Source organism: Cuculus canorus, chromosome 14 (genome assembly GCF_017976375.1).
Source record: "Cuculus canorus isolate bCucCan1 chromosome 14, bCucCan1.pri, whole genome shotgun sequence".
In the NCBI taxonomy this organism is placed as follows: Eukaryota; Metazoa; Chordata; class Aves; order Cuculiformes; family Cuculidae; genus Cuculus; species Cuculus canorus.
The window spans coordinates 9240091-9297325 of NC_071414.1; the positions used below are offsets into that span (position 1 = coordinate 9240091).

General features: G+C 47.0%; 1 protein-coding gene across 4 annotated transcripts; it reads left to right on the top strand.

Moving 5' to 3' along the window:
- Positions 1–1020: 1020 nt before the first annotated feature.
- Positions 1021–35813, top strand: CSNK1A1 (casein kinase 1 alpha 1). Of its 4 annotated transcripts, none has more exons than XM_054079338.1 (11): positions 1021–1524; positions 2159–2265; positions 13623–13749; positions 15447–15545; positions 17896–17979; positions 21287–21426; positions 24443–24521; positions 25547–25621; positions 26857–26963; positions 27822–27934; positions 33135–35813. In XM_054079338.1, the coding sequence occupies exons 1-11, from the start codon at positions 1402–1404 to the stop codon at positions 33140–33142; spliced, it is 1062 nt and encodes a 353-aa protein (XP_053935313.1). In that variant the 5' UTR covers positions 1021–1401; the 3' UTR covers positions 33143–35813. The 4 variants fall into 4 exon arrangements, with proteins under 4 accessions (XP_053935313.1, XP_009569960.2, XP_009569959.2 ...); XM_009571664.2 differs by having other exon boundaries at positions 1022–1524; positions 27822–27970; XM_009571665.2 differs by lacking the exon at positions 33135–35813 and having other exon boundaries at positions 27822–27975.
- Positions 35814–57235: the final 21422 nt, after the last annotated feature.

Sequence of the window (57235 nt, forward strand, 5' to 3'; positions counted from 1 at the left end):
CGGGAATTCACAGTTTTGTGTTCCTGCAAGGGAAAAACTCACAGCGCCAAGCGAGGGGGCAACAGAGGAGAACACAGTTTTAACAGACGGCAAGAAACAGCTTCTGGAGCACAAGCTGCTGGGTCAAAGCAATCAGTGGAAGAAGAGGAGCGGAGTGTAGCGGCCACGTGAAAGCAAGGGCTACAGGGCAAAAGTTGTGGCCACGACAAGTGGTTCTGCCCGTGGTAGGGTCTTTGTGAGGGGGCCACAGGTTCTTCATGCTCCTCCTGAATTCACACCTGGATTGAGGAATGCCTGGCAGAAACACACACGACATGTCCAGGACCTGCAGTGCTGTGTACTGCAACCCAGGCAGGCAGAGGCTGAAGGTCAGAGGGATAAATCAGCCATGGTGAGAAGAGCAGGAGGGGTAACGAGGCAGATGTTGCGTGTGGAGGAGCAGGGCAGATGCCACAGAGCCTCGGCTCAGCTGTGGGCACTGCAGGAGGAGGGGAGAGAGGTTGGTGTGGATTCATTTATCTGCAAGCCCAGACCACGAACACGCAGAGCTCGATAAGAACCTTGAAGCCACATCAGCAGCCCCACATGGGAGAGGCGCGAGGCATGCGTCAACACTGTGACTCTGCCCCAGAGGCTGTCCAGGACAGCCAGGGAGACGCAAGGGCAGAGCAGACACCCAGGAGCACCGGCAGGAGCCTCTCTGCTCCCAGGGCAGACCAGCACAGACGAGCCCCGGGGCTGGGATGCCGGCCCCTTTAAGAAGTAGTGAGGGAACGTCGCCCCCTTCCGCGTCCCCTTCCGCCCGGCCTCGGTTCGAGTACTGCGCGTGCGCATAGACAGCATGCGCCGAGCCCCCGGTCATTGGCTTTGAGGGGAGCGGGCTGTGTGCGCGCATGCGCACAGAGCGTAGCACCGCCCGCTCCCCGCCCTCCAGCGCGGCATCGGGCGCAGGCGCACTGTGATCGGCAACAGGGGGGTGTGGCCTGTGCTGCGCATGCGCGGCGGGCACCCCGCCCCGCTCCCAGCGCGCCCCGCGCGGTGAAGAAGCGGCGGCCGCGGGCTGGGGGCATTTTGTATCCGCGGGAGCCGTGGCGTAGACAAGATGGCGGCGGCCGAGTGACGGACCGCCGGCAGCCGGCGGCGCCAGCGGGCTTCGCGTTCCCCTCTCCCCCCTTCCCTGCCCTCGCCGCGCCTCGCCGAACGCCCCCTCGGTTTTTCGGGAGGGCGCTGGGAGCCGAGCGCCGCCCCGGAGGGGCCCGGCTGGAGCCGAGTTCGGCCCCCCTGGTTCTGCCTCCCCCTCTCCTCTCTTTTCCTCTCCCTCCCCTGCCCGTTTCCCCTCGGCCGGGGCGGCGGTAGAGCCCTCTTTGTCCCGCCGAGCGGGCCCCGCGGCCGCCCCTCGCCATGGCGAGCAGCAGCGGCTCCAAGGCCGAGTTCATTGTTGGAGGCAAATACAAACTGGTGCGCAAGATAGGGTCGGGCTCCTTCGGGGACATCTACCTGGCCATCAACATCACCAACGGAGAGGTAAGGGCGGCTCGCACTCGCCCTCGCGGCGCGGAACCTCCCGCCCCTCGGGTGGGGGAACCGGAGACTCGAGGGTGACCCTGCCCCGCTGCTGCCTCCCCTGGCAGGGGGACATCGCGGGGGGAAAGCCTGCTTTGTGTTCTGTGTGCGGCCAAAGTCGTTCCTCTTCCGCCTGTCTCCCTTCTCCCACCCGCCCTCTATCTATCTTCTCTCTCCCACCCGGGGAACGCTTTACCTCACATTCATCAACAGGAATAGAAACAAGGAAGATCCCCTGTTTTCAGGTTTTTGGTTTTTTTTTCTCCTGGTGGTGTTTTTTTCTTTCTTCCCCCTCACGGTTCTGAGCTGTAAAGAAGAAACACCCACGTACGCTCTTCCTCACTTACATGGATCTGAAGACTTTACATCTCCAGCTCAATTTCATGACCTGGGATGGACGTTTACGTACAAATCGTCACCATGTGGATTTTATTTGAAGACATTGAGCACCAGGAGCTTAAAAAAAATTTATTCCTCAAAGCATTTTCAGCAGGGATGTGTGGGGGATATTGAAGTGCTGTGCCCCTTAAACCTCAGTGGGAAGGCTGTGCGTGGTGGACGCTCTGCTCTGACTCCCTGTTCCCTCTCACTATAGGAAGTTGCTGTAAAGTTGGAATCTCAGAAGGCTAGACATCCCCAGCTGCTGTATGAAAGCAAACTGTACAAGATTCTGCAGGGAGGAGTTGGCATCCCACATATACGGTAGGAATCACTGATATATGCCAGTACAGTGGCTTTTTTTTAGTGCTAGGTGTGGGGCAGGACACTACCGTTAAAATGAGGTTTATCTGGGAGGGATTGTGCTGTTTGGGAGGTGGGAAATGTTCCATTTCGAGCTCTGCAGCTAGTTGGCTGTCTTCCCCACCGGCCCCGCTGTCGTTTTTGATCTGTACATGCTGTGCCTTGAAAGCGAGATCTTCATGCTGTTCCTGAGCTGTGAGAAATTCTTTCGATGGCAACAAAGTGTGTGAGACTGTTCCAGTGAGAGCCGATGTTCTGGATCAGGCTGAGAGTTTTTAGCCGGCACTGGAAATGGCTGCTTTCTTTTGTTGCTTTTTTTTTTTTTTTTTTTTTGTTCCAATATGTCTTCCTCCTCCGCTCAGAAAATGGCGGATGGACGTGATTAACCCTCCCCCTTCTCGTGTTGGGACAAGGGACGTGCTCAGGCATGTCTCTTTTCCTTTCATAGTTATGTGCTGCGAGGCTTGAGACTGCAGAGAACCTCACTCGGGAATGAAATGGCAGCCCCTTTCTGTTACCCGCAACAGATGCGTCACTAGGATTTCCGTACAGTTAAAAGTGCCCAGATTAATCCCTCCCAGTCGCTCCTTACACAGCTTCCTTGTTTCGTGTTCTGTCCGAAACTTTCAGTAATTTTTAGTAGTGGCCTGATCTGGAAGTAAATCGTGGGTGCAGCAGACTCCAGAGTTATTTCTCTTGAGGTGTTGTACTGAGTTGGTTCCCAACTACCGATCTGTGCATCAGAATGAATTCAATGGAACTTCAGTTTTCTCCAGAAGGACTTTGTACAAATTGTTGTTCTTTTTTTAAACTTTGTTATAATTGTTTTCAAAGTTAGTATTATGTTTCCAGTATGGCGGGAAGGAATTTTGCTCCTTGAGCTACAGAACCATTTCAGTTTAGATATTGGGTCAGACTGTGGATTCTGTTTTAATTTGTTAACCCTTCTTGGACTTTGTTGTATGTGCATCTATATCACTACTGGCCTGTAGGGTCTTTTGTAAGGTCATGATGATGACTTGTTCTGGATCGTGTATTAATTTTGGCAAAACCTAAAACGAGTCTGCATTTCTGAGGTTAATAGCTGCCCTCCCCCACCTTCCAGCTCTGAACACAACTGGCTGTAGTCCTGAATGTGAGCTGGAGCTATAGAGTGGAGGACACAGTGTTTTGGCCATCTGTCCTCATTCAGTACAGCCTTTTGCAGGAACAGAATAAGCGTATCTGAATTAAGTGGAGTACTTGCAGCTTAAACGGAGTTGCTTGTGTGAGAACAGATTTATTCCTTATTTTAGATTAGTTTCCGCCTGTTAATGGGTACCTTTATTTCACAACTGGAAGAACAAAAATTGCATTTTGGAAAGCTACCACAGTATACTTACCTGCTAAAACAAGGATAACTGGGAAAACAGCCAAAGCAAGCGAATGTCAGGTGTTTTTTCACGCAGCTGGAAAAGCAGGCATTCTTGAGCTATTTTTTTAAAAAGTAAAGAAATGTTTGCTGCTATAATGGGGCCTAAGTTGCAAATTTTTCAACTCCATGTCACAGAAGTGAACTACTGTGTAAAAGTAAATTTTTGGATTTGGTTAGAATGCCCTATGAGTGTTTTATTTAAAGTTGGAATACTATAAGTCATCTTGCATATTGAGAAATTTGGTTCTGGCTTCAATTGCAGCAGCCATCTTTAATTTTTTTTTCCCCGAGTCTTTGACATTCTTGTATATGACTTTTTTTCTGTATAACCAGTGACTGTGGCTTAGAAGTCTCACCAGCACAGGGAAGCTACAGCCTTTCTTTAACACACTTCCTTCCTCCTCCCTTCCCCTCCCTAAAATAATACAAGTTTACAAGAAGCTGAATAAGAAAGGACAACTGAGGCAATACTCCAAACAACTCACCTTGATTCATAGGCTCGTTGTGCTAAAGATGTGATCTATTTAATAATCTCAGTGAGTCTTAAAGTTGTTCGCTTTCAGGTTCTCCCAGTGTTAATATCAGTAGTACTTATTTTTAGAAAAGTGCCTTTTGGAAAACTTCTGGAAATAGCTTTTTTTTGTCTTCAGAAGCAGCGTGAATTTTAAATGTTTGTCTGTACCAGATGCTACTCTACAGGTTCTTTGCTCAGGCTTTGGTTAGTAGTTGTCATCGTGGTGTCTGGTGATGCTTAAAGAATTCTAAAATAGTACTCTTATAGTTTTTAATCCACTTTAAGAGGAAGCTGAGCAGGATATTCTGTAGAGTTCTTGTGACAAATATTAAAGTATGATGAATTTAGTACAAGTAGCATTGGTGGTACTCGAATCTCCAGGGGGAGGACTTGACCTACCAAATGAGATGTATCTCTGAGGTGCTTAACAAGGATATGTCTTTGAATAAGCGATTACAAAGACTAGGACCAAAGTGAGATTACTGTGCGTATTATTTCAGACAATCTAAGCTTTTCTGACAGGCTTTTTTGGCAGGAACTAAGCTGGGGGAATGTGTGACTTTGTACTTAGGTCACTTTGCGTGTGTAATTGATAATACACATTGTTTTATAATGGCATACTGTCAAGTCAGAATAGGCTGTTCTTGGCTTAGTTTTCTTAGAAGGATGAATCAAGTTGAAGGAAAATCTTTCAATATATTTTTTTAAATTCTGTAATGGGACACCTTTAAACAAGAGCACATTTGATAGGAACAGAACGTTTGATAGGAAATGAAGGACTCGCTAAGTTTTTTCTTATTGTCATGCTGTGTAAGCTGGCCTCAGCAGCATTTTTATCTTAGTGCTACACATCTGGGGAACAGGCATATAATCTTGCATTCCTCATTTAAGAATGAGGGACTTGTTCTCTACTTTTCGTCTACTTAAGTAACACAGTGGCCACGAACACTTACTAGAAGCAGCATTGTGTGGCTTTGCCTTACTAAAGTGGTCTGCTGTGGTTCTTTGACTCACAAGGCTGAAATAATAGGTGAGGTATGGATTGCTCATTCATTTTGGGCACTTGTTCCCAAAGCTGAATTCTTCCCTCTAGATATGATAGCAAACTTAGTAATTATAATATAGCATATATGGAGTGCCACTGTAATTAAATAGAAACCAGCAATTTTTTTTATAGCCTTTAATGTTGATTTGATGGCCTTTCTGGCTGATTGGAAGAGAGCTAATGAGCAAAATCAAGTTTGACGTTTTTTACTAATGCTTCTGTGGGATAAACTGAGAGCCTCTATTTGTTGTGGAGAGCAAACAGGGGGCCTTAGTGGTGTCGTTGTGACAGAACACTTTGCACATAAAGACATCCCAACCACAGTTTTTGCTATTTTATTCTCAGAATTTTGTAAATCCTTTTAGACTTGCAAACCTTTTGGCTTAACGTTTGAACTTGTCTCTGGAGTTTCACAAAACCTTACATAAATTCTCTGCAACTTATGCTATGGTATGTTCTTAATTCACAAATTTTGGTTAATTATTACCCTCATTTTTCACAAAAGGCTCTTGAACCATGCTTAACACTAACAATCTGATCTGCCTTTAGGACACAATGCAAAGTCCACAATATTCTGCTGGGCTTATTCTCATTGTTCTCATCCGTCAGCTGTCCTTTCTTTTTTCCTCTCTTTTTCAGTGGCAAAGCATTTTTAGCTGTAATCTTGTTAACTGGGCACTGATCCTATTAGTTTGGACTGTCTACCCTTGTTCCTAAATTCTTGGTTCAGGCTTGGAGGAATGCAGCAGAGTGCGTTTGGTGCTTTTGTGTGTTTTGTTTGTAGTGTAACTCTGGTAAAGCACTCTTGACAAAAGCATTTGTTCAAATCATCTGACAGCCACTCTTGATTTTTACTAGTTATGGTGTTTATCAATTATTGTTCATATCCTTTACAAAGATTACCTTTACATACATACAAGGTTTTTTCGTGGCAGTATTGTGGGAGGATAGCTTGGTTTTGTTACTGTCAGTTTGGAATGGAGAGGCTGTGCTGGAGCCATCTGTGACTATTGATGATCTATTAGAAGTGTTGCACTTAAGGTCAGGAGCCCTCTTCCTAGTGAATGTGAAACAGATATTGTATGTATTCGTGTGTGGGTGAAGCCAAAGAGATACCGTACTGCATGTGAGGATAATCAAGGTGATATTTGAGTAATTTTTAATTTTAAAAACCAAAAGCTACTGACTTAGTGATGTGATTTTTTTTTTTTGTAACATGCTCTTGCAAACTGAAGGAGTAAATCCTTACATTTCTGAACAAGTTCTTGCAAAATATTTTGATGTTGAAATTCATAATTGCCATTCATGTATCGCTATGCGATCTAAATAGTGGAGCATATTTTAAAGCTTCTGGCAAAATATTAAAGCATCTACAGTTTGTTCTTCTAGTTGTGTACTGCCATGTGGTCGATAAACTGTTAATAACAAGCTCTGCCTGTATTATTCCTCAAAGTGATACATGTAATAGAAAAATGTGCTCGAAGTTGGTGATTTTAGGGTGCTCACAATGGATTTTTCGTTTGGCATGTGAAATTTTGATCTCTTTAAACTGAGCTTAAAGATCTGTAAAGACACCTCTCCAGGACCTGTGTTTTAAAATGCTTCCTGCAGCATTAAAACGCCCAAGAAACCCACCACCACCCCAAAACACCACCAGAAAAATATCTACCAAATCCACAAACAAAAAACAAGCCCCTATTGCTTTCCTCCAACAACAACAAAAAAACCTTGAAACCTAAAACTGGTAGTCGGATAAAGTCTGAAAAGTTTTCTGTCTATTTTTTATTGGCAAGACTTGTACTTTGATCCAGGTTTGCAGGTAATGAGGAGGAAGTTTTTAGCAATACAGTCTCCTATTAATTAATGTTCTGTTATTACTTGAGGCTGCATGCTGAAGGGCAGAACCACTTTAGTAGATAAGAGGAAGCCTCTTGTTCTGGTAGCTCAAAATAAAATTGAAGGCTAGTCTTTTAATACCTCAAAGAATGAGTGTCTTTAAACAAAAGCAATTTTATATTTTATAACAATTTTAACTTTGTCTTAATGGGTCTTTGTGGGCTCTTGAAGCATCCAAGAGAGACCATAGTTTGAAAACAAAGGAGGCTGTGCCTTTTGGTTTTTAATTTTTTCTCCTTGCTCAGCCTTTGCAGAATCAGTTGCAGGAAGGTGCAGTTTCAGTTCACTTGTTACTCTCCTGTGGAGTGGGTGATCAGCAGAGGTGCTACTGAAACACTTTTTTTTTTTCAGCAGTGTTTCCTGTACCTGCTGTGGATTAATGGCTTAACTTCTCAACTGAACTGAGCTTTCTGATGTTTGTGAAAGAACCTTCTGTTCACCTCACTTCCTACCAGGTGTTAATGTACCTCTCATTGCACAGCTAGCAAAACAGCAAGTCAGCTGTGTGGAAATACGAGGTTCGACACTCAAACCCCAAGACTAACCCTGCACCTCAGGAACCAAGAGTGGGAAGGGAGAGACAGAGATGGTTGTGGAGCATGTTCTAACCTGTCACAGTAAGGCAAGGCTCAGCTCCATTGCTTTACTCACTGTGAGTAGACACCTGTTGAAATAGAGTCGTTTTCTTACCCTAAATCAGAAAATGTCAGTGTGCAAGAGGGAACAGTCACTTAACATCAGCTTTCTTGGGAAACTGAAGAAATCAGTGATAGGAACTTTTCAGTTATTGACAGAGGCTCATGGTGAAGAGATCCCAAAGACCTAGTCGGTGTTCAAAGGAACAGATTTTTTTTGTCCGTAGAAGATGTAAAAGCAAAAAACAATGGAGATCCTCAACAGGCTTTTGGAAAACAGTCTGTGGAATTGCTTTAAATGTTGGCAGCATCGCACACAGCTGTGTCAGCTCAGAAGGGAACTCTTTTGAAGGTGATTATAGTTGATTTTTTAAATTTCTTAAATAAAGAGTTACAGGAACAGTCTCGTTTTTTTGTTGGGCCTCGTATGTATGCAACGTAACACTCTGCAGGTGAAATGACTATTGCTCGGGAGATGAGTTGCATTGGCATACCTCATGCATTCATATTTCTCTCATAACTGTACAAAAAATGATAGAGAATTTTATTTATAGAGTCTGTCTAACTTCATAGAGTACGGTGTTCATTGCTGTTTCTTTATTTAGTACTTGGGTGGCCTAATTCGTACTCACCATGGCAACTAATGTTAGGTGACATCTGCTAAATATTCCACTTCAGTATTTCAGTCATGCCACGTTATGTTAGGTTCATTTATATTACTCCTAGCTGACTAACAGCAAAGAAGTGCTTTTTCATCTTCAAGGGAGATCAACTACAAATATAAAATATGTGAGAATTTAGACATGAGTCTTATGAGGATAGATAGCCTTTCTTGTGTGTTGCTTTGGTATCTATTAAGACTCAAATTAATATATTTTTACAGTCAGAATATGCTTCCCAATTTGGCTGAACCATTATTTGTCAGATGATGTGTACTGAGAAGTCTAGAACATGGGACCAGAGGGACTGCTTTGGTCTGAATCCTGCACTCATTTTAGACGCTATGCTGTTCTTTCTGTGAATCGGTCAGGTGCAATGTTAAAACTTTCTAGACTAGCACGGCAGTGCTCATGATCTCTCGTTGGAGAGAGTGAGCTTCTGTGCCTGTGCCTAAAGATAAATGCTTGTACCCATAGCCAGTCAGCTCCCATTTATTTCTTTTTTTAAGAACCTTCTGGCTCTTACAGTCCTCTTGTCACTACCTTCCCATCTTTCTTGAAGTCTCTTCTTCTGTCCCTGTCCTGATTCGAATTTCCTGTCCTGAATGTTGGTGACGGGTCTTGCGTGTGGGTGCCTTAGGCATTGATGCAGGTTGCTTAGCAGTTTCTGTTGTAGAGTGCCTAGTCCAGTGGTTAGGATTGCTTATTAGCTTTCTGTGATGCCGGATACTAGAGCTATATGATTATTGGGAGGTCTCTTTCTTCTTTAGTCACATCATCTGACTAATGCCTAGTTCAGAGGCTCTGGTATGAATGACTTAGTACTTGCAGAAATGGAATACAGTTGGAAGGGAATACTCTTAACTGTCCTACATCAATTTGACCCTTTCGGACGAAAAGACACTGGATGTGAAGAGAATATTCTGATAACCAAATTAAATGGTTTCTCAGTTAAGAAAAGAAGTCTAAGCTATTAACAGATGTTTTCTTAAATGTTTATTTTGTCATTGACATTATTTAGGAAATATGCGATTGCTGATATAGACATCACACAACTTTTGAAAGATGCAGCTCTGAAAATGGAAAAGGATTGTGAGTTTGGGTAGACCTGACTATAGTATGTGCTACTAAGTGCTAGATGTCCATCAGTACTTAAGCTTGCTTGTCTCAAGGTTGATCAAGGGAATTAAAAAACCCAACCCACAACAGTTCAAGGAAGCATTCACTTATCGCGTGCTCTATTATTCTACTTACTGTACTGTATGGGCCTTGGGATCCAAATGCTTTCACACCGCTGTGTCTTGTAACTTAGTTGTTCAGCATAGAGATGGGGATATTGGAATGCAAGATCTTGCAAGACGTCAGCTGTGCACATACTGGGGCTGCTAAACCACACAATTTGGAAACTTGATGTGCTAAGTCTTGGTCTTTCAATTCCTACAAGTCACTGAAGTCAAGTTAAGGTCACTGTGTTCCATTTTCAACCATGCTTTGATGAAAAGCTTCATAAAGGATATTTACTGTATTCTAATGGATCTGTAGTAATTTGATCTGTAGCTTTAAACAGATGAGGCAGGGGAGAGTGACAAAGCATTTTCATGCATGTGTGAGCTTGGGCACACCTTACAGCTTGCCTATGGACTAGGCTTCTTAACAGCTGTATTGAATGTTAGTGTTATACTGCCTAATCAAGGATGACTTAGCTCTTCATAATAATATTATATTACTCTTTCGTATAGTTTTCAATAGGATAATCTGCTGTTCTTCGGGAAAACTGAAAATACTCTGTACGTTGTGTGTGGGGTTTGGCATTAGTAGGTATAAATGGACCTGTGCTACAGCAGTAAAATTCCCTGTTTGGGAAATATGTCCTTGTGAGACATACAGCATTGTGGGAATGAATTAGAGAAATAACAAGGCTTCCTAGTCTTATAATTTAGATTTTCTTTTTGACATGGTGTAACCAAGTCATTACCCACCCAAAATGAACTGTTGTGGTTAAATCTTTTGCTCCCACTTTCTACTCCTATTCAAAACTCTTCCTGCTTAAAATGTATTGCTGCTGTTACTTCCTTAACTTTAGTATGAGAGAGCATGTGTGCTTTAAAGTTCATGGAGCTCTGGCAGACATGTGGGACCTTGTATTCTTAGATGCTAGTGTCATCTAAGTTGCCCCGGGCTTTGTATGGATCATTCCTTCATATTACTATTTTACTCCAAGTTTCATTGTTGATCCAGATCCCTACTTTATTGCCACATTGTTTTGTACCTTTGTGCAGTAGCGTTATAATTTGCATTCCAAAGTGCTCTGAATTTGTACTTACCCAAGATATGTGCTTATATGCCATCTTACAGTGACTATGTAAATATGGGAGTACAGAGTACTTGCCAAGCTCTATGTATCGTAATATCCCAAGTTTCCTAAGGAGAGCCAAGACTTCTAACATTTTTACTCGGAGCTGCCAGGAGTGGTGCAGCTACTAGACTTTGAATGGATGTGATGTAGCCTTACCTCTTAATCCTGTTTTCCCTGGAAGTGTTCCAAGGGAAATGAAAACTTACTTGCAGTGTTAGCAAAGTAAATAGAGCACAAGTTACTCCAGTACCCTAGCAGGAGTTTGGGTTGCCAGTAGTGAAATGAATAGAAGGAGCAGTCTTCAGTAAGGAATTACAGGCAGGTATGCATGAAAATGAAATGATAAGAGGCGCCATCTTATTTCTTTGTCTTGCAGACTCAATTCTGCTTCCACCAGTGCAAAATGGTCAGGAGATCAAAATTTTCTTGTGCCTATGTAGAAGTAGGCCAAATAGAGGTTGTGCAATCAACCTGAATTAGTGCACTTGGGAAGAAGAGATCCCTACAGAGGAACCAGATGCTTTTTAAACTATAGCTCCCAGGATAGGCTTCTGTTTCATCAGCTTCACTGTTTTTCTGGTTCTGTAACTAAATTTTCTTAGTTGAAGACTGATCTTTGATCCTTTTCCTTATACTGCAGTCTCTTGGGCACTGAACCATTACTGTACTCAACAGTTACACTCAGCATCTGAATTGGACTTCCAATTCTTGGAGAATATCATACTTCATCTAGGTCTTGATTTATTCCTTAGAATGCTTCAATTCAACTCATTGCTTACTTTTTCACAATAAACCTGTATTTCATGTGACAGAATAACAAGGCAGGTCATTTGGTCTAGGATTCATTACTGTAGATGTCTGTAATGTTTCATTTCCCTATTATGACCTGTGGAGTTGTTAATAGGGCCTTGCCAAAACTACTCAACCATTTGCATAGGTGACTTTGATAGGAAACAAGAAGCAGAGTTACAGGCACGGTTGATAATTCTTGAACTGAAGCTGGTTTGTAGTACATCATAGTACATGCATTGAATTTTTAGAATGGAAAAACTGCTAAATAAGTACTTAGGGTATTGATATGATCATTAACACGTTGGATGACCACTGTTTTGTTGTCATTTCATTTGAATGACTGCATTCAAAATTCGTATTTTCTGTATCCCCCTTCATGTAGGGAATGAATAAAGGTCCTAGACTGACCTGTGAAACAAAGAATATGATCCACATTCTATATATCTTTGTAATGCCTTGTCTTAAATTTGATAAAAGTATATGGTTTCTTCTAGAATCCTGACAGTGTGAAGGTACAGGCCAGTAGTTCCTGAAACAAATCCAAATATAGACTCTTTTCTCTATGGTTTTGTAAATATTTTACTTGACTATCCTGGCTAAGCTTGGAATACTATGAGTATCAAGGAATTTGTTGACGGTATTAGTGGTAACTATTTTCCAGACAAGGATGCATTAGTCTCCTGGAGTCATTGCCTAAAGTGGAAATAAAATGTTGTTGTGGCTCTTTAAGTCCCAGCTACTACTGAGTTTGAGCTGAATCTTGGTACTTTTTTAATCTGCATCCTCTTATGGACTGTATTCTTGGTGTCTTGTCTGCACCACTGTTCTTGGAAGCTTCAAGACTCCTCCAGGAGAGAGCTGGTCAGTACCTTATGCACTGACGATAGGTTCTAGGTCCTTGTTATAAGGACTTGGGTGCCTGGCAAAGGCAAAATGTAGCCTTCTGATGAAAAAGACATTGAATCTTTATAGTGAGGTACTGGCACAGCTTCATAAACAATTTTTCACACACACCTTTCACTTAACTAGGTATCAGGAATGTACAGAAGGACTGTAGAGAAGGATGTTCATGTTCTGTCTTTCAATGCCTGTTTGAAGTACAGAAACTCACAGCTGAGATTTGCAGAAGTGAAGGGTGTGACTCCAAGTGGTCTCAGGCAGCTTAGGTGGTGTAATACTCTTTCCCCCAGTTGCAGGTAACATAGGACAGTACCATGATGGCAATGCTAGCCGTGGATTGTAAGGAAAAGATGCATGGAAGGCTGCCTGCTTGTCCTCACAGCATTAGTAACGTTTATTTTTTTCTTTCTCTGAATTGATAAATTTGCCACTTAAAGGTGGTTATCACAGACTGTTTGGTTGTGATTAAGATAGTGACGCATCTGTATTTTTGCTGTCTTGGCACTTAAGCATCGCTTTGTGATGCTGAGAATCCTGTGAAGAGCCTTTTCCTTCTACTTAATAGGACAGTAGAACTTGTTCGCCATTTGTTAAAATTGGATAAATGAACAAAGAGGTAATATATTAGTTAACTGCATGAGCTGCTTTAGTCTGTCCAGAGAAGTCATGGCTGAAAACAAAGCCTAAATCGTTTAAAGATGCTTCTGTGAAGTTAAATAATGCAGGAAACAATGATGGGAGTGTAAGGTGTCCTACAAATGTTTCAGTTCAGACTTCGTACACGCATCTCGCTATATTGACATGTCATGGCTTCTGCTTTGATTGCATTTTGATCTTTTGTGTTTGTATTTCAGTTGCTGCTGAAGTGTAGTAGTGTTTCCTCTTAATGGAAAACTAAATGTGTGCATATGCACTTGCCAACTTTTGTATTCTGGTTTGTCCTTGCACATTGCTTCCAGGAGAAATAAGACACTACTAGCCTTAGTGTTTAGTTAGCTTTCAAGATTGAACATTAGCCAGCAGTGTGCCCTGGCAGCCAAGAGGGCTAATGATATCCTGGGATACATTAGGATTCCTGCTAATGCTGAGTAATTTTCTTTGTTGCAGGTGGTATGGTCAAGAAAAGGACTACAATGTTCTAGTCATGGATCTTCTTGGTCCCAGCCTCGAAGACCTATTCAACTTCTGTTCTCGCAGGTTTACGATGAAAACAGTACTTATGTTAGCAGACCAGGTATGTGCAAGTCCTACTGTGAGGAAGTTGAAAACCCCAAAGTATTTGTGCAACGTCATTCTCTAAGTGGGTTAAATAATGTGTTGTGCAGTATTATATATTCCTAAGTGAACACTGAATCTGTACAGGAGTAAAATAATATTGGCTTCTGTGTCAGACAAAATTGCTGTAGGCTTGTAGTAGAGGGCAGTGCGGATACCAACTCCTTGCTGCTGATCTAACAAGTGCAACCTCAAAGTACTGAGACTAGTATGAGTGGATTAACTCCCAGTATCGGTGATGAGGTTGGTGTTACAATGTCTGAAACAGCCTCCAGTTATGGTTCATATGATTGAACGGAAACATGTTACATGTTGGCCAGCTGTGGTGACAGGTCTGTTCTTATTGAATGTCACTGAGCACTTGCAACCTCCTGTAACTTCTGGTACCAGACCATGGACTAATCGATACTGATTTGTTTGTAGCAATGCTTAAAGACAGTTCTCAAAATTGTTAGTGGAGATGCCACTCTGCCTCAAACTTAAAACAAGGCCTCTAAAACTGAGGTCTGTTAAGTCTTTGTAGCAACTGATGTTTTTTCAACTTGGCCATGAGTAGAGAGTTTGAAATGGCCAGCTGTCTTTATTTCTTGTTGTCTTCAGCTACTTGAAAGGCAGTAAGAGTTTGAGTTAAATTTTCAATGGTGGTTTAAATTTCATCTAATGTTACGTAAGTGATGTTAGTACCAAGTTGTCACTTAGCCATATGCTTGTAGAATCCCAGGCTCTTGGCCAAAAAAGCTCACGGCATTTGTACGGAGACAAGGTCAGCTGTCCCTATTCTCAGCTGCCTTGAGTGTTGTGCTTGCTTTAACAAGCCATTTGCCTGCTCAGTTAGCTGGAATCTGGGTGTTACAGGGTATCCAGAGAATCTGTATGGTTTTCATGCGGTATTCCTTTGGGTGTTAAATGCTAATTAGTTTTCATCTGGGAAACAATAGGCAGGATGTGTATCAGTGCACAGAACTGGCTTTTAGGTCATAGTCCAGTAGAACAGCTGTCAAGGGCTTAATGTTGTAACAGTTCAACTCACTAAAGACTGTGAAAAGTGGTTTAGAGGCTGGAAGGCTGTACCACAAACACTTGTGCTGTGATCTCACGCACAGGAAATCTCCTGACTGTACATGATGATGCAGATGTGCCAGTGTTTCTCTGAGTCTTCATTGCTGACTGTTGCTCCTGGACCACGGTAGACTAGATGTGGCCATATGGACCACGATCAAGTTGTTACTTGCTCTGTGAAGACTGTTACCTGGAAGAGTGACACTTGATGATGAATGAGTGACCAGATGAGAATGAATAACTGGGATGGGGGTGGGAATGAGATTTAAAATTTTGTTGTGATAGGTATAGAAACCTTTGTTTGAAGTAAGAAAAAGAAATTACTCTTTAATGGGACACTATAGATAGTGCATAAATTTGACCATCTGAAAAATAGCTTCAAGTATTTCCTGACCAAAGTTATGAAATTCTAACATTTAAAATAAATATAAATTTATTTGAACATCATAATGTCCTCACCTTCTTGGTTTTCATTAAACAAATATAGGAACTTGAAGTGTTAGAGGAAGGTAATATGCTTTCATTGGAGGTTTAAGTGAATTGTATTGCTCTCATTGAAATCTTACCTGTTTTATTGTTGCTTTTTTTTTTTTACAGATGATCAGTAGAATTGAATATGTGCACACAAAGAATTTTATACACAGAGACATTAAACCAGATAACTTCCTAATGGGTATTGGGCGTCACTGTAATAAGGTTAGTCTAATGCTCTTTATTTAAAATGGCTATGTTGCTTGACTAAAGCTGCACAAGTTTTCTAAAACTCATTGCTAAAATTCATATTTTGGGTGCTAAACTATGATTCTTTGGTGAGAACCTGGATTTCTCCATGTCCACTTCTAAATGCAGTGGCATGCACATGCAGGTCTGTGACCTACCCCTAATTGCAAGCCTAGGAATCATCTTGCAACAAGATGTTAAACTAACCCTAGAGAACACTTATGTACTTTCTTCAATGGTGGAGTTTCATTATCAGGATAACTGTTGTAATAGAACTTTTGTCCTCAATGATAAAGCCAAATCTTACATTTGGCTTTGAGGCTGACTTCCAAAGAATTCGTGCCAACGTGGGAGCTGCTGACCTACCCGTCATCAGGGCATTAAATCTTGCAGTGGCAGACTGTTAAAGTGAACTTCTCAGCCATCAGAACTGTGGATACAACTAACAGCCAACATGTGGATTAATCTGTTTTATCAATAAATTGATTTATGCAAATATGTTCATAGAAAACTAAAGTTGTAGAGTACCTGAATATGTTGTACAACAAAAAACTGCTCTCAATTCATTTGTGTGGGCGGGCTGAGGTTGTCGCACTTGCTTGGATGGGTAACTGTAGTCAGAAGTGCATGTTTCCCGTTGAAAACCTTATATAGAAGAAAACTGGTTTTTATTTTTAGTTCTCTTGAGTGAAATAATGCTTAATCCTGCAATTTGTGTGTCGAGCTCGGGCAGACAGGCAGCATTGGCAATGCATTAAGCATGCTACTTAATAGAAATTAACTTCAGGACAAATGTACGTAATCAAGCTGTTTATTGGAAGCAAGATTCCCACTTATCTTCTCTATATGCCATCAGAGAACGCCTCATCTGTTTAGGCATGGCTATTGTTTAAAATGTTTACCTTTGTTTGCCTGTATGAATGCCAACGTCAGGGCCGTGAACATTAGAAGGGGAAAGCTTGATTAACATGAGGTAACAGCTCTTGTCTGAAGAGGTGCAGTGCACTGAATGTTTAGATACAACCATTGCTGAAAAAGCTTCTAAGTCCAGCTGAAAGGCAGTTTTTGTGTAATCCTGTTGTTGTTAAACTTCGCTTGTTCCCAAGTTTCATACTTCACTCTGTAGAGCTCTATTTTCCTCTGCTGTGTCAAGCAGTTAGGCTCCTTAATTTTCCAGCATTACTTAGAGTATAACTTTATTTTTTTTCCTAGTTTTAGTTTCTGATTTACAATTGTTCTTTTTGGGCCATTTTTCTGTACTTGTGCACAGTCATGCTAGGTTGGCAGTGCTGCACTCTGTGTCATCTTGATGTGGATTAATGGCCTAGAAAATGTTGCTGTGCTTATGTTAGTGGAGGAACACATTAGATTTGCATCAGCTGAAATGAAAAACAAAATTGCCTGTTAACCATTATGTATTTTCCTGCATTAGTAGATGAGTTAGGGAGCCACCCAGTATTGTGGTGGTAAACACTCTGTGGCGTGGGCTTCATCGCTGTTGTAGGATTTTAGAGATCAGGGAGGTAGTTTTTGAGAGGAATCCAAATTGATAGGTTTAATTGAGCAAAATGAGGAATGGGCTCTTTCAGCTCTGAACCAAGTGCTTCAGAGGACACTTGCCACCATGCAGTGTTTATTTTGTTTCTTTTTGTAACTAAGTGCAGTTTGGGGTTTATAGAGATTACTACACATAGCTTAGAGAAAATCGGCCACAAAGACTAGCGTAGCATGGTAATCTTGTTCCAGTAGCTTCCTGTCAGTTATACTAAAAAAATTAAATAAATTAAAAATTGGCTTTTTTCAAATTTCAATTTGGTGTTTGGGAGAAATTTTGCTCCCACCTTAAAAGATGAATTTTCAGCTCTGCTAGAAATAAGCCCTGCATGCTTATGAAAATAAACTTTAAGGTGACTAAATGCCTTCTACCTCTTCCTTACTGAAGATTTATTTTTTCTAAATGTCTTTTGGGGGAAGGGCAGTTTGTGGAACCAAAGGATGCTTTTGTAAGCAAAACTTCCATTTCCTTTTTTAGTAGAGCCAAATGTCACCATTGCTACCCCTGGTCAAGGCAGTGCCATTTTGGAGCGGCTCACAGTTGAAATTTACTTTGTCACACCTTTCAAATTTTCTCCTTGGCAAAAGAAAATTTAAAAAATTAAAATGAGCATATAAAGCTTTTCAAAAACTACAGTGCTTGGTGGAAGAAGGATGGCATTTGGCTACCCTGTTCTTTCTCAAACGCCTCGGTGTTGCCTGTCTGCGCCGGCCATTGTTGCAATGTAAGCAATACTGTTTGATGCACTGCCACCCTCTATTGTTTGTTCAGTGTTTAGAATCTCCAGTGGGGAAGAGGAAAAGAAGCATGACTGTTAGTACTTCTCAGGACCCATCTTTCTCAGGATTAAACCAGGTCTGAACTGTCTCCTATTCCAACCTCAACCCCAAATTCATGTGCTTTATTTTTTTTGTTTTGTTTTTGTTTTTTTTTTTTTTCCTCTGGAGAATGTAGACCTTGCAAAAGCACCTCTTATGTTGGCATTATTCAGACATACTTGGCAAACATGTAACATTACTAAGATGTTTCCCTGTGGCGCTTGTTTAAATGGTGGAATTATTTCTAAACTTGATATTAAAAAGGGCTAAATGTACGTGCTTGATTTCGGATGCAGAAGCAGGTTTTGCACTTGAGTTTCAAAACGCAAAAGTAATCTGAATGTGTTGAAGGATAGACATGCTATCCTAGTGAAATAGCAGGGTTTCTGCCTAGGGCTGTCTGCTTGCCTCCTGCAGGGTTCCTGCAGTGTCCTTGAATGCACGTGAAGTTCTGTTATCGCTTCAGCCAGACTCATTCCCTTGCAGCTTTCGTTCAAGAACCTTTACAAATGTGTAATGGAGACTCTGTTACTTTTTTTTTAATCCATTGTGCTTATAAAATGAAATTACTCCAACAAGCTGTGTTTTGGAGAAGCATGAGCTTATCTTAGTGTTAAATGTAGTCTTCCTGACTCCTAAGAGAAGATGAATTGGTGAGAGCGAAGACATGTGCCAGTCTGTAGCAGGACAGCTGGAAACTGCTGAATATGAATCGTAGCTTAGGAGTTTGGCCATAGAATCAGTCCGTAGCTTTTCATGATGCTAGTCTTCATGTATTAGATCCCAGGCAGCTGGCTGCTGTACCCAATCTGACAGGCAGCTGTTGCCTTCTTGTGAAACTTTCTTATCAGTTGAGGCAGAGACTTTGATCTGCTTCTCCAGTTGCTCTTGGCAAAAATCTTGCCCTACTTCTCCAGTTTCCTGCTGATTGTGCTACAGGCAGAGTTAAGGTGGTATGAGGTTATCTGTTGGAATACGTCTGTGTTCCTGCTGGCTGGCATCAGTACTTTCTGTGCTCATCCAAATCTTCCAAGTTTAATGCTTTGCAAGATGAACTTTCTCTTTTGCCTTCCACCCACCTGCAACAGGAAATACAGAATGAGCCTAAGCTCATGAACAGAGTAAACTTCCCCAGAGAAATTTTTGTCATAAAATGATGTGCAGTTACTTAAATAGCATAAAACAGGTTTGTGTTGCTGAACTGATTCCTCTGCTATTTTTGAGGTTCAACCTGTATCTCTTGAAAATACAGAATTACCTTGTTCAGACATAATACCAAGAGCTTGTGAAAGAAGAGCATCGTTTACTGTTATAACTCTTGAATGAAGTAGTCTTACCAAGTTGATGCTAAACAAGGCTAGACACCAGCTACTTCTGTATTAGAAGCACACTTCCAGTGTTAACTGTTTTGATTTATGAGCTGTGATTTTTGTCCTTTTGTACCATTAATTGACATTTAAAATCCCCAGGATTACAGAAAGCATGTGAAGACTTAATTGTTTAAAGCGTTTTTAAGTAAGTGTGCAGTGAAAATATTCTGACTGATGTATGTAGCGTTTGGTTTTCCCTCCTTCCCAAGGCATAGTATTTTGCTTAAAATAATGGGCAAAGGCCCTGCAAAAGTAGCTGTTGGAAACAATACAGCTGAGACTTGTCTTCAGTTCATAGAGCTTTAATCAGAAAGTAAGGGATTGAATTTGGGCTCAGGCTTTGCTTTTGGGAAAGGTGCATTTGCACTTTAATAATCACATAGAAGCTTGTACTGTCTGCTTTAAGTGTTTAGTATCAGAATGGCTCATTTCCTGGTAGGTGGAGAACATGTCCATGCTGACTAAGTGAATCACTACCTCTAGTGGTAGCTGTGATGGGTGCAGCAGAGACCCCCTGCATTCCTGAACTGTCTGACCAGTGTAGTTGATTTAAAAACTTGGGTTTATGTCCTCTTGCTCAAAGCATTCTGGACTTTCAGGGTGACTTTAACTAGAACAGCAACCATAGAACTGATGTATTTTGTGGTTCCATGTAAATCATGGCAAGACTTCAACTCTGTTTTCTGCCCCAACATCAGTGGTTTAAAAGGATTTTAGCTTTTGTTTTTTCCTGTCTGGGCTACTATAGGTAGATGATGTCCTTCAACCAGATTTGTAAAGCATGCCTACCATGCAATTCAAGCTCTCAGTATCTTGGATACTTTCATGTCAAGTGTCATGTTATCATTCATAGCACTTCCAGTGTGCCAGTGGCTGTTTGATTCAGTCTTGAATGCAGGTATACCTGCATATCGGTCTCCAGCATTTGTTTGCATTTAAAGCAGTGTCTTCTGTTCTGGAATCGCCTTTAAGGTGATACTGAATAGGTTTTTACTGAGAATTTCTGGAACTTTATCTTCTTTCCATCATTTCCCTGCCCCACCCAAGTTACTTTTCTCTTACACTCACTTAATCTGTAGTTGTAGTACCTGTAGCATTAATCCAGCACTGGAGTCGGGTTCATCCTGATGATTTGTAGCTTGAAGACTGATTGCTAGAATTAGAAGTGTTCCTTGTGTACTTCTACCTCCGCGTTTTTTGCCTAGTACTGAAATTTTCTCGTGAGAAGGTACAGTCTCTATTAACTTTTGTAGATAGGCTGTTTCTTAGTAGGCTAGTTAGTACACACTCAGTTGTTAAATACCAAATCACTAGGCAAGCCTGCTTATTAGAAGCCTAAATTGGGTTCCATGTTCTAGACCCTAGCTTCCTGGGTGTATTAATACCGTCAGCAAGCGTATCAGGCTGCTGTGATAGTCGTGTGGTACACTTAACACGAGCATATAACTGAAAACCAGGTATCTTGTTTGCTGTTGAAGGTTTTGGCCTCATGCTCTGCAGAATGGCCAGTGTTCTTTATGAAACACAGAAGAAAGCAGGATGTGCGTCATTTGCATTAAGATGCTGGGCTGCCATTAACTCTCTGTATGTGTAAACTGCTCTGGTGTGAGTGGGGATTTGTGAAGTGTGCTTTCGCACAGGTTTCCTTCCTAAATTGTGCACTCTAGTTTTTGAGCTAATGTGATACAAAGTACTATAGTAACCTAGGATAATTGTAGAACTGAGCTGCAGATGTTGAATAGCACAATCTAATCTATTCCACTGGATTGAGAAAAGGCTTGAACTAATTCACTGTTAAGTTTCAGAACTGGCTAGTTAGAGCTAGTTGCGACTCTGCACTGTTACTTTGCTTCTTTTTAACTATAGGCTGTTACATTGTGTGGATGTCATAAAACATAGCTAACACCTAGTGAAAGAGGTTGGGGATCCCTTGTGTTGTATAGGAATATAATCTATTTTCATTTTTCTTTTAAGTTATTCCTTATTGACTTTGGTTTGGCCAAAAAGTACCGGGACAACAGGACAAGACAACACATACCATACAGAGAAGACAAAAATCTCACTGGCACAGCTCGATATGCCAGTATCAATGCACATCTTGGCATTGAGCAGAGGTGAGTTCAAGGAGATTACTGCTGTGCTTTTGGAGGCTGCAAGATGATGTTATTTGTAAGTTTCTGAAGTGTCTGAACTGATTTTGTATGGATAAGTGTGTGTGTGTATATATATATATATCGCTTTGCAAATGCTGTTCTTTTTTACTTTGCCTATACAAAGGTAAGGGAGAAAAATCCACGCACCTTATTTCTTGAAGATAGTCTTAAGTCTTGCAGGCATGAAGTCGAGGGTCTGCATGCTGTTTTTTTTCTTTTTGAAAGGATGAGCTGTACTTTCACAGGGATCTGTCAGAGGACCATCACAAATAAAATATGTGACACTGTAATAAACCACTTTTCTCATTGTGTTGATACCTGTTGATGCCACTGTTGCCTGGTTTGAGATGCAATTCTCTAGCCAGAAAGGGTATTCTAAAGCTGTGTGTCCCATTTTTTCTCTTTCCCTCTTCAAGTTAAACTGCTCTTTATGCTTTTTGTCTGCAAGAAAGACTTAAAGGTCCTCTGCTTCACTCACACTGTATTTTGGTTTCTTTTATACATGACTATAGTTGTGGCTCTCTGTGTATATGTACACATGTATATGTTTTTATTTGTATTTATCTGTTTGAGCTTTGCGTAATCAACAGACACTTTTTTTATCGTATGGATCAAAAGCATATTGCTACTACAGTATCTTAGTTATCCAGTGAAGATAGCAATTTCAGTTGCTTGAAAGTGTATGTTAGGTACTCATGAGATATAAAGCAATGTCTCTCTTTCTTACCTGTATGCCAAGATATTGTAATGTGTTATGTGCCGTAGTATGTTTTTACTGCATAGTGCTGAGGTCACTTAGACATAGTTAAAACTTCCATGAATGTCTGTGCCTCTGGCCTTCCATTTAATCAAGATGGGAATGACAATTTCTAGTGGTAGACTTCAGCAGAGCATATAAATATTTGGTGCTTTAAAATGCTCCATGTTTCCTCTTTGCTTTGATTTCCTTAGGAAGGGGGTTTGTGTTAGTGTCATTATTTAAGCCTACTTGACATGTGGATCAGATGGATAGGGTAAGGGGCAGAGGTAATTTCTGAAGTACATCTTGTGCCTATTGCCATTCTTGTAAGGGAGTAGTTGTGCTAGGACCTTACAGTGAAAGGGCGGGAACTGCAAGGGACTGTAGCTTTTGAGTTTAGCTGGAGGTATACAATTCTGCTGGATATGGGATTTCTAGTGTAGTTAAAAATGTAGCTTGATGTGTTCTACAAGCTATGAAACTGGCTAGATCAAGCCAGCAGTGAGGGGAAACAAATACTATATTCCTGTAATCAGCATAAACCAGTCCTGAAGCCTACCAAAGAATTTTTAGTGCTATCCTTTACTTCAGTTGCAGAGCATGTTTTCCTGTGTGTAATGACAGCTGTTCTTGAGGAGCTGTTTGCAATGTTATCCATTTCTTGGTTTAGTAATGGAGAGTATCGTCCTGCTTTCCAAATCCTGAAAATCACTTTTATCAGTGTATGCTCAGGTGCAATATATCCTTTACAGACTTACAGAACTAAATGTTTACTACTATGAAATAATGAAATTAAACACTAAAGCAAAGAACTGGATAGGGGATGGAAGCTACTGATCCCTTTATTGCTTCTGAATTAACCCCTACCTTCTTGGAAAATGTAACTTTGTCATGACCCCATACCAGCTCATTGAATCCTGTTAATTAAAATTTGCAATTCTAATACATTTAACAAGTTTTGCAGGCTGGAATTTGTGGTCTTTGTATCATTTTTCACCCCTCCGTCTTCAGCTGTGGTTTTATGTTACAGCTGAGATGACCTCATAGCTAGCTGCTGTCAAGAAGAATGAACCAATCTTCCCTTCCCCTGACTCCTGGGCACAGCCAGAGCATTTTGTCCTTGTGGTGAAATGGTTTAGGGAGCCAAGCTGGTTTTCTTCTGGGATAGCTCCCTGAACTGGTTTCCCAAAGGGTCGGAGAGCTGGAACGCAAGTTAAATGTGTGACAGGCAAGCTGTTCCGGTGATTATTAGTGTTTGTATGGCTTGGCTATAACATAAAGCATCACCTACAAGTCTTCCTCTGATACCAAGATGTGGAGGTAGATCTGTCCAAGTTCTTGTTCTCACTTAAAGGGAGCCGTTTTACCTTCACCCATACGTGTAATCCTGTTTGCAATACTGCTCTCAGCCTTTTACTCCCTTGTGGGAGTAGTAGGTGTGTTGTCTTTTCTGCCAACATTTAAATACTTTTCTTGCAGATCTCCCTGGGTGGCAAAGCAGCAGCAGTACCTGTCAGGCTGTCTTGATAAGGCAGCTGGGAGGAGAAAAATAAGTTATTTTTCTGTTAAATGGATGTCAGCTGCAGAGGGGCATTCAGAGGAAAAATCTGATTCTGCCACAACTGGGAAGAGGCAACTTTGCCAAGAGGAAAATAATCATGGAGCATTTTTTCCACTTCAGTGAACTGTACTAGCCTTAGTAATCATGAAAACTCTGTAGCAAAGTCTGATGGTATTTGTGTGGCTGAAGTGTGGATCTGGAGCATGTGCACTACAGAAAATATTTGAAGCCTTTTAAATGAGTTTGTGTGCAAATTCTCAGAAGACGAAGGATAGAAATCTTTGGAGGTCTGTAGCTGCTGAGAAACAGACTTATTCTGGGAAGAAAACAAGGGCACTTTTTGTGTTGATGGATGTGCCGTTCTAAGTAAAAATCACAGAGGCAATTCAGGTTTCATAAGAGGTGATTAAAGAAAGGAATATTGCCCTTTTGGTGCTAAATGTTGAATATTGGTACCAGAATAAGTCAAGGTTCAGAGAAAAATCTTCCTTAAGTTAGTGTTAATGTCAGGTGCATCTCTTACAATGCATTGTGTGGTCCCTGCAGCTAAAACTTTAGTTTCTGTCCAATGTATTGAATTAAATGGGAAAGTTTTAATGTTTCTTTCTTCATTTATCAAAGTTTTTGTGTCCAAATGCCAAAACTTGTAATTCATTGTGTTTTTCTTGTTTCCCCAGTCGTCGGGATGACATGGAGTCTCTAGGCTATGTATTGATGTACTTTAACAGAACCAGTCTGCCTTGGCAAGGATTAAAGGTAGATTATGTTGCCTTCCCCCTCCTTTCCCATTTTATTTTATGTTTGGGTATTGCGCTTCTGCCTGCTGCTCTGGATGGGTGGTTGTATACAATGTTTTAACTTCAGTTGTACAAAGCAGCTTTTCCCAACCCATGATATTTATAGAAAGGTTCTTTCTGCTGCTTGTGCAGCAGGCAAAATGTGTATTGTTTGACTCTTAAAATTTATACCAAACAATAGCTTATGTCATCTTTGCAAATTATTATTGTCTTGTTGTAGGCTGAGGCCCTCTTTGGGAAGTAGAAAATAACATTGTTAGTTGCTTTTTGAATTGTTGTAGAGAGCATGGAAATAATCTCTTGCGTAGCAAGTTGAGCAAGTTCAGCAAGTTCAGCTTCAGTGGTATCTTCAGCCCAGTTTGTGATGTGACTGATTACTAGCTGCTGCAGACTTGTTTCAACTGCAGCAGACTTGTTTCAAGTATTATCATGTATAGTAGCCAAGTACAAGCATGGCAAACATTTCTTACTTCTGTTATATAGCCTTCAGTGATTTGTTTTCATGTTTTAATTGTTTTTCTTCCTCTGTGCAAGTTGTGTAATTCAAATGGTGTTGCAGCTGCAAGTTTTTCTAAAAAGGCAAGCAGCTTGTGAAATGCTGGAACTCTTGAGCTGCAAATGAACGTAATGGCTGCTTGCTGAAACACGCAGGCAGCCTTGAATGAGGTACTGAGTGGGAATTAATAGAACTTTGGCAAATGGAAATGCAGGTCTGGTCTGTTTAATGGACAAAAGCAGCAGCTAGAACTACACGAGTTGTGCCATGTGATGGAAGCATTAGACTGCAACAAATGGTATTAAACTGTGTCCAAATCTTAATACCAGATTGACCTTCATTCTCTTTGCAATAAGTGTGTGGGACTTGGAGATTTCACATAAAATACTTACGGTTGACCAAAGGATTTTTGTCATTTTTTTTGCTGCTGTCCTTATTAATCTAGTGTTGCACAATATCTCTTATATTATGACCTACACGTTCCACAGGCTGCAACAAAGAAGCAAAAGTATGAAAAGATTAGTGAAAAGAAAATGTCCACTCCTGTTGAGGTTTTGTGTAAGGTAAGAGTTTCCAAATGATGTCATACTGTGAAATAGAAGATCTTTTGTTTCTTGTTTTTTAAAACTAGAGCCAGTATATTAGATAGTCTCATATGGCATTTGCTGCTGAATAATACTTCTCTGGCAGTCATGGGCGCCTTGTTTGGCCACCCAACAAGTTTGTCAGTGAGTGTAACAGGGCAGGCACTGGCTGCTGTTTCTTGGCGTAGTTCACACCACCGTCATTCCAGTTTTTGGTGACTGGTTGTGCAAGCTGTCCAGCTCTTATAGCTGCAGCTTGTTCATTTGTTCAGCTTCTACAGTGAGAGTTCTACCTGTGCCCTCTTGGATAAACAAAACCAAGATAGAGCTGTATAGTTGCCTGTATATAGTTGTTTACTTCTCTTCAAGATTATTCTGATTCTCCTCTGTGTCTCAAATAGAGGCTGAAGTGGAATTGGATGTCAAATGATCTTTAAAGCCATGTCACAGAAGGATATTTTTCCAATGCTGTCCTTTGGGTCTTATGATTTCTCTTGAACTGCAGTGGCCACATGCTTGTTGACAAAGGTCTTTGAGAACTCACAGTAGTTTTTGCACATCAAACAGCAGCACCAAGGATTGCACTTCCCAGTCACGCAGTTATGTACCCTTAGTCTGACATTTTCCAGGCTGCTGAACAGTTATACCCAATGTTTTCTTTATTGTAGTACAGCCCTGTGCTATATGCTATTGCCTATTTACACGTAGGCTGAAATACAGCATGAAATGTATAGATACATAAACCAGGGAATCTTTGAAAGAAGTCTTCATGGTTTAAGTCTTCACACTTAAAAGTGATAACTGACCTTGCCTCTAGTATGCTCAAGTAGGTTATCAAGAAAACATAAGTCAAATCTTTTAAGAAACAATTACTAATTATTTCAGAGACCTGGTTAACAAGAACTAGGTTTAATTAGGATGAAGTACTTTAAATGTTGTATGTTGAAGGTTTTGATAACAGAGGACTTGTGGTTGAAAAACATGCATCAGATACAATTCTGGGGAAGGAATGGTACTTGGTAACTTGCTGATCAAATCCACTTTGAGTACAGAACGAATTAATAACTAGAGGCAAAGTGAAACTTACACATAACAAATATTCAGCCAGTTTTTCTCTGCCAGTATAGACAGAAATGCAGCTTTTTGCCTTCTTACAGGGTTATTAGAAGCTTTTTGCTGCAAGCCATGGCTTGATTAACGCTGTTGATTTACAGGGATTCCCTGCAGAATTTGCCATGTATCTGAACTACTGTCGTGGCCTGCGCTTTGAAGAGGCACCAGATTACATGTATCTGAGGCAATTATTCCGTATTCTTTTCAGGTCAGTCTCAAAGTGGAAAAGTACAGAAACTTGTCAGTGCTTTACCAGTTGGTAACTGCTCTGTGGGACTTGCACTGCAGAAAACTGCTCCGTGTGTGGTGTAGAAAGTTCTTCCTTCATTTTATTTCCATTTCAGAGTTTGAAAAGCTGTTCAGAGGACTGGAAAAATATTGTTCAGTGTTAAACATGAAGGAAAAGATTCTGTTGTTTTAGTTACATGATCTGACCATTAATACTAGAGGATTGAGCTTGTACTTCAAGTTATTTTGCAAGTAGCTTAACAAATTGACCCCTTAGTAGAAGCGTTTGAAGCTTTATATTTGGAGATTGGTGATGGTACTGGCAGTGGTGCCCAGATGGTTTTAATAGAGGGGAATAGTGATGTTTCATTGACATTGGTAGAGAAACCAGAACACAAAGTCAACCTTCTGGAGTATACAGCATCTGTCAAAAGAGCTGGTACTGGTCTCTCAAGAGTCTCCCTCCAGGTTGCTGGAATCCAAAGCAATTTTCATTTGACGTTCCACAATGCTGTAGACTCTCTTGAAACTAAATATATTTTTTAATAAGAAGCTGGCAACCTCAGTGCAGGCAAATACATGAGCCAGGTTTGTGAGAAAGTGCATCTATAAATGCAGACTTCTGTGGAAACAGTGAAGGAAGTCCTGCTTGATAGTATTTTAGCTTTCTTTAAGAATCCCTTTAAGTTAGTAATACTTAGTATTTATATACTATTCATAATATCCGAAGCAGCTTATGAAAAAAATTAACCTGTAGGTCTGAGTTTGCTGAAAACACTTGTTAGTACCAATAAGGAGGTTATGATGCGTTACAGTAAAGTGTTTCACTCTTTTCTAGGACCTTGAACCATCAATATGACTACACATTCGACTGGACAATGTTAAAGCAGAAAGCAGCACAGCAGGCAGCCTCTTCCAGTGGGCAGGGGCAGCAGGCCCAAACCCCCACAGGCAAGCAAACTGACAAATCCAAGAGTAACATGAAAGGTTAGTAGCCAAGAACCAAGTGACGTTACAGGAAAAAAAAATTAAACTAATTTGGACGATGTTGGCAATTTAAGTGTTAGATCAAGGAGGTGGTTTAAAAAATATATTTGGCTGTTAATTTATAAAGCGAAAACAAAAGACGTCCTTGGAGAATTTGACTACTAACTTTATACCAAAATGTCCTTGTTCTTCATATCATTTCTTCTGGGGATGTTGGGTCATTTTAACCACTGCATCTTTTGCTCCTGCATTAACCACTTTCCAAAAACAAGAAACTGACTTGGTGTTGGGAATGTGACATTTTTATTTATTTTTATTTATATATATACATATGAATAATATATTTATATATATAAATACATAATACAATCCAAAATCCTAGACCTAACACTTCTTAAGGGATAATTCTTGTTAACTAGACAAGGATCTAGAGACTTTGGGTTCTACTCTGTTCCAGCTGGTTTAGTGTTGTGGTTTTGGTTCTGTTCTGTATGCCTCAGACACTGGAAACAGAAAATTGTGAATGATCTGGCTTCCTCCAGTGGGTTTACAGCAAGACATTTGGTCCAGAATCAAAGGAGAGGACCAGTGAGCTCAGTGTCTTGCCTGCATCATGGAGTAACCCTGAACTGCTGTGGAATGCCAAGTTACAATTTTCTTGAAGTATCTGAATGCTCTGGGATGGGGCTTCAGGTTTCTTGACTATTTTTAATGTTTCTGGATTATGGTTTCAAAGGGAAATGTTGTGAAACGTTGAAGATGTATTTGTGTAAAAACTGAGTTCTGAAAGGGCACATGCAATTCTCTTTTTACATGTTCTAAAAGCTTTTCTAAATTTTTGTGATGTAATTCTACCAGTATTTTAGTGTAGAAAGTCACTAGAGTGAAACAGATAAAGCTAGTGACAACTACAGCCTGTCTAGTAATGAAACTGATTCCTCAAGTTGAGCTGTGGATAAAGTCAAAGCTAATAAGGTTGCTCAAGTGAGAATAGAGAAACTAGGTTTAAGTTATTGCTACCAAGGTAGCCTGTTGAGATATTGCTGCTGCTTGCTGCTCTTCAGTACATTCTTGTCTTTGGCTATCACTTTTATGTGTAAAATTGTGTATTAACACAGCAGGCTTAGAAGTCAAAGAAATGCAGAAATGTTTACAGTAAACTTACCAAAAGACTATTTTCTGTGTGTTGTGGCAGCAGTCAAACATAAGCAGGTGGCTTTAGTCAATATAGTTATCAGAAAATATTACTCTCCTTCATTTTTCTCTATGAAGTAAAATACTATTGCTAGTCTTTCCAAGATTCGATCTGAAATAGTATCTTGAAGAAAAATTTCCATGGGATACCATTAAATGTCAGATTCTTAATGGCAGGAGGAGTCCAGCTTGTTTTGCTGGAGCTGACAGGTGTCAGAGCACTGAAGGCTGTGAACCAGTTCCTTCAGCTGTAACACTAGTACATAGCAGCCTCGGTGAGTAGTGCCTTGGCTTAGATCGCTTCCTGAAATACAGAAGCTTTGACAGGAGTTTAGAACCCACTATTCAATCCAGCCTGATATTAAGGTGTGGAGAGGTTGGCTGTTAGAACAGGAGGAAATAATTTGAGCAAAAATGTGGGGGTTTTTTACAATGGCTTGTGCTTAAAGGTGAAGTCTTACAGTAGGTGGTGTTCTGTAAATGAATGCTGCCCCGACAATCAAGTTGTATGTGCTTGAAATATTACTTTGCTGCCAAAATATTCTGAGGTTTAATGTGCCACTCTCCTGGATTAGGCGGCCCCTGACCAACTGCGACACTGTAAGTGAAAGAAAGTTCATAATGATCATCTGCCTCTAGTTTTTAGTGATGACTTAGTGACAGAGGACAAAGCGGCAGCTGACTGACAAGCATAAGTAACAGGGAGGCTGTGTTGAACCTTATGGATCATTTCTGTTTCTTGATGGACGTTCCTCATCTCACTGTCCTTCAGTAATGAGAGAGACATCACTATAGCTTCAGAGAAGTTGTTTTGCTAGCAGAATTTCATTTGCTTTTGCACAGAGTAACAAGGAAGGACTCTCCTCTCCCTCTTCCTCGCACCACGAAGGCTCATGACCTATGGATCGATTGAGCTGTAATGTCAGCAAAGCATTAAAGCAGTGCTTGTCAGGCATCTGAAGACTTCCCCAGCTTCCTAAAACACTAAGCTTAGTCTCTTCAAAGTAAAGATAACATTTTTAAAATCCTACATGCCTTTTTGTGGGAAATACACCTTGTTAATGAAGGTTTCTTGTAAGCAGCTAAGCTCAAGCAGGAGGCCATATGGCTTATACATTGCTGTCACAGTGAAGATAAATGAAATACCTGCTTTATTTTTTCCAGAGTTCGATTAAATTCTCATGTAGTTGCTATAGCAAAGCTTGTGGTGAAATGGCTTAGGAGGCTTTGTGGTATCAAATTATACCCCTAAGGTAACCATATCCAGTTTAACAAGAGTACTGGAAGTAGCAGTGTACAGGTGCATTTATTGGTTAAAACCTTACAGTATACTATGTAAAGTGCCAGTACTATTAAAGACCTGCATTGTGGGAGTGGAGAGGGGTGTGAAATCTTGAATTTTTTCAAATATTTTCTAGAGACTTAAATTATTTGGGCAGTGTGCTCATTTCTAGGTGTTCCTGGCTGCCTTAACTCAGATCTGTATTAAGCCGTTTCAGAGTCCTGTAGGTTATTCAGGCTGAATATTCTGTTTGACTCCAGGGTAGCCTGTTCTGTCAGTGGCCTTTTTTCGCTTACTTTTTTCCTGTCCTTCTCTGGCACCCTGTGCAGTGTCTTTTGTTACAGCAAGATCAGCTGTTTTTGAACTTGGGAAAGGTGAATGGTTTCAACAGACAGAGCTTCTCTGCTGACTCTGGGAAGTTTCTCTCTCCATCTCTTGACAGTGCAGCATTTGTTCAGGTTTGATTTGTAACAATGCTTACAGTCAGCTTCCCCTCAGTCATAAAACTGACTCGAGCAGTCAATCTACAGGATAAGGTCTGTCTGTTCTGTTTGCGAGAGATGTTTTTAATCCGCTTTGGTGTCGAGTTGTGTAAGCCTGTCAGCAGTCCCATTAGCATTCACTGGACACCTACTTTCGTGGCTGTATTTCTCAGAATTCTAAGACCATTAGTTTGCTACTTGAGATTTAGCCAATTGATAACTAAATACTTTTCACTGTTTCTCTGCAGATACTTAATCGAGAAGAAGTTTGAACACTTCTCGAGTAGAGGAACTTCTTAGACCATGACTGTACAGTTACTCTTGCCCCATTGATCAAATCTGCAACTGTAGTAATGAAGCAATTTGAGAATCCCTCACATAGCATAGGGATCATTGAAGTTTTGGGTGACACCTCAGAGGGACAAGGAGTGATGAATGTGCAGATCTGAGCTAGTGAACGTTCATTAGAGAGATGCTGGCATAAACTCTTCCCCATGTTCTTTGTACTGGTCCTGTGTGCTGCATGAATGTCTCAGCATCTCATTTGACAGCTGTGGTTAGACTGTGTTTGTGAACAATTCTCCATAGCCTGAGTAGGACTTGCAAGGAATGTTGTGGGTTGAATCCAGTTCCCTGTTGCGCTCTCTAGATTTGGCCATGCTCTTGCCTATAACGCCGTGGATTGGAGGTGTTCTAAGAAATGATAGCAGCGTTTGTTAGCTTGTCTTTTGTCCTCAGGTTCAGAGTCCTAGTTTCATTTGAAAGTAATGAGTTGATTTGCTTCTTTCCACACTGGGATCATGCTCCTTTTGTTGACTTGGTTTTGGATGCTTTGATGGAGAAAGTGATTCAAATGGTGAATCGGTGTTCACTGCTGAATACACTAAATGGAAAAACGGTCTGATGTTTGATTGTATGCATTGAGTAAGGGTTACGAACAACTTTATGCCAGTAGAACTAAGGAATCCCTTGGGTTTTTGTGAGAATTTGCACTCAAGTGGGAATGACCATCTTGCTACTAGTGCAGGATATGAGTTTTAGAATTGCTAGCGCTGGATGAAGGGAATTGTCCATCAGTGCATTAAGATTGGGTTCAAACAAAGCTATTGAATCTCTTCTAAATTACCTGTAGGCTCTACTAGAAGAGTTAGAGCTCTCTTCTGGGTACTGTCCAGATACATTTTTGATGGAATGTCAGGCTGTCTATAAGACATGTTTGCACTTGGTTCTCTCTGGATGACAGCACAAGCTATAGCTGAGGTCAGCTTTGCATTTAACTGAAGAGACTTCTGTTGCAAAAACTCAGAGCTGTTGCTCAGATAAATTCATACATTGACAGAATACCATGCTGTTTGGAGGGCATCCAGAACGGAAATTTACTTGGCAAAGTAGTCCTTATTTGAGACTCCTGTTACCTCTTTAAAGCAGTGCTTTTACCTGAGTCACCAGAAATGAGTATATAAAGTCACATTAAGACTGGCTTAGCTTGCAGTAACTGGTTTGTTGAGATCTGTGTGCGTATTTTTTCACTCTTCCTTTTCCACAATATCTTGAACATGTCATTTGGACTTCTGAACTGTAAAAGAATTGTTCTTGATGCCCCACCTCCCCTGTCACAGGAGTTGTTTCGCTTGTCCTTCCAAGGACAGAAGGTATGCTGAGTTCCTAGTCACTGTCAAAGGTTCTCACTTCTGTTCTGGTTGCCCAGAGCATTGTACGTGTGAGCATGTAGTAAGCACCAGTTACTGTAAGGTAAGTTATTCCTGTTCCTTTTCCTTCTGTCTGTGTGACAGTGTTGTACTGCACCACTGCAATCAGATGACAGTCTGACATTCAGGGATACAAACATGAGACATTGCAGTCAAGTAGAAAACAATCCTATGAAATTACATCCTTCTTCCTAGTGGCAGTAACACGTCTTGTTTTCAAACTGTCAGTCTGAATACCTATTTGACAAATGTGGCATCCAGCTGGTGCATAAGCCTGTTTTCCAGCGCAGCAGTAGGTGTGAGAGGTGTGCGTTTGAGCTAAAGGGTGGTGGCAAATGCTGGTTAGCTTGGAAATGGACACCAGGAGTTCCGCAGTTCAGACGGAGCAGCATTTTCTGCTTTGAATGACCATAACTGATATTTAATTCCTATACTGTAAAGGCTGTTACTCATTTTTCGTCCTGTATCAGTAAGTTGCCCTTGTGTTTATCTTACAGGTTTCTGAGCATGGCGAGGATGGGACAAAGCAGAGCAGATCGGAGCAGGACTTGTCACTCCCCAAATCCTAGAAATTTTAGTTCATACGTACACTTGCCAGTGGCTGTGGGCAACCATTTACTTGGTGTAAAGAACTTAATATCAGTATAAACTGGCTCTGGGCAGTGTCAGTGATGCTGCACTTTGAGTTGTAGCAGCTGTAATTGTGAATATTACTGAGATAGTGAAATATGGTGTCCAGTTTTCTATTGCATTTTTTTCAAGTTGAGAAGTTAACTAATGGTTGACACACAAGTGGAGAAAATTGTGCATATGCCAATTTTTGTTACCTTTTTACTTTGAACTACACTGCTTATGAGATCTCATTGTTTTGGAAGAATGGCATGAACAGTCTTCGGCAACAGTTGTGATAATTGTAAATGCTCACAATTGTGCACTCTTTTCTGGTTATTCCTCCCTGGGTTTTGAAAGTTGTACACTTAAAACATTCTTAAAGTTGTTGGCTTCTATGTGCAACATACCAAGCCAGCTGACATGGTAGTAACCAAAGATTCCAGTTTTTAAGCGTATGAAAGACTCTGCCTGCTTACCTGTGCTAGAAATAACAGCATCTAAAGTGAAGACTTAAGAGAAACTTAGCGACTACTAGATAATCTTTAGGACTCTGCATTAACTCTATAATGTTCTTGGTATAAAAGGAAAAAAAAGCATATTTGTCACAAAATTTAGTTAACATCTTACAACTGAACCTGTATGTAAGTTGCTTAGATAAATGTAATCACTGTAAACATCTATATGATCTGGGATTTTGTTTTTATTTTGAAGCGGGAGCTCTTTTGTTTACAAGATCATTAAAAACTAAAAACTGTTTCTGTAAGGAAATGAGATTTTTTTTTTAATTTGCCTTGTTAATTCAGTTTAAGAAATCTGCATTACCCTGTTTTTAGACCAAGTTTCAACGCCATTTGTTAAGCAAACAAAAGTCATATTTCTTTCTAAATCATTTTAGATTTAGTGTTGTAACTCTTCCTCATTTTGTTTTGAATAAATTTTGTATTTTTTCCTTGAGGGGAAGGGGCAGGATCTTGCATTTTTATAACTTGTTGTTTGAGACCAGCCCTCTGTACTAAGATTGGATTTTTTTAAAATGAAATGGCATCCTTTGCAGAACTGGGATTGGCAACCTCCAAGCGTTGCCATGTCATGCATCGGCTGGACTGACTTGTGATTACTCGTTTTGAGAAAAATTTGAATGGAGTATTTGGATTGTTTTTAACAAAGGCATTTTATTTCAAGTTCTTGTGAAGTGGATATGACCAGATTTACTCTTATTCTTGGGGACAGCCTTGCACCATGCAGAGTTCACATTGGTTACTGCCCCAGGCTGTCTTCCTTCTCACTCCTATTCTAGCCCAGCTGAAAGAAATACTTTTATTGCTGGTAATTCTTTAACAGTGTAATTTATTCCTTTATAGCATGTCAGAATAAATTAAAAAAAGTCTGAAAATGCTGCCAGATGCCTATTGTGTAAATGTTGTTTGTATGTTAGCTTTTTAGACAGTTTCCATGCATGTAGCAGAGTTCCTGCTCACAGTTCATATTTTTACTGTTTGAAAAGGTCTTTCGTTTTGAAAACCATTTCTTCAAGATCATAATACTTACACTGTGCACTCTGCCATTATGGAGTGGTAATCTGGATCAAGACCACACACGCGTGTGGTCACTATGCATACTTCCTTTACAAGAAGCATCTGAACTGAGATGATGTTAAACTTTTATCTGGAGAATGTTGTGTGCTTATAAAGAGTTTTATAGATAATCTGGGAGTACAGGGAGGCAAAAGGTCCCTTTGGCTTCAGAGATACCGGTTCACATTTGGGAGCTTCTCTTCTGAATCAGAGTGGTCTCTCTTGATTAACTGGAAGGTGGAAGAAGAAATGTATCTCATTCTTCTGGCTAGGATGTTTCCCAAGGCTCTCAGATTTGTCCTATCCCAATAGGATGCTTTACAAACAATGCCTGATGTGAAGACTGGTATGTTTCTAAGAATTGGTGTCTAGAATACTCTGTTATGTCCTTACATATGATTTCTACTGTCTAGGCAATGCATCTGACAACATGCATTGGCAGAAGGTGAAGAAGCATCAATGAAATGCCTTCTTGGCAGTTGTCTTCAGAGTGACTGCTTGGAATTGTTTTGGTACCACTTTTCTTGCTTTGACGCAAGGTATTCGAAAGTCAGACGAAATAATTTTGTTTCAGGAACAGTAATTATTTCTTCTGACCATTACATTGACTCATGGCTTTGAGGAGGGTTGTCAGATTTTTAGAAACAAAACCGCCCTTTAGGTACTGTAAGCGAGAACAGTGCATATGCTCAGTGTGTCAAAATACATTGGTTTGTAGTTCTTGGAACTGCAAGCCTCGTCCTGTGGAGGAGCACAGAGTCATTAGTCTTTCAGACATGGTGTTTTAATGGAGTTTACTTCTGCACAGAAGCGTGAGCTTAAACTGTCAGCTGTGTCCTGCTGCTTTGCAGTTGACCAGCCTGCACCAGGCATGCTGGACAGTGAATGAGATGGCAACCTTCCTTAAAGAGATGCTGTGATACTGAGTACTCATTTGCTGTACCCTCTATTTGGTTTGTAAGAAAGACTTAAACCTGAAAGCATTAAAAACTATGTGGATCTTGATTTCTGGTTGCAGCTCTGCAAAGGTTTTGTGTTGGGAGGTTTATCTGCTGTCCTGATAAAGTCAAATTTCTGCAAGCAGTCCCAGGCTCTCTACAAGCAATTACCAGTATAGCAGGGGCCATAAAGTGCAGGAACCACAGCTTTGTGTTCCCTGGGAAGTGCTACAGTTCAGGTAATGACGTTAGATGGTGACAACGGGTTCTTGGTCATATTGATAAGCTGTCTACAGAGTTTCAAAGCAATATATTGGCCTTTTTACAGCAGCTGGGAGGAGCCTTACATCCTAAGGCTACCTCCTAAAGGCTTGCTTAATTTGGAATGCACATACATGCAGCATACTGGTTCATTATTTTTAACCTATTTAAGCCATTCCTTGTTGTAAATAATTGAGCACATTTTTCTTTTCTCTCATAAAAGGCTCTGAAAGAAGGGCAGGCTGCTCTGGGTTATTTGTAATGTTGCTCTCCTTGCCTTGGCTCTGTTCTCTGTGGTGTTGGGTATTGGTAATAAGCATTGAAAATGCTGTCAGTATGAAGGCTAGATGTGTCTGATAGGTGTGTCAAGCCTGTCTAGTGTGCATCATCCTAATTTTTGCTGATTTCTGTTGAATTCTGTCTGGGGAGGGGGTTATCTTTCAAGCTTGTGTGCTGACTTTTGCTATTGCCATTGTTCTGCCTGTTCCCACAGCTGGTTTTAAGTGCATTGCTTACAACTTGTAGGAACTTGCATGTGCTTTGTGTGCTGTGCTTTTCTGAAACGGACTGCAGCAGAGGTGGAGGTGCCTGGCTCGTAACCACACTCCTTTGAGCAGGAGATTGGGTTAGATGCCTCCCTGCAGTCCCTTCCAGCCAGAATTCTGTGATCCGAAGTTGGCTTTTTGCACAAGGCTTTAATTTCTCTTGACAGCATTCTCCAATTTAGAAGATTTGTTGCTTAGCCAGCTCCGTCAGCCCCATCTGCTCCTTACTTAATTGCAGTGAAATCATTATGATTTCATATCAGCTTGATGTCATAATATGACTTTATGAGCATGGCAGGCTCCAGACAAAAAGGATAGGCGAACTGGGAGGAAGAACTGTCTGCTGTAGACACTAATGCCTCTGGAAACACGAGGAGAGGGACGACGCAGAGGAAGTGCCCACCCTTGTTATTGAGCCTGAGTGGAAGGACTGTGTTCATGGTGTGTTCTAATGTGGAAATGGCTCTTTAATGTAATCCGTGTTATCCAGGGCTAAACAGGAAGGGGGGAGGGTGGTACCAGGTCTGTATGCAAAGAATTGAGATTGACTGTTGTGCTGGGACATGGGATGTTCGTCCTTCTGAGCTGCATTAATTAAGCTTTTCAAAACAGACCCAGGACTGTGGTGTCCTGAGACATAAAGGAAAAGGTGTATGTTAAGGAAAGGCTGTGTCCTTGTTTGTAAAGGAGCTGTGGGAGAGCTCAGCCGCTTTGCAAAGCTCAGTAGTAAAGGTGTGAAATGTTTGGAATTAATGTGCTAACTTGACTTTTTGCATCTTGTCAGATACTTTTAGATGTGGCTGTTGCTACTGCTGAATTTGAGTAGCTGGAAACTGGGAGGAACTAAGGAGTATTCTAACACCTGTCTAGGGTGAATAGATTTTTCAAGTCCTCAGTCCATAAAATAACCACAAAGGTAATTCAGCTCTTTTTTTCAGAGAACAGCTTGGTGTTTTGATTTCAAGGGCTGCTCTTGAAAGCACCTGAGCACACTTAGTTCTAAGTGTTGTTTTCTCTCCCTGTCCCAGGAGCCTTTTGCTCCTGTTGGTAGTGTGGATTGTTTTTTGTAAACACAACTAGTCTTGACTTTATTTCTTTCCCTTTGTGAGTTCGAAGGATAGCGTCAATATACATAGGCTTCAGAGAAGCTCTTTCAGAGCTGTTCTGTGCACTGGTTTTGTCCTGAAGAGCAGGCCACTGGCTCCCTTCACTGCTCCCTGTTCTCTGCCACCCTGGAAGTACCTTGAGTTAGTTTGCAGGTGATGGACTTCGAACTCTTTTTAAGTGAAAGCAATTGAAGATCACTGGAAGACCTTGAAGGAGTGTGCATGCTGTCATACAGGGTAGACTGGCTTTTGAGCTTTCCTTGCTGCAGTCAAAGCCCCTGCATATAATGATAAATCTCTGCTTTTTGCTTTACAGCCCTGTAAATACTGAGGGCGGGTGCTTGGGCATGGTTCAGATAACCAGCAGAGGTGAGGCAGTGGGTACTTGCATGACTCAGCTGTGCTTTCTGGGACCTCATGGTCCACCAGACCAAAGGCATGAGGAACAAATCTCTGCTTGCGCTTCCTCACCTCATGGATGAGCTGCTTGTGTTGCTTGTGGCACCAATGCCAAAGCAGCGCAGAGGGGCTTTTCCCAGTGAGCCCATCAGATGGATTTAAATGAGCCCTGAGGGTTTAAGGCTGGTCCCCTTTGGCAGAGCTCACCCAGTGTCTGTCTGGCTTGCCCTCACTGCTGAACACGCTTTTTGTGGGCTTTGTGCACCAACTGGTAACTCTGCTCATGTTGAGCTTCTCATCCACCAGCACCCCCAAGTCCTTCTCTTCAAGGCTATACTCTATCCATTCTGCGCCTAGCCTGTATTTGTGCTTGGGAGATTGCCCCAACCCAGCACCTTGCACTTGGCCTTGTTGAACTTCGTGAGTTGAAGTTCATGAGTACTTCATGGTCCTTGAGTCCATTTCTGTACAGCTGCAAGGACTGTTTCACAAACCCTGCTGTTTCCAAGTAGGTACTGTGGACTGACCCAAGGACCAGCCTGAGGCTTGCAGCTGGCTCAGGTGTTCAGAAGTTCCTCATTGCTGGCTGGCAGGTGGACCAAGCTGGCAGGCCACTGCTGACAGGAGTTGCCAGATCTTCATCTGGCAGCAGCTGGGCTTTGCCTAGGTCAGGCAAAGAGGGGGAGGGAAGTGTTCGCATGCCATGGCGCACAGTCAGGTACAGTCAGGCAGTGGGGGAGGAGAGCAGAGGTAAAGCTAGAAACTGGTGCAAGTCCTTTGAGCTGAGAAAAATCACTCAGGCAGCAAATAGATGCATTCTTGTGTGCAGAAGGCTTCCCCTCTGACTTGGGCTGAGCTTGTTCCTCCTCCTTGGTGGCTGCCGGTGTGGCAGCTGCTGGTGTAGGGCCAGGACTGTCTGCAGCATGCATGTCTGTGTCGAAGTTACCTGGTGGAGCGAAGCCAGTGAACAGCAGTGGGAGTGTTTGCATGGTGGAACCTGTGTTCATGTCCCTTTGGGGCTGGTACTTGCATTATGTGAGTTGGACCTCAGGTAACTCCCACTGTATGGCACTGCTTGAACAACAGGTATGGCCAGAAATTCCTGCTGACTCACATCCTGGAAGTGCTCGCCTTCCTTCCCAAGACCCCTTTCTGAAAGGCAAGGAGCCCAGCTGTGCCCATTCTTCTCTTGCGCTGCCCAGGAAGCATGAATTGATGGTTTTTATTAGGTGGACTTGTGCTACAATGGCAATGCTGCACTGCTTGTGTCTGGGTAACCAAGGAGCATCAATAAAAACCCTGTTAGCATGGGAAGTTGCTACTGCACGAAAGCTGAGCTGATGTGGTCGTAGCAAGTTCCTGGCTGGTTAGCCTGAAGCTGTTAGCAAATCCCATAAACTGATTATGGGTGTCAGTCGCTGCTCAGTGACCTTTCTCCCTCTCACTGACAGCTTTTTACATTGCACCTCTTGACCTTCCCTGTACCTGCTGGCAGGAGGGTCCCAGTGCAGGTGGGATGTGAGCTGGGCAAGCAGCCGCTCGCCACTGGCCAAGGCTGCCTCGTGTGCCAGCAACCAGCAGGCTCAGCCAGTCTGGCAGCATGTTCCCAGGAGGCAAAGCCATGGGTTTGGGAGGTTGATGATTATTGGAAGTGGCTTGTTTTTGCTTCCTGGCATGGGAACTGTTCACAGCTCTGATCTGTGCTGCACTCAGCCTCTCCTAGTGAGAGGCCATCAGGGTTTGCCAGCTCACTGCTCTCAACTTCCATCCCGTGTCTCCCAGAACCCCAGCTCCAGGCAAGTAGCTGTGTGGGCAAGACCCCTTTTGGTGGTCAAGGAGAGGTGGAATTGCAGCACTGGGTAGACTGACTCGGTTGTGGCTAAGCAGCTCTTCCTGGGCTGGCTTGCAGAGGAAGAAGTTGAAATGGGTGACAAGGGACACCTGGGTGTGTGTTTGAATGTATTTATGGCCTTTCCCAACCGGGGAGCAGGGGGAGGAAGCAGTTGCTTTAACATGAGCCAGGTCCCAGTGCCAAGATTGCAGGCAGCTGCCTGCTCCTCTTTCCTAGAGGACTGATGTGTCCCTTGGGAAGCCCCAGGCTAGCTGCCTGGTCCCTGTCCTCATCCACTGGTGATGAAAAAGCCTGACACCACCTGCTTGCTGGCTTCCCACCTTCTCCCTTGCCTTTCTATTCCCAGGGGTTCGCCAACTGGGCAGTCTGTGAAAGTGGAGCTGGTGCCACTTTCCTCGGCGGGGTTGCTGGGTGGCTGGTAAACACAGCAAAGGCAGCAGTGGGGGCTGGCTGCCCTTCACCCTTCCTTTCCGGGAACTGGGGCACAGCTGTCCCGATGGAGCTCGGCAGCCAGGGCAGCAGTGTGGGACCTGGCTTGAAGGGCAAACCCAAGCTTGGGATATGGTTAACTCCAGCTCGTGGTCGAAAGTGGCCTGCCTGGCCCAAGGCAGCACTCGCTGGCCACGGTCTCCAGGGCTCCTTGTCCAAGCCCAGGGAGCAAAGGGCTGTTGGCTGCGCAAGGTGGCTCATCTCTTACTCCAGCATTACATTTGGCTGCCCAAAGGAGCTCTGTTGCTGGAGTGATTGGTGTTGTGAGGGGGAGGGGTGTGGGATGGGAAGGAATACCAAATCCCGGGGAATACTTCCTAGGAAAGAACTGCTTGTACCCAAACTCCATTTCTAGAAGGGCAGGGCAGGCTCCTGTGTGGATGTACGCTTTTATTCTCGCTGCAGTAATCAAGAGTTGGGGTTGAAGTCCTGATCTCAGCCTGTCTATCAACATCCTGGAAACGGAAGGCTGAACCAGCTCTGTGTCAGTTCTCCAGCCGCCCTGGGGCTGACTGCTGGCGTCTTCAGGGTGTTGCCCTGGTTTAGAAACCTGCATGTTTGCTTTGGAGAGGGTTCAAAAGCATTGGCCCAACCCAGAGCACAGTCCCATCTGTACCCTGCTTCCCTCCACCCCGTCCAGGTCCTTACCCTGGTGGTGGGGAACAGCCATGAGCATCCTGGCTGTGTTGGGGCAGCTGCTGCAGAGATGGTACAGGAACTGCTGCAGCAGCTCTGCCTGCTCCCAGCCTGCGTGTCCCCATGTCTGGGGAGATGGGAAAGCTGAGAGATGCCCTCAGCAGGGCCACTTCTGTGCAGTTGCCTTGCTGTCCTTGGGCCTGCCACTTGCAGCTGAGCCCCAGAAGCCTCTGTGGGAAAAGCCCTGATTCTGCTTACTCCAGTGGATGATCTTAGATGAACACGAAGCAGCTGAAGCTTTAAGATCATCCTTTTACCCACCTGCCAGGGCTGTTACAGTCCATGGAGCTGTGCCCCAAATGGGATAGTTGCTGGGGGAAGGTCCTGTATCTTTTTATTTTGCCCTGAGTAAAAGGTTTCTTGCAGCACTTTGAGTGCAGGGGTGGGGCTGGAGGTGCCACCTGCCAGGGTAGCAGCTGGAGGCCAGCTGAAGTGTTTTAGCAGCTCTGCTGCAAAGAGTCCATGAAGGAGGCACTAGTGGGCTGGAGGTGCAGGCAGAGTGTGGCAAAGCAGGGTCAGGGCTTGCCTCTTCTCGATGTGGTGGATTGGCTGTGTCCCTGCCTGCTTGCTTAACATGCTGCTGCCGTTTGGGGTATAGGCAAATGTCTGGCACTTTGCATCTGCGTTTGGGACAAAGTAGTAAAAGAGACCATTTTTTATCTACTCGATAACACAGCTCAGTCTGGCTGCCCTCTCAAACCCACCCACCCGGTTCCTGGTTCCTGCAGTCCCGCTTGAAAAATAACCCTGCCTTTCTTTCAGATGGGGAGAGAATAAGCTACTCATTGCTTCAGCTTGCATCAGGGGAAGCGTGGTAAATCCCCAGTGTCTAGTCTGGCTTTGCCTGATAGCTGGAGTATGGAGGTGTTGCTGATGGAAAGCTGAGTGCAGCGTGGGAAGTGCTTTGGCTTAAAAGGTGTGAGCTGCCACCCAGTCTCCTTCCTGCAGAGGCCCCCAGGTATGGTGTCTGCTCCTGCCGGGGTTGGTCCAGGGCAGCTGGCTTTCCCAGGCTCTGGAGCAGAAGGGGAAGCTGCAGGCTCAGGGCAGTGCAGTCTCTAGAAGGAGAAATACACATCTGACTCATTTGTCCTGTTAGATAAGCACTTCTCCTTTTAACACGCTTGCTAGGCAGGACCAACGCCTACCTTTCAAAGCTGCCATCGAGCTGAAACAGTATTCTTGCTGTCGGCAGGATTTCATCACGCAAAGACTTACTCTGGCTTTTCCTCCTACCTGGGAACGCCCGCTCCTACACTGCAAGGAGGCTCCATCTGAGAGCATTGCCATGGCCCCTGGCAGGAGAGGAGCCGAGAGCCTCTGGGCTGCCCTTGCCCAAGCCTGTGCATCCACCCTCTGCCTCTCTTCGTCCCTCTGCCTGCATTTGGGACACAGGGGCTGGCTGAGCCCTGGCTGGTAGCAGGGAGCATCCCTTTGCTGGTAGGCTCGGGAAGGAGGGTGCAGTGTGAGGTTGTTCCCAGACCATGTTTCTCGTTCCCAGACCATGTTTCTCTTCCCCAACTGTAAAAACTTCTAGGGCATTTCTTAAAATGCTCTGAACTGGCTTCTCTGTCCCTTATGAATCTGGAGCCTCTGGGCTGTGCCCTCCCCTAAGAAGCCGGCTCCAGCTCCTTCATCCCACTTAGCCCAGATTTTCTTCTAAATAGGTCACTCATTAATTGAGGGCAAGTACAAAGTTGCTCTGCTTTCTTCTAGTTCTAGGCTGGGCAGACCCACTTCAGGAGCTGTGAGACCTGGGGCAAGGCTGAGTGATGAAATCCTTGTTGGCTGCTGCAGCTCCACCTGGATTCTCCAGCCTCAGGACTTTGGTCACTGATGTGTGAAGCTGGAGAGAGTAGGTCAGGGCTGGGTCTTTCTTAACAGCCGTGCGAAAGCCTGACCTTTGCTCAGTTGCAGGAAGAAGACCGTGCAAGCGGGAGACTGGGTGGTGGCTGTTACGAGGGAGGGAGGGGCATTGGGCTGGTGGGAGGGGGTCGTGTCTTTCCATGATAGGAGGAAAACAAGTGCTACATCTATTCCTGCCCCCGAAAGAATGCTCGGAATGGGCAAGCTGGTGCACGCCAGGTGCTGGGGCAGGTGATGGCTGAGGTGTGGTCCCCAGCAAGGACTCAGTGCTGGAGAAAGGAGGCGGCGTGAGCTTTGCTCTGCACCTCTCTTGTGTTGTCACTGTACTGTGCAGACCCCACAGGTGCCCCAGCTGTAAGGAGATCCCAGGGCAGCTGGGCAGCCTGAAAGGCCCCTCCTGGCAGCTGCCTGCCCCTGCTTTGTGAGGGCTCTGGCTTCCAGCTTCTGTGTCTGTGTGTGTTTAGCTTTCCCTGCTCATCTCCATGTGAACAAGGGTGGATGGAGGGAGCCAGCTGCCACCCCTTGTTCCAGGCTCCATAGACCAAAGTCCAGCTGGGAGCGTAGCCAGCTTGCGGCTACGGGTCCTTTTGCTGCCCAGGGAGGAGTGTGCTGGAGCAGGACAAGCCCTGGCTCGGGGTTCTGCTGCTCTGGTTATGGCATTGCCCGGCTCCTGGATGGTCTGGGGTGGCCGAAGCAGCCCTGAGCTGTTTTATCCTGCGCAGGAGCTGATCCTACCCTGGGGTAGAGATTAATACAGCCTTGGAACCCAGTGGAAGGGCTTGGGCCACTTCCCCAGAAGAGGAGGTGTGATAAAGCCAGAGCCCGGCCCATGGCACCAAAGTCAAAGTGCACTTTGAATCAATACTGATTTCCAGCAGCCTGTGGGCAATCACATTGAGAGGAGCAGGATGGGCAGCTGCTCCCCACCTACCCTCTGGTGCTGAGCCTGTGCAGCGAGTTGTGCACGGTCTGCTTTCAGGGCAGGACCAGCCAGAGGAAGATCAAAGCCAGTCCTAGTCCCAGGCCCCAAGGGGACTCGGGGGGGGAGGGAAAGGTGGTGGGAAACTGCGCTGTTGGCGATTAACTCGCACCACCTCATCTCTCCTGGCTGCGTTTTGCTTTCCTAGGCTGCCAAGTGGGAGTGGGGCAGGGCAAACCAGCCCTGCCCGGTGCTGTGCTGTGCCGAACAGGTTTGGAGCTGCTGGGCCTGCTTGCCAAGGCAGGGAGGGCCGGGAGCAGCTGACGCAGGAGCTTTTGGGTGGTGTGTCGGTCTGGCAGGTGAGCGTGCAGGGCCGTGCCTCCTGCCCCAGGGATGGGCTGGGCACGGCTTTGGGTGCCTAAACTAGCATGGTTGTGCCGTGGGAGGCTCCCTCAGAGACCCTCCCTGCTGCCCCGTCGTATACAGCCAGTGCCCCACATGCCCATGCTTTTCTCATCTCAGAGAGGGCTGCTGAGCCCCTGCCCTGCCACATTTGGCACTGCAAAGGTTCAGGCAGGCCTGGCAAGCGCCAGCTGCCAAGATGACCTTCCTGGATGCTGACTCAGCATGATGGGTGGCTGTGAGCTGGAGCGGCTCTGGGTGCCAGATGGGCTGAACCCTTCAGTGGGTACGGACATTCTCATCCCCCAGGTCTGTGCATGGGTTAGCAGCCATCCCCGTGTTTGCACCTTCCTCCTTGACTTCTGCACGCTTGAAGTTCTCAGGGGGAGCTTAGGCCTGCCCCCCTCCCCCTCCAGCTTCCCACGCACACGCTAATCCCATCCTGCTGCGGCAGCGCGAGCCTGACGTGGCTGCGTTTGCAGCCGCAGCTCCTGCTCTGGGGGCCCTGGGATGCTGTGACCTCCCCCCCAAGGCACTGAGTGACACAATCCTGCCTGGATGGAGCTGCCCAAGTCCCCAACCTCATGTTTCCAGGGAGCTGAGGAGCTCAGCAGTGTGGCCCTGGGGGCTCTCTGGAGCCAGGGAGGGTGTGGGGTAGGGGGGTGCGCTTGCAGAGGGCCCCTGGAAGGTCTGTGCAGAGCAGGCAGGGCCAGGGGTGTGTGGGAGGGCCCCTGGGGACGCAGATGGGCTCATCTGCTCCTCTGCCTCTTGCTCTGTGTGTGTGTATGTGCGCACGCACTCTGTCCTCCATCTCAGCCCTGCTGAGCTCTTTAAAAATCTGCATATGCAAAAATCCCTAATCCCAGGAGGCTTTCGCTGGCCCAGGGGTGTCTTGACCTTGACAGGAGATAAACAGGGAAGCTCCAAACCACCTTGGGAATGAGTGCTGAAGCACACCCAGGCGATGCTGTTGGGGCCACAGTGCTGAGTGCACCCAGCACCCAGGGCTGCCTGACCCCAGGACCGGCACTGGGGCTCGTTGCTGCCACGCTGGCCCACAGAAGCCTGGAGAAAGACAGTGGGATGTCCTGCTCTGGGTGCTGGTGAGAGCTAACTCGGCACAGGCACACGGATGCCACATCGCCACCCAGCACTGCCCTCGCTTAACATCACTCCATTTTCCTTCAGGCCCCGGCAGTGAGGGGCATCACTCGGCCCCCGCGGGGCCCTGTGCTCAAGGCCAGCGCAGGACACGGGGATTAGTTGTAAGCTGCTTGCTGTTGCCCATTAAGGAGGCACTGGGAGCTTTGGCTGTAGTTCCCTTGGCAGCTGGCTGGTTCTGAGGGTAGTGTGGCCACTGTGGGACTGGCACCACACAATGGTGGGGCAGGATGTGGTTTTACCCCTTCCCTAATCCATTTGGTTTTGCCACCACAGCTTAAAAGGGCTCATCGCCCCACTGCCCTCTTGGAGATGGGGAGATTGGCCTGCTGGGATGCTTGTAGGACCCTCCTGCCCACCTCCACCCAAGATACCTGTGGGGATGAGCCACCCTGTGCTGGTGCAGGGAGGGCTGTGGATGCTGGAGTTCAGCACAGCACCTCTTTTCTCTCTCACTAGGCAGTAAGACACCCTCCATATTTTTTTTGTCCGTCCACAGCTCTGGGAGGAGATGGAGGAGAGGCAGGGAAGCACAAGTGGGCAGTCCCTGCAGGCAGAGGAAGATTTATGGCCACCAAGTTTCTGAAAAGACCATAACTGTGCAGGACTCTCAGAGGGAGTGGAGTGGGAAAAACTGTCCAAAAAAGGGATTGTGGCAGCTTGGCCTCCCTTCCTGGGTGCTTTCCAGAGAGTAGGAAACACGGGGGCTCATCCTGCCAGGAATAAGGGAAGAATTTTGTCCGCCCAGGAGCCTGGAGGAAGGAGCCCTGCTCTGCCACTGCTGTCATGTCCCGGCTCCCTCCTCCAAGCTTGGGCAAGCTCGGGTGGGTGCTGCTTCCAGGTGGTGCCAGCTGACTCAGGGCAACACCCTTCCCGGCACAGCCGGGCCTTCCTGCGGCACCAGTGGCATGAGCCGGCTGGTGGTGGCTGAGCTACACTGAGTGCCCAAGTACTCCTTGGTACCGAAGTTCTCACATCTGGGGAAACCGAGGCAGGGAGCATGCAATGCTGTGGCTGATGCCAGGGTTGCATCTTGCCTGGGGCAGCCTGAGTCCCCTCGCTGTCCCTGGCACAGAGCAGCGTGGCTGCCCACCCCACCCCGGTCCTGTGTCTGCTCTGCAGACCCCAGCGCTGCCCAGAGGCTCTGGCTGAGCTCCGTGGAGGGACAAAGCTTTGATGCCCCCTTACATGCTGCCCAGCCATCCTCATCCCACCATCCTCCAGCAGATAGCAAAGCTCTAGCTGTGTTGTTTTTGAGGCAGGACATGTGTGCCTCGGTTTCCCTAGCAGGAAAATGGGTCAGTGCTCCAGGCTTCATGCTTAGAACTATCAGAGCCACTTGGTAACCTGTGTGCCTGGGGCTGGCGGAGGCACCCAGGCAGTGTGAAGGCAGACCTTCACCACGCACAGGGGCTCTGCTCTCTCCTGGTGTGTGTGGTCCCACCTGGGGAGGCTCTGCAGCAGCCTGGCTGGAAGCTGGCAGGGAGAGGCGAGGAGCTGAGCCCCAGCCCTGCTTTGGTGACAAGGAGGAGACTGGTGCTTCCCCGCAGTCGCTGGGGCAGCTGGTTCCTGGGCAGGCTGGGGGCGAGTCAGGAATTCTTCAATTGAAGGGTTTTTTTTGGCTAGAAATTCCCGATATTGTTTGAATCTAAATCTCTCTCAGGGACAGAGTCAGCCTGATAATTTTTCTGGCTGAAAAAAAGGGGGGAAAAGAAAGAAGAAAACAATCAAATCTCTCTGAGTTGGCATTTCCTGAACTAAGTGCCATATTTTTTTAATTTTTGTGTGTGTGTGAGAGGGACGCGGCTTTCCATCCTGTACCAGCATGTCATGTAACTCCCCCACCAACAACCGAAATAAAAACAGCTTGGGAAGGGTTGGAACTGAGTGGTTGGAGCCACCTCAAACCAACAGTGCCGTCACAGGGGTTGGCTGGGTTCAGGTTTTTGCTTGTCATTTCCAGGAAGATTTTGTGATTTCCACTTTTCCTCCTCGTGCTCCACAGGAAGGACTTATCCTATCCCTGCCCTCTCCTGGCTGGGTTTTGGGGTGGCCTCTCAGGGCAGGATCTCGCTCTCCTAGCCCTGTCCCATCCCCCTGCCCATCCCAGGCACCCCAAACCCCACTGGGAGCCTCGGGAAACCAACCAGCAAGATCCCATTGCCCCTTCCGGCTCTGCAGAGGGGCTGCCAGGCTCTTGGTCTCAGCAGAGCGGGCAGCGAGCGCTGCACACAGGCATGGTTTGCCTGGCTCTTCGCTGCCAGCCGTGCAGAGGGGACGATGCCGCGTGGAGGTGCCAGGCCTGGGGAGCACAGGTGATGCACAGCCCTGCGCCAGCGCCCAGTCCCCCCGGCGTGGGCTGGGTGCCGCGGGCTGCGCCCTGCTGAGTCAGCGCCGTGGGTGCGGAGGCGGTTTGCCCAGTGGCATTCCAGCACAGGCCCGAGAGCCAGGGACGGGCCGAGTGGGAACTGGGCTGCGTGATGGACGAGGGGCGCCATCATGCACGGTGCAGCGGCAGCCTTAGCCTTAGCCTTAGCCTCACACAGGCCCCTGGGGACCCGTCCCCGAGGGGGGATTGCGCTTGCCCTGGGGGCAGCGGGGTCTGGGGGGTTACAGCCTCTCGTCTGTCCTGGCTGGGAGATGGGGACCAGCCCGGCCACCCCCAGTGTCCCCCGGTTCTGCCCTGGCCCCGCACTGTTCTTCCAGCTGGGGGTGAGGAGGGTTTCTCCATTGCTCAGCCACCAACAGTAACCAGAGTGGGGACAAGCGGGACCCCCATCCCCACGGGGCAGGCGGGGCGTGGGCTGGCGAGGGGCACGGACACAGCCGTGCCTGGGGACGCAGGGGGCGCTGGCTGCTTCTCCGGTGACGGGGGGATGGTTCTGGTGCTGCGTGGGGTGGGGGTGCCCGGGGGGAGCCAGGGAATGCCGGCTGGGTGTCCCCCCCCAGGGCTCGCAGGGGCTGGCGGGGCGCACGGCCGGCGGGACCAGGCAGAGGGCGCAGCGCAGCACCCCCGCCCCGGGCCGGGCAGCGCCGCCGCCTGCCCCCGCCCCGTCCCGCCCGTACAGGCGGGGCTGGGGAGCCGCATCCTCCGCAGCTCCCGCATCCTGCCGAGCTCCCGGAGCCCCCGCAGCCTCTGGAGCCCCCACGGCTCCCGGGTTCACCGCAGCTCCCTCATCTCACAGAGCCCCTGCATCCCCCGCAGCTCCCGGAGCCTCCGCAGCTCCTGCATCCCCTGGAGCCCCTGTATCCTCTGCAGCTCCCTCATCTCACAGAGCCCCTGCATCCCCCTCAACTCCCGGAGCCTCCGCAGCTCCTGCATCCCTTGGAGCCCCTGCAGCTCCTGCATCCCCTGGAGCCCCTGCATCCCCCGCAGCTCCCGGAGTCTCCGCAGCTCCCACATCCCCCCATCCCTCGGAGCCCCCGCAGCTCCACCCGCACCGACCGCAGCCCCGGGCTCGCTGACCTGACCCTGAGCGCCCGGAGGCTGCAGGGACAGGGCGGCCATCGGCTCCCTTTGCAGGAGCCCGGGGGCTGGAAGCCTGGGGGGCAGCGCAGAAGGGAGGGAGCAGCCCTCGGGGGCTGTGCTCCACAGGAGGCTCTGGTCCCTCTTCTGCCCCAAACTGCTGACACCAGACCGTGGGCTCCCACCCTGCTCCCAGCCCCAAAGGACCCGCCAGGACAGAGTCACTCGGGAGTCGAGACCTTTATTGACCCCGGGGTGGCTGGATGGGATGTGCAAGGCAGGACAGGGGGTGCAAGGGCCTCTGACCACCAGCTGCGTCCTCTTGCAGTGAGTGGTGACACACAGGGACATCCATCACTCCCTGGAGCCCGAGAGCTGGGGCTGCCTGGGCTGGGTTGCCCGCCTCCGCACGCATGGGGCAGCTGGGGGGCTCTCCCTCCTGCTCACAGCTCCTCCTCCTCCCCAACCCCCCATGGCCCCGTACCTTGGTCACCAGCTCTTCTGCAGGCTGTGGCTCTCCACAGGATGGGCCATCTCCAGCTGCCGAGCCGTGGCCCCAAGAACAGTATTTCCAGGAATCCCCAACGTAGGCTCTAAGGGATTCCTGGGAAAACTGGACCCTGAGAGCACGGCGACCTGGGCTGTCCGCCAGCCCCACGCATCCTTGCTGCTGACCAGGCTCTGTAAGTGTCTGATGGTGAGTGCCACTGCCCTGTCCCTGCTGTCCCTCAACCACACAAAGCTCCCGCATTTCTGTGCAACCTCTCCCACTGTTCTGGGCCAGGGGTCCCAAGCAGACACAGGGGTCACTCTGCTGCAAGGAGAAGTGTCCCCAACACCCAACCCTTTGCCCTCCAAAAGGATATGGAGCTTTGAGGTGAGCCCTTCCCTGTAGCCGGGTGTCAAGTCTCTTTGTGCTGTTTATCCCAGAGGCTGGGGGGGGGAGGTGGGTATCCAAGAGGTCCCCAGGGTGCGCAGTTCCTCCCTTCCCGAGCTACAGTGCTTCATCTCAGACTCCCAATTGACCAGAGATGCAGCACTGCACCTTGGGCTGGGAGACATGGAGGAGCCCACAGCTGCCCTCGCTGCCTTACCGTGGCTGTGTGTGTCCGTGAGTGTCCATAGGTCATGGCACAGCAAAGTTTTGTGTCTGCCTGTGCAGCTGGGTGCAGGCAAAGAATTCTCCCCACAATCCAGAGCCATTTGCCCACATCCCCTGTGCCCAAACCCAACACAACGGCAGGACAGACGTGGGCCTGGCTGCTCAGCTTGGCCGTAGCTCTGCAGGGACAGACAGGGGTAGGGACAGGCAGAGAGGGTTCTGCCTCCAAATCTGTGTACTTTCCTCTGAGAGCCAGTGAGGAGAGGTTGAGGGTGACAAGAGTCCCACAGGGTTGCCACTCAGTGGGGCCAGGACACCCCAAGATGATGTGGGACTGTGGGGATCACATAGCACATCCCCTCCACCCTTTCCCTGCCCTGGAGGGGTGAGAGTGTGAAAGCTCCTGCTGTTCCTCCTCACTTGTCCCTGTGCCCCTCAGAGCAGAGCTTGCAACTGGTCAGCACCTGTGGGAAGGCTTCAGCCTTGGCTCCTGGAGCTCCGACATCAGCTGGATCCACTCCTGGGGTGTCAGAGCGGAGCCTCGCCCTTCCCGTGGGCAAGGACCAGGGGCTGCAGGCAGGATGCCCTCCGAATACTCGCCCCCAAGTACATGCGGTCTGCAGCTCGTCTGGATCCAAGGGTGAGGTTTGGGGAGGGAAGAAGGCGGACGGAGGGAACAGCCAAGCCCAAAAATGTTTCTTTCAGGCAAGCACTAACATCCTGAGCAGAGCTGAAATGTGATAAACAGACCATCTATCACAACCGCGTCCTGCTGCCGGGCCCCGGCAGCCGCAGCGCTCCCAGCAGCCTGACGAGAAGCAGATGGTGCATCTCCGGCGTGAGCCCCTGCATCCGGCACTGGCCCCTCTGGCTGGGTGAGCCCAGCTGGGAACCGGGGCAAAAACTACCCCATGCAATATGCTGGGCTTCTCCATCTGCTGCCCCCAGGTCTTGGTAGGAAAGAGGGGGAGAAGAGCCCCATGGTGGCCGGAGCTTGTGGCATCTGACAGTCAGGAATGAGGTTTGTGAGCAACCTTGGCCAGCATGGGGTTATCTCCATGGCTGGGCCAGCCTTGAGCCCTGGCCAAGTGTGGCAACAGCCACGGGGACCCGGAGCCAGAGGAGGAGCTGCAGGGACCCTCCTGCTGCCGTATGCTTTTGCAGAGACTCTACCCACTGCCAGCAGCTCCCCGGTCGCATGCACACCCCTGGGAAGGGGTTGCTGTTCTTTCAGCGAGATGTGTGGCCCCACGGCGTGCTGTGGAAGGCAGCCCTGGGGAGCCAGCCCCACCTTGCATTGCTGGGTAGTGGGGAACAGCGGCGGGTTTGCCTGCAGCACGTGGCTGCCTGTGCCCAGGGAAAGGGCACGCAGTGGTGCCTGTGCTGGCAGTGTGCTGGCGAGCTGGCTCTGCCCATCTCTCGCCACTGGCCGTGTGTCCAGAGCTGTTCAGTTGTCACGTGCTGTTGGCAGCATTGATGTCCCCATGGATTCCTATGGCCGAACCTGTAAGAGACAGAGGGTGGCGGTCAGCGTGGCACTGTGAGATCATGAGTTCTCATGTCCATTCCTGGGCAGATCCTGTGACGCCCCCTTGGGTGCTCAGCACACCTTGGGACTGAGGACAGCAATGCCAACAGCTCTGTGCACACAAGAAACCTTGCAATGGCCACTCAAAGATCTCCCTTTGGTTGTTCAAAGCCACGTGTGCCCAAAGCCTGAGGGTGTGGGGCACATTCCCTTCTTCCAGTGGGTGGTTGGCACATCCCCAGACACATGGGCACTCCTGTTGTGGGATCTGGGGATGGGCCCTGTCCTCCCCCTGCCACCACTTCAGTCTTGGTGGGAAAAGTTGGGACAGAACCTTCTCCGCCCCAGTGGCGTGGGGCTGGGAGACATCAGCTGCCTTCCCCAGGGAGGTGGTGGCGGACGAAGAAACGCCAAGAAAAGCTGGAGGAATGTGTGAGGCTGCACATCCCACCAGGCTGGAGGCAAAGCATCTACCAGGGCTCGCCCTCCCCTGCCTGAGGGGATATCTTGGGAAGGGAAGCACCCCCATCCTCCCTCCGATATCCACACTGCATTCTCCCCATCCCAAGATGGGGCAAAGAAAGAAAGGGCCTGCTCTTGTCTCCGCCCTCAATTTTGTCCTGTTTTCCTTAGGAAAGGAGGCTGCCACCAGCATGCCATGTGGCTGCCACCCCCTAATCCCCAGCACTCATACTGCTGCTGGACGACCTTCGTGTTGGTGGACACTGGTGTCCGCCAAGCAGTGCCTGCCAGGAGGAGAGCTACAGCTCCAGGCTTCTTGTCCCCTTGCTTGCATGGGTGTGAACACACCATGTGCCTTCAAAAGAAGAAACCATAATAATAAATGCCTGGACTCCTGGTCCTACTGATGCTGGGTGGACCACCAGCTGCCACCGCATCCCCCACCCGAGGCTCTTTGGAGCATGCCTGGGGTATGACATGCATGCCCAGGACAATCCCCTGGCTCCTTCCTTGGTTACGCTGACACGATCTGGCATTGCCCTCGCTCATACCCTCTGCTCACCTCCAGCCTTTGCCTCTGCTGAGCCGCTTCTCCCTGCTCGCCAGCCCTGCTGCTGCCGGTGGGTGCTGGGAGGATGGGAGCAGGCGGGCGAGTGCTCGGTGCTGTGAGCTGCCTCTCCAGTGGCGCTGGGCTGAGTCAGAGCTCGGCCCTCCCTGCGGTTACAACACAGCGCCCTTTCCCCTCTCCAGGCAGGCCGCCACTGCAGGAAATGTCCTTCTTAAATAGCAGTTGGGATTTGTTTCTTCCTTGAAATTCCCCAGCCCCATGAGGCCAGCTGTGAGGCCAGCGCTGGGCTTTTGAGGGAAGCCTGAATCCCCCAGGCCAGGAAAGTTTGGCCACGAGCAGCTCCAGGCTGCCCCTCTCTCTGGAGGAGGGCAGAAGGCAGTGGGTGATGCTCAGCCCTGTGCAGGTACCCTTTCTCCTGCTCCTGGCCCCCAAAAGCCTCATCTCCACCACTCATTGGGGCTCCATCCCTACCGCGGCTGAGCTTGGCTCCAGTTCAGGTCATCAACGGATGCCGTCTCCTGCTGACTGAGACACTCATTGGTGGGTGACACCAGGAAAGGTAAATCCTGCCCAAGGACCTCCCAGGTGCCCCTTCCTGGGTGATGAGGGCTATGACGATGGAGAGGAGCATGCCCTTGCTGGAAGCACTCATTGAACTCAATAGAAATTTAAGGGACTGACCCCAGGGCAGCTTCTGCAGCCTCCTGGGCGTCCCTCACAGGCAGCAATCGCATGGCGATGCTGCTCGCTGTCATTTTGCAGCACAAGCTGGTAGCAGGATAGTTCCAATGCTCCTTACCACTGATGCCTTCTGGCTCTCACAGCGTCTCCACCCCAACCCCCAGCATCTCCATCCCATACCCCATGGACCACAGTGGCCTCCACAGAGATATTCCCCCTCCTTTCCTCCCTCTCTCCCTCACCAGAGCTGGTATTAAATCAAAGGTTTATGAGAAAATGAAGGAGCCAAGGGAGATCCTAATCTGGTCGCAGGCTGATTAACCCTGAGTTCAGGCTGAGGTCCTGATGCTCAGCTATAAATAGCTCTGCCTTCCCTTTCCCATCCTCCCACCGGGGCTGCAGTGTGCCTGCCCTTTTATGGTCAAAAAGGCAGATTTGGAGACCAAGCGGCCCCCATCTCCCATGCTGGGGGCGAGCCAAGGGGGCCCGAGGGGATGCTGCTCTTTCTCCATGGGTTTTGCTGGGATAAATTATAACGCCAAGAACAAAGGAGCAGGTTTGGGGGGCTGAGCGCAGGGGTTGGGTGCAGAGGAGAGAGCGCATCTGGTTTGTGCTCCTTCATCCCAGGCAGGCGGCCCCTCTCCCGGTGTCAGCGCGAGGGAGAAATTGCCTAATTTGGTGTCTCTGTGGAGAGCCGGGCTCCTCCGCACCCTGCTCCAGTCACAGGGTGCTGGCACGGTGAGGATGGCAGGAGGGAGCCCAGGACAGGCGAGATCTCTGCCACCTCCAGGCTACAAAGGCAAGCTGACATCTATCCATTCGTCACCCTGAGGGCATGAGACAAGCCCCACCATCCCTGCCTGGCCACCACTGTGCCCAGTCCTGTGCGTGCCACCATGCAGACCCAACAGCTCCTACAACGCCGCTTGTGCTGACCGCTGCGGCAAGGGGCTGAAACCTTCCAGCAACAACGAAGCCTGGCTTGGGGGTGAGAAAGAGCCTCTGGAGGGGCAGGAGAGGGGGAAGGGGATTCATGGCTAGAGGAAGCATGGCTGTGAAGAGCCAAGGCACATAGCAGCCTGGTCATTGCCTTTCCTACAGCCTCAGCTCTTTCCCACTGCCCCCAGTCCACCGACAACCATCTCCCCATCTTCAGCTGGTTTCCTCCTCACCGAGGTGCCTCCCCATCCACAGGGCAGTGCAGCCCCAGGTCCACTCCCCAGCCCACCACTGGAAGGTGTTTTGGGAGCACAGGGAGCCCACCGGGAAGGGCTGACGCCTGCCAGCTCCTGTGCCGGCCCCAGGGCACGCAGAGCGTGGGAGCGGGCGCAACACCAGCCCTCCTGCTCTGTTTACACGTCACATTCTTGGTCCAGAGGAAATGGTGCAGGGGTGAAGTCCCAGCGGGAACAAGCTATCACGTCACCAGCCTCTAGTCCTCCTTGGGAAGGGCTGGTGGGAACCCAGAGCACCGCAGAAAGAACTCTCTGCAGACACTGTTCCCAAGCGGTGTGTGGTGGCTGCTCCAGCATCCTCCTTGCTCCCTGGGCTCTGCTCCTCACCCCACTCTTGTATGGCTCCCAGATGGTGCTTGCTGGAGGAGCTGGTGGCTCCTTGACATGGTGGGAATGCAGAAGCTCACACAAGGCCAGCAAAGAGCCTAGAGATGAAGCAGTCAGGGAGCAACCAAGCTCCCTCTCCTCTCAGCCATAGTGTGGCTGGAGCTCATTAAGCTGCCAGTGCTCTTGGCTGCTTATCCAGGCTTTATCATCTTATCTCTGCTCCAGCAAGGGAGAGGAGGAGTGGGGGTATGTGTGCAGCAGCATCGCCTGGACATGAGAGAAGCCCAGTTAGTAAATCACTTCCCCTGCAGGCCCCAGCTTTCCCAGCCCTGCCTGCTGCCTGCCTAGGCGAGCTGTAAGAGATGCTAAAAGAAAATGCCCCAAATGGATGAATCTCCCAGCAAGCAGGAGACAAGACATGGAAAAAGGTCCAGTACAAAAGTTACATCAGGACTGGTACTTGGTACTCTTTCCTTGCAGTGCCCATGGAGCTGGGCTCCCTCGTGCTGGCAGACCCTCTGGCAAGGGATCACTCTGAGTGGGGTGAGCGTTGCAGCTCCTCCGCTCAGGTGCAACAGGGTTGGTGGGGGCTGGAGGCAGGGAATGATAAAAATAATATTTAAAAGAAAAAAGGAAAGGCAAATTCTCAATTGGGGATCCCAGATAAAAAGGCAAGGCTGGAAGAGAGAAAGAGGTTTCCCTACCTACAAGCAATCGGTAAGAACCAGGGTGACCTGTTGGCCACCACATAGCATCTGCCCTGCACATGGCATGGTGGGTCCCATGGCCCTGTCCGCAGACCTCATCCACTGCTGTCCTTGACTCACCTCCTGGTGCAGCTGAGCCCAGGGAAGGAGATACAGTGCTGTCCTTAATCTCCTGGCCCTGCCAACGTGACGGGGCCATCCTAGTGAGCTCGGGGTGAAGAACCTGACTGCCTGCACGCTGCTGGCCAGCAGACCCTGCTGCCCCAGGGTGGGATGACTCCAACATCACCAGTGCATTCCACCTCCCCACAGCTGCTGGGGAAGGGGATTAACAGGGCTGGTTTGTCCCCATCCCAACACAGCCTCAGCTGGGGCTGACTCCACTGTGCTTGACAGGGACTGGTACTTGGTACTTTTTCCTTGCAGTGCCCATGGAGTTAGGCTCCCTCGTGCTGGCAGACCCTCTGGCAAGGGATCACACTGAGCGGGGTGAGCGTTGCAGCTCCTCCGCTCAGCAATCTGTGCCCAGAGCAGGATAGTGCCCTGCAAGGGCCCACCAGCATCCTGCCTCCTGGCACACTCACTGTCTCCTGTGTCTCTGGCACCGCACAGCACTGCTTCCGCAATTCAAGAACAGTGGGATAAGGATAATGTTGATGTTTAGTACCTTCTGCTTTGATGCCTCATGTCAAACAGAGCTTGCGCAGGCTGGTTGCCTCTCACTTGCCCCAACCACAAGCGTGTCTGTTCACCTGCCTACCTGAGAGCTGCACACAGCGGGCAACTCATATGGGCACGGGACTGGCCCTGGGCGCTCACTGACCCTCCAGAAGCCCCATCCACATCCCCACAAAGCATTTTTATTCCTCACGTCTGCTGGGCAGAGGGAAGATGCTCTTTTGCAGCAGCCACAGCCCAGGCGCTGGAACCCGGCCCAGCTGTGCTAACACCACAATGGGCTCCTGCCATGCTGCAGGAGGCCAGCTCTGCCCTGGTGCCACCACCTCTCCCTGTCCCAGGATGGTGCTGTCATGTCCTTGCATGGACACACCAGCTCCATTCTCAGCTCTACCAGATGGAGGGCTGCACGTGCAGCAGTGATTGGGCTGCCACTGCTAGCAACAGTCCTTCTCCATCCCTGGGGCAACCCAGGACATCCATAGACCCTTTTCCCTGTCCAGGCTGGCATCATTAGAGTGTGGGACAAAAAAACCTGTGTACCCCCAGGTAACCATGTCCCTGGCCTGACTCCAGACTCTGCCCTCCGTCTCCGTGGCTGTGCCAGACGAGCCTGGCCTTGCACATGCTGTTTGTGCCCCGAGCCAAAGGGGCGCGATCTGGGCTGTCCTGGGGAAGCACCAGCATCTCCCAGCCAGTGACCCCGTTGGCATCTGGGAGGGGAGGAGGAGGCCCTCCCTGAGCCTGGTTGGCAGGTGCTGCTGGGGGGCAGACACTGTCCCAGCTCCCCAGGACGTCTCCAGAGTGGGACAGTCAGCATGTCCCCGTCACCCAGGGAAGGGCACAACCAGGTATGGAGACAAGCCCTGTGAAAGTGTACAGTCCTGGGTGAGCAAACGGCTTTGGAGTTGAGGAGCAGCGAGTGCTCCCCCACCAGCACCAACTGGCCTGCAGCCACCAGGATGTGTGCTGGGCTTCATCCCCCCAGCTGGAACCTCCCCCCATGCAGGATCTGCTCCACTTGCCT

Coding starts and splice junctions, on each gene's coding strand:
- CSNK1A1 (XM_009571664.2), top strand. CDS start 1,402: ATGGCGAGCAGCAGCGGCTCCAAGGCCGAGTTCATTGTTGGAGGCAAA. Junction 24,522..25,546: donor TGCCTTGGCAAGGATTAAAG/GTAGATTATGTT, acceptor CACGTTCCACAG/GCTGCAACAAAGAAGCAAAA. Junction 25,622..26,856: donor CTGTTGAGGTTTTGTGTAAG/GTAAGAGTTTCC, acceptor GTTGATTTACAG/GGATTCCCTGCAGAATTTGC.